This window comes from Amblyomma maculatum, chromosome 1, assembly GCF_055883805.1.
Source record: "Amblyomma maculatum isolate TAMU_Amacu chromosome 1, ASM5588380v1, whole genome shotgun sequence".
In the NCBI taxonomy this organism is placed as follows: Eukaryota; Metazoa; Arthropoda; class Arachnida; order Ixodida; family Ixodidae; genus Amblyomma; species Amblyomma maculatum.
This window is the reverse complement of record NC_139344.1, coordinates 174,949,619-175,021,707: the sequence shown is the minus strand read 5'-3', so window position 1 is coordinate 175,021,707 and position 72,089 is coordinate 174,949,619. Positions and strand designations below refer to the sequence as shown.

The 72,089-nt window shown below is 44.2% G+C and overlaps 1 protein-coding gene across 9 annotated transcripts; it reads right to left on the bottom strand.

Annotated features, from left to right (window-relative positions):
- Positions 1–28,943: 28,943 nt before the first annotated feature.
- LOC146204940 (uncharacterized) lies at positions 28,944–60,744 on the bottom strand. Of its 9 annotated transcripts, none has more exons than XM_084589624.1 (7): positions 60,284–60,744; positions 59,339–59,588; positions 59,049–59,158; positions 50,939–51,011; positions 47,878–47,965; positions 31,502–31,648; positions 28,944–31,432 (listed from the first exon to the last, which is right to left on the bottom strand). In XM_084589624.1, the coding sequence occupies exons 3-7, from the start codon at positions 59,061–59,063 to the stop codon at positions 31,309–31,311; spliced, it is 447 nt and encodes a 148-aa protein (XP_084445750.1). In that variant the 5' UTR covers positions 59,064–59,158; positions 59,339–59,588; positions 60,284–60,744; the 3' UTR covers positions 28,944–31,308. The 9 variants fall into 7 exon arrangements, 2 of the variants coding, with proteins under 2 accessions (XP_084445750.1, XP_084445749.1); XR_014704084.1 differs by having other exon boundaries at positions 47,878–48,011; positions 50,879–51,011; positions 59,070–59,158; XR_014704083.1 differs by having other exon boundaries at positions 47,878–48,011; positions 50,879–51,011.
- Between the last annotated feature and the right edge of the window lie 11,345 nt (positions 60,745–72,089).

The following is a 72,089-nucleotide window of genomic DNA, read 5'->3' as shown; positions in this document are numbered from 1 at the left end:
TTGGCGGCGGCGTCGCGCGACGGATCGCTAGGGGTTGTCGCCTCATGCGGTTACCGCTTCATAATCACAACTATATTTTTTGCATTTCTTACAGTGGTCGGCAAGATAACCGCCTGCATTGTTGTCCACACACCGCATATATGCTCTCTTATTCTATAATTAACACATTAGCTCTGCATTGCAGACGTGAACACCCCTGCACCCCTTTGCTTCAAGAGACGTCTATCATTTTCAAACACAAAGATGAGACGGTAAGAGAATTAGAAGCGTATCACATTGATAAGGGGGGTTCCGCACGTGTCGCAAAACAGTCGTTGTCACTGATTAACCGTGAAATTGCATTCCTTGAGAAGTCGTTCTTGAGAAGATAGGATAAGTAGCTTTTCTTTTTTTTTATAAATGTCGTTTGTGATAACAAAAAAAAATTGGTGGTGGCTTAGCTTGGTTAAGCCTGGATATCAGAAGCGAAAACCTTCGGCGATGCCATCATGGCTTAGCTTGTGGTTCCTTGGCGTAGTTGATAATCCATGGCTTATCATCACGGTGAAACATTGATGACAGCCGTACACCACATAAGATAAACTTTATTGATTCCACATCATTATCACCGTTACACTCCCGTATAGACATAAACACGTGAAAGCGCGCGGCACCGGCTAAAGGTCAACCGGCTCAGTCGCGGCGGCGGTTGCGGCGGCTCCGACCGCTCCGACCACCTGCGCCTCTCCTGTGACGTCACGTGGTTTGCGCATGCGCAGCTGTGGCTTTTATTGCGAAAGCAATACTACGCCAGATCTAACCACTCGTCGTTGTGTGCCGTGTCCGTGTCCATGACCGTGGTCCCCTGCCAGGAGCTGCCAACTTGGGTCTCTCATTTCACATGGGAGGGTTATGTCAGACTCAGCCTGCCGGGACCCTTGCATTCACGTTATACCTATAGGCCACTAAGGCACGTTCATACGGCTTGGTTATAAAGCGGTTCTTTATATGTGTGTTTCTAACGACGGAGCACACGCGAGACTCGGAGCTGAGCCTAGTGAAGCTTTTCGCTTCAAAATCTTCAATTGAAAGTCAGCGCTCGTGTTGTTGCGCGTGTAAACGCCCTCGTTTTCGCGCTGTTAAATAATGCACATCAACCAATCTGTTCGATATAGGAACATGGCGCACATAGCAACGGGATCGTACACCACTCCAGTTGCACAAGTAGTGGCTTTCAATGCATGTTTTTTCGTGCATTCTTCCACCTTTCTCTTTCTATTAATAATACTCTCACAGACACTAGAAATTACATTGACCGGATAGCCTGCTCCCTCCAGTCGTTTAACCCGCGCATTGAAGCTATCTTTTTGACAATGCTCGCAGCTTTTCGTCAAAGCTGCACGAAGGCTGTTGGCAACTATGCCTCGCTTTACAAGCTTAATTAAGAATGGTCGCTGTTAAATGAAGTGGATCTTTCTGTGAGCGCGGGCTGTAAAATCAACATAGGTGACCCCGAGAAGCACATAAGCGCAAATCTAGGTGCTGAATGCTGTCATTTTCTGCCGCTTTCCAAGTGAAAGTGAGGCCACCTGACAATGTACTGAAAAGATGCAGAATTGACGAAATGTCTGGTGATCCTCCCCAACTACAAGTCGTCCACATACCGGAACACTCTTCGCACATTTGTCCGGTGAAGCTCTCCCGCTATGCGTTTGCCCATTGCCTTCACGTATATGTTGCATAGGACTACCCAATGCAGATCCTGGCCCTTTGCACGTAATGCTGGCCGTTGTGCTCAATGACCGTTGATTCCATGTAGAACTGTAGGAGGGCGAGGAAGTTGTCGCAACTCAGGCCTGTCGCATTTTGAAAGCGAACCGCTCCCGCTGAATCCAACTTGTCCCTGACGACCTTAAACAAATCTGAATGCGGCATTGAGTAGAAAAGATCCTCTACATCAATGGAGAACAAAGTGGGTCGTGATGTCAAAGTTTTCAATTCTTCAATAACTTCTGGAGCTCCTCACCTAGAAAGGGTCCTCGTTTTCTAGGCTATTCATATGACGCTGAAGGAAGCTGCCCACTTGCAATTGCCACGTGCTCTTCTCAGTGACGATTGTTCTTAACGGGCACTCGAGTTTGTGGGTTTTGTCCCGTGGAGAAGTATTCAAGGCCGTCAAGGCGCGCACTGTCGACTTTCCGCCCGAGCGCGTCCAACCAGAGATTAGTGAGCATCTTCACAGCAACGCTCTTCTGACGTTTCAGCGCAACTGTGACAGCCCTTAAGTTTTTCTCAATGACGCCCTTTGCCTTCTGGAGGAACAGTTCGTTTTTCATAACGACAAATCCTCCAGCTTAATGTACTCCAGCAGATGACGCTCTGCTGAAGACGGGTACCCATTGGCTTCCGTGTGAGCTCTTAGCCAGTCCTTTAACAAACGAACTTGAAATAGAGTCCTGTCATATCATCTCAACGGGAAGCTGGTGCCAGCGGAAATTAAGGCCATGTTCTGGCTTGTTGAATCGTCCTGGGGTCATGCCAGAAGGATCATGAAGATCCTTAAGTTGGAAGTCCGGCGACACGACCAAGCTCGCGGTGCTTTTGTTTTAGCCGCACCCTCTTTCGATATGCATTTGAAATTCAATGTTGCTAGTAGGTGGCGGCTCTAAATACGCTTGAGCGTGGATATAGCAAACGTGCGATCTGGTTTTATATCAGCCGGTGGCAGTGAAACTCTTCCAAATTTGAGTCTTTCAATGACGCGTTTGTTCATTCCGTCCGTTGTGGTATTGAGTGCATAGTTGCGCATTCGTCTGTTTTATTTAACTACTGTGGGGACACTTGGAGGTTTCTTTTGGTTCGGAACGGCTGCAGTTGGTTAGTGTGTGTGCGTGTGTGTGTGCGTGCGTGCGCGTGTTGCCGGTAAAGATTACCTCGATCGTTACCCGCTGTTGCAGCGATAAAAATATGCAGAATGAACTTTATTGATTTATGAATAAGAACCGTACCAACGCTTCACCTGAAGTGCAGCTTAACAGCAGAATTACTGTAGATATAGGTATTCGGGTCGGCCACCTGACATCTAACTTGCGTTTTGACTCCAATTGGAACGCTGCTGCCACTTTCTCTTTGGATGAAATGATTTTATCAACGCATGCAATGGCTCGTAAGAGGAAAGTCCCTCATATTATACAACTGTCGTGCGTAAAGTACAGAAGCGTATACAACCGCAGTAATATTAATTGCCGTAGCATGCACAACAAATTCAAGCGATGTAAAACAAAACATTTAATTAAAAATATCAAAGCAAAAACACATTGATTATTTAGGAAGTGGCTGGAGTGATTCGGAGTCTTCAGTGAAATGATACTAACTAGAAACAAGAGATTTGGTAAATATGACAATTTTATACAGGGCACGGGATAAAAATATAAATCATGACTTTTTTACAACTAAATATATACGCGTAACAAAAGTGCAATCCGCCAGATTTTAAAGCATAATCGGCTGCAGCGACGATGGCTTTGAAATCCCTGCGACTGTGTATTTAGCTGAGGTCTTCGATTGAATTCTCGAACAGCTGGAGTGAAGATTGCTGGAAAACGTATCAACAACCTTAGATATGCGGATGATACCACTTTAATGGCAGAAAGTGAGGTGGAACTCAAGAGACTTCTGATGCGCGTACAAGAAGAGGGTGAGAAGTTTGGGCTTAAACTGAACATTAAAAAGACGAAGATCATGGCGTCTTGCCCTATCAAGTCCTGGAGCATCAATGGACAAGAAGTGGAAGCTGTGACAGATTTTCTGTTCTTGGGCGCCAAGATTACCTCGGAAGGAGACTGCAGCCATGAAATTAGGAGACGCCTGCTTCTGGGAAAGAGAGCAATGGTTAGCCTTGACCGCCTAGTAAAGAGCAGAGACATTAGTCTGCCAACCAAGATCCGTATAACCCGTGCTATGGTCTTTCCAGTTCTGATGTATGGATGCGAGAGTTGGACTGTGAAAAAGGCTGACCGCCGAAGAATTGACGCGTTTGAATTGTGGTGCTGGCGAAGACTCTTAAGAGTTCCTTGGACTGCTAGAAGATCAAATCAGTCGATATTGTCGACCATAAACCCTGACTGCTCATTGGAGGGTCAAATTCTAAAGTTAAAGCTCAGCTACTTTGGTCATCTGATGAGAAGAGAGGAGTCGCTGGAGAAAGATTTGATGCTGGGAAAGGTTGAGGGTCGCCGGAGAAGGGGTAGGCAGCGAACGCGATGGTTAGATGGCATTCTCGAGGCATTGCAGATGAAGCTATGTGATGTTAAGAAGATAGTGAGAGACCGGAAAGTGTGGCGTGACATGGTCCATAGGGTCACGAAGAGTCGGACACGACTGAACGCCTGAACTGAACTGATGTGAACAGTTATGGCATATTCACGATAGCTGCCGTTAATCCGCACGGCCTATATACTTACTCGGCTAGAACAAATATGACGAAGATGAAATTTGACCTGTACCGCAAGGAGCATGCACGAATAGTGGGATCTCTGCATATATAGCAGCAGGAACCGCCACAAATGTACGAGTTCATAAGCAAAACAATCGCCCTGAAATAAAACGAATATGTCCTGCATATTCGCTACACCATGTATGCGCAACGAGCGCCTTGAACGGCGTACATAGCTCAAGAAACTTCAAGTACAGCTTTCTTCTCGCGAACAAACCGAATCATAGTAAAACGAATACATACCGCCATGGTTACAACGTAAGCTGAACGTGCAGGTGAGTGGCATGAACAGCGGAGCGTAAACAACGCAAACAAAGCGCGACTTTCGAGTCGAGCCCACCGCCTAACAATTAAATGATTACGCGCCCAGCAATGCGCACATTTAATCTGGATGGGCACAGCAAGTGGTGTGAATGATGGAGCGGTAACTATACATAAACACAACCGCAGCTTTCGAGTCGAGTCTGCGATCGAACAACCATGATACACGCCAGGCAAGGCGTACAATAAGAAACTGGGCTACCACGGCGAGCCGCGTGAACGGCGCAGCTTAAAGATATATAAAAACATTCGAGCCGAAGCCGTGATTAACGCATAGCCCGCAAATGAACGATTCCTGATTCAGTCGTTCACGCTTTGTACAGAATCTTCTGGGAAGAAAAAAAAAGAAACACGTTTGAGAACTGAACAAAGGCCACTTACCTTACAGAGGCGCGGATCCCGCAGTTTGCTAGTCTGCCCGGCCAATCCTGCGGCCCCAAACCTTTCAGTGAGCAGCCTTTCTCTCTCTTTTTTTAAGGCAGGAACTACGAAAAATTATTTCTCGGGGACAGGCAGGTCACCGCCGCTTGCGGCGGGGACTAGCCTGGCACAGAATTTTTATATGTTGTAGGCCGTCATTGCACCTGCCACCGTTTCGGTGGTGGACGACGGCTATTGTTGCGGCGCGCGTCTTTCTCTCCCTCTTTCTTTTCTTTCTTCCCTATTTTCTCTTCTGTCTGCGCGAGGCAGCGGAGGTGGCTCAGCTACAGAGCCAGTAGCAGGCACGTGCATTTTCTTTTCCCTCTTCCTACAGCCACAACAAAATTATTTCTTCCTGCCTCCCTGACTATTCCAGCCAAAACACAACAGAATTCTTGGCATCAACGCGCCACGGACACGGTTCCCGCCAAGTCCGCGCGTCAGCTAATCGGGCGCCCCGACAACGACGCCGGCGTTGTCGGGGCGAGCCAAAAAAGCGCGCGCTAACACATGACCAGGGCGCCGCAGCCAATGGAAGGCTCACTTTTTCAGCGGCGCGCGAGAAGCCGGCGAGTTCGAAGGTTTTCGCTACAAACGGCTTTAGTTTTCATATAGTTCACCATAGTTTTCAGAGGTGGGGCCATTGGTGGAGTTAGGGACCATAGCGATGCCAGCGGCGCAAACGTATTTCAAACATCCGGCCTCGAGGGAAGAGAACGCGCTGTTCTTTGAGAGCGACCGCGTGGTTTTCAGCAAAGTTTACGGAGTACGAAAATAGGTGGCTGAGAAGAAAGTAATAACTGGGGTGCCCTGATGCGTGCCGAAGGAGGGTTTGCGCATCGAGGCACCTTGGTATAGTGAAGCAGAATATTCTAGTTCATTATCACAAAGGGCGTAACCGGCTGCGCTGCACTGTAAAAAAATAAATAAATAACGAGCATGATAGCAACCACTCCGTTTCAAAGGGGACGCTCCTATATTCCATCCACCCTTCCATCCACTTCACCATGGAGAGGCACAAGAATGGGGTTACTCGGCTTTGCTATTCTTGGCGGTACGACACGCGCCTTCATTACAACTCCTCTAGAGACAAACCTTGAAAAAAAAAAAAAAAAAAAAACTGCCGGGGTGGCGCAGTGGTTAGGGCGCTCGACTACTGTGCCCAAGGACGCGGAATCAAATCCCGGACTCGGCGGCGGCTTTTCGATGGAGGCGAAAAGCAAGGAGCCCGTGTGCTGTGCGATGTCAGTGCACATAAAAGAACACCAGGTCGTCGAAATTTCCGGAGCCCTTCACTACGGCGTCTCTCATAGCCTGAGTCGCTTTGGGACGTTAGAGAACCATAAACTAAACTAAACCTAGCAAAAAAATGCTCGGAAAGTTTCTACACGAGCCTATAATCACACTTTCACTTGCAATAACTGTATTAAATCAGAGCAAGCCCTAGTTATCGCACAGAGATGACAGCGTCGCTGCGCACAACCGGATCTGAGGAAGAACAGAGTTTTCGACCCAACACAAGCCAAGCCAAATATGAAATCTTGCTTTTCTTCGGGCATTCCCATGTTGGATGAAGTGCTTCGTCTTGAGCAACTTACCTAGTAGAGTATGGCTCCACTTTTCCTGCTAGGAAATAGTGAGAAATTCTATGGTCAAGATGAACAAAGTGATCAATAATTAAGGTCAGAAAAAAAATTAAAAATAAATTTAACACCGGGATCAGACATGCATGCATGTGCTAAAGGGCAGAAGGAGAGCCTAGTGGGTAGAAATAAAGCAGCAGTTAAATGAACAGGAAATATGTATGTATAACAGTTCATCATCACATAACACATACACTACTGCATAATATTACACAAACAGTACACAATACATAAAACAAAGTAAGCATTAGAAGTGACATTAATGAGCGATATAAATGCATAAATGTGTAACTCTGTACATAACAACATATTGCATAATACTTGTAGTGGGTACCCACTGCTGCTGCTGCAAAAAAGGTACGAGAGCATCAACTTATTGCAGCTATTGTAAACATAGACCATCAGCATACTTACAAGGGTTGTGTGATATAAAGCCAACCATAATTTGTTTGCTCATTTACCTTTAGATGCAGTGCCTAACTTCCCCTCAAGGAAAACTGAATGCTAAACAGGGTGAGTTGGAGTGCATGCGTCGACAGCTGGATTGCAGCGTGAAGGAACAAGATGATGGAGGAAGGTATCATGTGCGGTATTCCTTTTCTCGTATGTTCATGCTTCAGTTCACCCAAGAAGCTTAGATTTATACTACATTTGCTCATGCACATTTTTATTTCGCACCATTATCACGTACACTATCACAAGCCATCATTATTATCAGAACTAACGTGCTGCAAGATTTACTTGCTGCTGCTGCATGAAATAACCAGAAGATTATTTGCGGTACATATATATGCAAGCATACCACGGCTTGACGACTTTGACTTTCTTACTCAGTCTACATGAAATTTGCACATTATTGTTGATTGTCGGCAGACGCCCTCAACTGAATGCCAATGTTTGCACTGAAGTATACTGAATTGATATAAGCTGTTTTTTTGGCGAACAAGGTGCACCAGCATGTGCTGCATCCTCATGAAAGAAGAAGATGAATTCTTGTACTGCCAGGAGGTAGAAGAAATCCAGATAAAAGCAAACAGGGACAAACTGTACAGCTAGCCAAAATAGTTTGAGACTGTGTGTCTCGTAAGGCAGTACTGGAAGTAGCTCTAGCCCAACATGGAAGTGAGCTACCTGGCAAAAAGTTTACAAACAGGTAAGAAAAGAGGATGACCACAACAATAATATTGATGTCAAATATATTGTACGCAGGCAGCTTAGGTATGTGGCATACCGCCAGTTTGTCTGGTTAATGTGGAAGAGGCTAGGCGAGAACAACCGACGGATTCTGCCAAGCCGTGTGCTGAGTGCAGTTTGAAGGAAGTACCCTGCCAAAACTGTCTTTATACAGGCTTCAAGAATTTCTGGGATTCCATTTACGTATGTGCATAAATAAAATACTGTGCTGCATACATCAAAGAGTGACTCATCTTCAGTTTTTAATAATAGAGTTTTTCCACGAGCAAGTAATGAAGTTTGCATTTTCAATTGGCATCCATTACATCACAGCTTTTTTCATGTCTGTATGTATAACTTTATTGAAATGCCGGCAAACGCCAGTTTAATGCGTCGTGACGCTGGCCGAGCGTTGACCCGGGGTTATGCCTTACTCAGCATTACCTCATTTTGGCCCATTTGCTGTGGGCTGCGAGGCTTATGCTTTTCAAGCGCACCCCGGGCCTGCTGGAAATAAATATCATATAATGATGTCATTCGAAAAAACCTTCAACAGGGAATATTCAAAATGACCCACCATCTAGAAGGAAAAATGTGAACTATCATGCGCCATCTTGTCAGCAACCCCGATAGAGATTTTTGCAGCAGCTCCGCGTTGCTTCAGTGAAGCGGTCGCAGCCCCCCCTCTCGCAAACAATGCCGTGTACCTTTGTTTACGTAGCTAGGATAAGAGGATGAGTCGGGAAACGATGAATAGAAATACATTTTTAGTGGTAATTTCAAGCAACATACTAAAAAATAAATGTGACTGACAGAAAGAAGACCACAGTTGTTTGTCCATATAATGCTGCTTGCCTGTTGTTCAACATAATGTCAACCTCTATTTCTGCTGCTGCCGTCATGCATCAGTGTTGTATATGCTGTTACTTCGTCTACTCATTTTATTTTTGACTCACACTGCCTTCACGAGCGACACTGTATGCACACTTGCATGGCACGGCCTGTTGCGCATAGAAGCAGCCTGTTTCAGCTCACTTCACACACTCACAGTCTTAGAAAATGTACATAACAATACTACTGCAGACTAAGTAATCAAAAACGAGATAGCGGCTGCATCATGCTCTGCCTCGTTTTCGTGCTGCTCATTTCTGTCATTCATATGAGTATTCATATGAGTTAAACTCACGACTGGAACAGCCAAATCAGCAAAATTCTATATTTAAGTGAATTGAATTCGTGAGTTATGATGCTGTGCTCCTGCACGAAAAAAGTTCCGAGCAGAGTTGTGCAGTCTGAGTGACTACATGTGTAATCTATATATCACGAAACGGGTTACCGTTCACCTGTATTACAGCTTGCTTTGCCTGTACTAAGCTTGCACTTACATGTTCAGGGCATTCTTTTCACCATCAGAGCTGCTAAACTCTCTTACACTTAGTGTTCAGGTCTCCTATCGTAGGTGTCCGCGAGACTCTGTCCTCCATAGAAGGTGGATATTTGCCATCAAACTGCAGCCTTAGATAATCATAAACAGATTGATATTATTTTTTTAGACTTTGAAAAAGCTTTCGATCGCGTATCTCATTGTAAACTACTATTGAAGCTAAAATCTTTACTGAAAAATGATACCTTGCTTGCATGGATAGAAGCTTATCTGTCCTATTGTCAACAGAATGTTAAGGTTGGAAATGTGTCCTCTAGACCTGTTTTAGTTGAGTCAGGAATCCCTCAGGGATTGGTACTTGGACCACTCTTCTTTTTGATTTTGATTAATGGCATTGCTTGTGAAATCCCTGTAAAAATCAAACTTCTCGCAGATGACTGAGTGATTTACCATGAAATCTGTAGTTTTGAAGATCAGGTAAATTTAAACACATCTCAGGCCAAAATACAAGAATGGCGCACTATATGGCAAATGGCTATAAATCACAAAAAAACAGTCGCAATGACAGTCATTCACAAAAAACGACCTTTGCACTTTACATATTGTCACCAACACACGTAGCAAGCAGCACAACAACCGAGCGTCTGGCGTAATAAACCGTCTGGCGTAATAAAAGCGGTCTTCTCACGGTCTCGCTCGTCAACCTCTATTTGCCAATATCCACTGCGGAGGTCAAGGGACGAAAAGTAAGTGGCATGGCGAAGGCGATCGAGGGAATTGTCTATGCGTGGCAGGGGGTACACATCCTTTCTCGTGACGTTGTTGAGGCGTCTGTAATCCACGCAAAACCTCAAGGTTCCATCCTTCTTTGCGACGAGGACAACAGGCGAAGACCAGGGGCTCGTTGACGGTTGGATAACGTCGTCCTGGAGCATTTCTGTTACTTGGCGGCGGATGGCATCACGTTCTTTTGAGGACACCCGGTAAGGACGCTGACATAGTGGACGTTGGTCATCGGCAACTATAATTCGGTGCTTCGTTAGTGGCGTCTGTCGGACCTTGGAGGTTGATGCAAAACAATCTCGGAACGAATTGACAAGATTCTCTATGCAGCGTTTCTCACTGGGCGAGAGGTGCGGGTTCACATCAGTCTGAATGGCTGTAGGCGTCGCATTGTCGGGGTCTGACGTGTTGGTTAAAGCGTACTGGCCTGTACATTCTCCAAGTTCTTCAAAATAAGCGACCGCCGTGTTCGCCGTCAAATGTTGGGGTTCACATGTGAAGTTCGTCACTAGCACGTTGGCTTGGCCACGGACAAGTTCGACAAGGCCCCGAGCTACACAAACTTGTCGAGTTAGAAGCAGTGTCATGTTAGCTTCAGCAATGCCACTCGTGCCGGTGCTATGATCACATTCGACTGTGACGAACTTGCTCGCACGCGGAGGGATCGTTATGTGGTCGTCACAGACGCGCAACATCGTTTTCCGGAAGTCTGTGTTGCTATCCACGGCTCGCTTGGTTGAAAACGATACCATGAGCTGCTCCCGAAGGTCTATAACCGCACCATACTCTTGAAGAAAATCCATGCCGAGAATCAGATCTTTGCAGCACTCTTGTAATACGGCAAATGTGCCAGTGAACGTAAAACCGCAGATCTCTATGCGGCAAGTGCACATGCCAATCGGCGTCATTACATGACCACCGGCGGTACGCATCATTGGCCCAGACCAAGGAGTCAGAACCTTACGGAGTGCCGTGGCTAGCTGGCTGCTCATGACGGAGAAATCGGCGCCGGTATCCACAAGTGCGGTCACATCATAACTGTCGGCGGTTACAAAAATTTCCCCGGAAACTATGCGTTCGCAGCGCGTCGGTAAGTTCATCGGATCGGGTCGTCGCCGCTCGGGCCGTCGCGTCAAATCGTCGGGTGGAGGCTGTTTAATCTGAAACGTAGCGGCGGCCCCACCCCCGGAGGTCGCCGTGTTTAGTTTTCCCGGTGAGGGGACGTGCCTCTGAATTGCCCAGAGGAAGAGTACCGACTGGGCGAAGCAAAACGCTTCGGAGATGTCGATCGCGACCGCCGTTGTGGTGACGTTGGCTGCATCTCGTTAGCAGCGAGGTACTCCTCAATCTCCTGTGGTCTTTCGCCATAGCGGGGTCGAGGCGCGTTTGGTGGAAATCCTCGCAAGCCTATTCTCCGGTATGGGCAATTGCGAAGAATGTGACCAGGTTCGCCGCAGTGATAACAGAGTGGCCGTCTGTTGGGCGTGCGCCACAAGTGCGCCTTGCTGATAGCGGGACGCTGGTATTGCTGTGGCTCGACGGGGCGCAGATCTTGTTGCTGCTCGACGGGGCGCATGTAGCGAGGCGGTGGTCCGACAACGGGACGGAATGGATTTGGCTCGGGAGCAGGTCGACGTAAGACATCACTATAAGTCATGATGCAGGGCTCCGGTTGTGGTGGCTGCACCGCTCGCCGAATTTCATCACGGATGACGTCCACTGTAGAATAATTATTTGCAGAGGGAGCATTCAAGTGGAGGTTTTGCAGCTCTTCGCGGACAATGCTCCTCACAAGCTCCCGCAATGCCTCGTCGCTGGCTGCTGGCACGGACGCGCAGCAGGGTGTGGCCGCTACGCTTGCCTGGCGGCCGTATTGGGTACTCCGTTCCTGCAGGGAACGTTCCATGCTGGTAGCTTCTCTCGCGAAATCTGCGACAGTTCTTGGGGGGTCGCGAATGAGGCCAGCGAACAACTGCTCCTTCACCCCGCGCATGAAGTGCCGTACCTTCGTTGCCTCAGGCATTGTAGGGTCGGCCCGATTGAAAAGCCGCGTCATGTCCTCGACAAACATGGCCACACTCTCATTTGACTGTTGAGACCTTGACCGAATTGCAATCTCTGCATTTTCTTTGCGTGCACTCGAGCTGAATGTTGTAAGTAACTCACGGCGAAAGGCTGCCCAGTTGACAAAGGACGCCTCGTGGTTCTCGAACCACGTCTTGGCCGAGTCTTGCAGCGCGAAGTACACATTCATTAGCTTCCGCTCGTCGTCCCATTGGTTAAATGCAGCCACACGGTCAAAACTGGCCAACCAGTCTTCCACATCCTCTAACCGGTCACCATGAAATGATGGCGGTGATCGCGGGGCGAGAAGGACGAACGGTGGGGCGTTGCTGGAAGGCTGGCTTGTCTGGCTGCTCGTCGTGATGTCATGGTTCGTAGCGGGGTGGACAGCGGTTCAAACTCAGGTTGTAGGCCTCGCAGGCGACGGCTGGCTTTATGGACAGGAGTCGCGTCCACGCGTTGATGAGCAGCGTCACTGACGTCTTCGGGGGCAACGTACATGGGATCTTACCCAGCACCTCCACCAAATGTCACCAACACACGTAGCAAGCAGCACAACAACCGAGCTGGCCCTTTTTTTAATCAAGCGAAAACTCGAGAGAGACGAGGATGACGCTAGCCACGTGCCAAGACATTCGGCCACTTGGTGGCGCCAGAAGATGGTCAGCGGTGTGGCAATATTGTCTTGGAAACAATGCCTCAGCTACAGAGTCAAGTTATAAATATCTTGGATTACTAATCACAAGCGACCTCAGATGGAATGAACACGTAGGATACATTGAAAAAAAGGCAATGAAAAGGCTTGGTTATCTGAGAAGAACACTGGCAAAATCAACACGCCACATAAAAACTTTTGGCTTACAAAACGTACATCACACCGATAACTAACATCATTAAACTGGAAAAAGTACAACGTAAATCATTAAGATTCATTTACAACGCATATAACTGGCGCACATCTCCAACCCAACTCTTACTAGATGCCAACTTGGAAAGCCTGGCCTCAAGACGCTACCGGGAAAGAATGAAGATTTTTTACTTGCTTTATCATGACCGATTGGGAATTGATAAAGAGCTTTACGTTGAAACCGCTAACCCACGCACAACACGTTCCTATCACACTAAAAAGGTTAAAGAATACTCATGTAAAACCAACATTTTTAAGGAATCATTCTTTCCTAGAACCACTCGCCAGTGGAATACCCTACTTGCTGATGTTGCCCAACGCACAGTGTATCTTCATTTTGTCACGCGCTGTCATGAATATTTGAACGCATTTGCTGCATTGTACTCAAATCGTGGCATCGGGTTGGTAGCATTTGAGCTTTTTTGTTGCAACACGTTTCGCTTTACATTCTTTTTTCTAGTTTTCAATTTGCCAGTCTAGCGTTGACTTGTATTTATGATGATTAGTTACGGTTCCATGTATTAAATATTTTTTATTCTCTTCTTCGATACTATGCATGCATTGTATGCCTGCTCCTGCCTAAAGCCTGACACTTAGGCTGGCAGTATGTTAAAAAAAAATAATAATAATAATTAAAAATAAAAAGAAATAGAATGAAGACCGTTTATCTCCAGTCACCAAGCATATGCAGGTATGCGCACACAATTTAAATGCAAATGACTTTGTAGCATGAGCAGCAAGCAGTAAAAGGATGCTTCGATGTGAAGTGATTGCTACAATGTTTGCATTCGCATGCAAAAAAAAGTAAATAAAAGAAAGCAAGGCTCCAAAGTACACATGCGTTTGCTTCCAAGAAAGAAGCCGTGAGAGGTATAAAATCTAGCCCTACCGCATGTAAAGCCGGGCTCGGCAGACTAGACTTATTCTAACCTGAAGCCAGAGTCGCGTGCCGAAGCAAATGGGCCTAAGTGATGGCAATGGGTATCTATAAGAGAGAAGGATGAAGACGAAGCTGCATGTGCGCAGCAAAGAAAGATGCATCATACAGCACTTACAATATCTATAACTGAAGCAAATGACAAGGATGAAAGAAAAATGCCAAATGAAGCCTATGTCGAAGACGAGCAGTTCTCATCTTAAACAAAGCAGAGTTCCCTTTAAGAAGTGTCAGCACTGGTAGGGAAACAGACCCAAGAAATCGAGCGGCTCGAGTTGCACTGCAGTACTTCAAGGGATGAACTGTAGGAAGCAAAATCTGCAGTTTGCGTGCTAAAAGGTGATAACCACATTTTGGAGCATCAACTCGAAGCAGATAGCTCAAAGACTGCCGCCCTCTAATTGAATTGTTTTAAGTGGTCAAATGAAGATTTCATGTTTACACACGGTTTCCCGATTACGAGCACTTTGTTGCATTGTTGAAATGTATGCATCCAGATTACTTTCTCTGGCGTGCACATTGACAGAGAAGCTCCAACGGGAACAGTAGGCCTTCTGCTGTTGCCTGTCGGATGGACAATTGCGCGCAAAACACCGTCAGTGTTGCATCAATCAGCTTGAGAAGCTGACTGAGCTCTGCTGTATATTTCAGAGTTAACACTGAAGGCAGCTGTTATATGAAGGAAACCTAATATTGTTCCCTGGTGGCACCTGCTCGTCCTTACACATAGCAACCAACAGCAAAAATCTGTCAGTGCCCCGGACAACATGGCGGTCACTACCAGTGTTGCCAGAATACTTAGCGTATTGAATATCCTCTACTGTTGTTAGTTGTCCTTTGCAACATGTGCAGCAGCTACTAGTTCTTTTTAGTGCATAGTTTCCTTTCATTTCACATTGATTCTGCGACTGGCAAATAGAATCACACCCTTGTCTTACACTAACTTACAAATCTTCCTTTGAATGAAAATGAAATTAGGTCACTATGGAGCACTGGTCAAACTCAGTCTTTAAGTGGGCAGGCAGACATCATGGCTTCAGCCATGTCTGACAAACAACCCGTACTACTGTTCTAGGTTCTGCTTTCCATCCTGGCACACTGGTTCTCAGCTCAATTGCTTCATCAGTCCTGACCTTGCAGCTTGCCCCGTTTCAACTACAGGCCGACACCCCTGCACCGTGAAATGATGCAGATAGCCGGTGTCTCTTGCTTCGCTTGCCAAACTGCAGCATAATTGACATGCTCCGCAGTGCCCGATATAAAGCTACAGCAAAACTCCATGCACTCCAGTGGGCACACAGACAGCACTGCTTCAGCCATGTCTGACAGACAATCCATTCTACTTCTCCAGGTGCATAATTTCCTTTGTATAAAATGCAGGAAAGACTGATAATTGTTGCCTGTTGCTGCTTCCGTGCCCACAGGTTTTTTTTGACATATTATCTAAGTGCCTAATAACTATCTTTTCTTACTGATGTCAGGAGGTGTCGAAGAAAATTCCGGTTCCTTAACACGCAATGCTCAAAGTAAAAGATCCACTAGTGCAACCGCTAGCTGCACAAAGTAGAACCATGCGTGGCTAAAACTAAAACAATTTCGCAAAAGGAAATCCTCCGAGTTCTATGGGAGCAGCCAGTTGCAATGACCGCCAGTAATCAGGAACTGAAAAACAGTATTGAAAAAATTCTTCAAGGCAAAAAAAAAACTGAGTTTTCACAAACATGGGCAGTAGGCTGGTGGATGGTGAAAGCTAAGTGGATGCCATAGACAGTCTTAAAGAAAATATGAAACATACAATCAGCGATCTTCGCAAGCAAAATGCGTTTTTGCAATTGCGTATTAACTGGAGAAGAGAAATAACTTATTTCACAGAATTTCGGATGGAAACAAAACACGGGAGCAGAATCGAAGAGAAAGTGTGGAACCTGCTTGATAGTCAGATTACTTCAACTGACATTCCGCGCATAAATAGAATCAGACAACAGAACACTTCCAAAAACTGCCTCGTTATACAGCAGAATTCACCAGTTACACGACAAACAAAATTTTGCAAACAAAAAAAAATTAGAAAATAACAAAATTAGCATAACTGAGAGTTTTACACCAGCCACGTATCGAGCCAGAAAGAGGTTAATCGAATAGTATGCAAAATCCCTACCCAATTCACCATTCTTCAAGCTTAAGTAAAATAAGTAAGCTATTGACAAGTGGTTTACATACGATCCTATTACAGACAGCATATCTGAGTTAACCCACACTAACCCAAAGCAATTTGTCACGTGTAGCTCACTTACTAATTCAGCGCAGTTGCCGTCTTCCGAGAAACAAAATGCATCACCATCCAATTAATGTTTAGAGAAGGGTAATGGCTACAGCTCCACACCAACCCACGTGCCTGTCTTGTTCACTAACATAAGCACTACCAAAAAGTGCATTGAACTTTCATCTCGTTGATTCTTGTTCCACTGATATTTCAGTACTAACTGAAACATGGCTTCATGGGCACTATTGCAACAGTGAAACCACTGACTCACCTAAAAAGTTTTGCGATAGGAGTGCAAGGCAAGTCATTAACAAACACATTGATTCTTTCGCTCTTAACATCACTACGTGTCTGGAAATTATATGGGTACATCCGAAACTAACCCACTGCCAAGTTATATTAGGGGCTTATTATCGCACTCTGAACTCATCACCGACAGTTGTCTCAGAGCTTCACAACACCATTAACATCATGATGATGCGATTCCCGACACCTGTATTTCTACTGGACAATTTTAATTTTCTTGGAATTAACTGGATTGGTTAGACAGCGCTAATCCTATTAATTCCAGTTCCTCTACTTCCAAAGAATTTATGGACTTATGTCTGTGCTTTAACCTCACGCATAATTGTCACACAGCCTACATGAATAACAGGCACTACAGCTAACATATTCGATTTAGTTCTTTGTTTCAGCCCTGCATTATGTTCAGAAATACTTAGCAGGTTTGAGAGACCATCTTGTATTAAATTTTTTTCATTACCATCCCCAAACAGAAAGGAACACATGACTAAAACACTGCGCAATTACCACCGTGCTGATTTTAACCAAATCAACCATGAGCTAAGCCTTTTTCTAACAAACCCCTTAGAAGGCTTTGAGCTATGCCCTGTTGAATCTAACCGGACATTATTCAAGAACAAGGTTACTGAGCTTACTGTAATATTCCTATCTTAAATATCATATAATCCAAGGCCTCATGGTATAATTCACACATTGCACACTTATCTAACTGGAAGAAACGCTTACACCAGCTTGCTAAAACATTCCGGAGTCAGTTTCGCTGGTCATCATATCGCACCGCAAGTGATGCTTACATTTAAGTCGTTATAAATGCTAAAAAAATGTTTTCTAAAAAGACTTTAACATGTTGTTTGAAAATGTTGGAAAATTATTAATCCTGCAGACAGGTCTCAAAATCATTTTGGGTGCATCAGCTGGCCGCCGGTCAGTATGTCAACCCGTTGCTTTTTTACATGCAGTTCTTCCCGTTCGGCACAACGGTCAGCACATTGCAAGATTCAGCGTGCTTAGGCGCCCTAAAAACAGCCACCTACGGAGTCTGTGCGTACGGGCTACCGCACCACGACGGTCACTGGACGTTAATGCATCCAAGCTCACAGACATCATCGACAGCACATATCAGAAGCCAGTCACCATCAGCAGTTTCCAGTGGGCACGTCAGCTGGCCACCTGTCAGCATGTCCAACCCATTGCTTTCTTACACGCAGGTCAGTAACAAGGCTTGACTGTTAAATCTAGCAATAGATGTTTCATCAAGCTGACGTGCCCACAAATCTTGTGCAAAACTGTGAAGTGTTTGACTGTTCATGAGTTTGTGCTCTCCTTGCTAATGCTTTCTAGTGTTGTAGAGTAGAGGTGTGCACGTGCCGAAATTTTCAGCACTAGCCCGGCCCGGGCCCTATGATAGCGACTCGAACCTGGCCCGGCCTGTCACCGAGAGGCCGTGAGCCCGGACCGGCCCGGCCTGCTGTAATAACAGTTGATGCAACGACGGAAAAATAAATAATCATGATAATAAGTTTATTCAGGACATTAGAATGTTGAGGTCTCGCGTTTCAGTTAAAAATTATTGGTTATAAAAAGACATAAAGTCGACAAAATTATCTTTCCAAGTTACTGTGCAATACAACAGATTGTCCACTGATCATGGCTTGAGGCAGGTGCGGCACTCCTGTATGATGAATCCAGTTGCGCTGAAATAGCGTTCACTGCTTGAACTAGTGGCTGGAATGGCCAACATTTTCTCGGCAAGAAGAGAAAGTTTTGGATATGCAGCTTCTTTGCTTCTTCAGAAGTTAGCTAGCTCGAAGTCTGAGCAAGGCATTGACTCAGTGGCCAGATACTCTGTGAGCTCGTCTCGCTCTGTAGTTTCTTTGCTGGTTGCGTCACTCCACTCGTTGAACAGGTCCATGCGCGGTTTTTTCGCCGGAGGTTGTTCCTGTGTAGTGGCCGATAACGCCCGTGGTAACGATGCAACGAGCTCTCTCAGGTGCTCGTATACTTCGTCACACTCATCGACGAAAACCATCCGCAGATGTCGAAATTGTGGACAGAAAATCGTAGCCATCTTGTGCTCCATTGCCAAGAAGACTTTCGTCTCTAGGAAATGGTGGCCGAATCTTCACCATATCTGCGGCCTTTGATGGTTTGATTGGGTCATTGAGAATTCTTTCGAATTTGGCAAAATGTAGCAACGCTAGAGGCAGTACTGGCTTTTTTTCTGCCTCCAGGGCATTCGCCGCTTCAGTAAATGGTTCCAGAAACGCAATCAGTTCTTCAAGAACCTTCTTGTCCACGTTGTTCATGACTGAAGAGCTCTTTGCTTCAATAAGTGCTTCAATTTCGGCAATTTGACTGAATACAGATTTTAGCATAGAAAATTTTGAATTCCATCTTGTTAGAACTTCTTGGTACACGGTATGGTTCAGTTGGCTAGCTAGGCCACTTTGTTTCAAGAATTTTACCAGCAATTTGACATTTTCCAATGTGTCATGGATAGTCCCGGCTTCCACTGCAATAAAATCCTTGCAGAATGTGTTTCAAAGCATTAAGCTAGGAGATGAGCGCAGCAGTTTAACCTCTTGTAGGGCTGAAGAGCACACATGATGTTTGCACCCTGGTCTGTCACAAACGTGGCTTTCTGCATAGCATCCCTGTCGATTCCCAGTTTACAAAAACACTGTTGTAGCTCTCTTCGAATGTTTCCCCGTTTTTCGTTTATGAGTAAAATTGCAAGCGAAAAGAATGTGGGAGTGCAGCCGCCACTCTTCCCCTGTTTTTCGTTTATGGGAAAAATTGCGCGTGAAAAGAATGTGGGAGTGCAGCCGCCACTCGCTGTCAAAGTAATGTGCCATAGCCGTCGTGCATGCCACTTTTCGGAAATCATCAGTCTACATTTCCGTAGTGATCACACAGCTTCCCTCATTCATAGCTGTCAGAACATCCGGTATTAAGTTGCCACGAACTTCTGCTGCTAGATCTGCGACCTTTCTCGAGACAGTGGTGCGATGGGGAAGGACCTCGTCAACCTGAACATTGCCATGGCGAGCTCCAATGCTGATTAACTCTTGGGCCACTTTTGCAAAGCCACAACCCTTCCCTATGTCAAATGGGCGCATATCTTTAGCACAAAAATATGCTAAAGCTGCAGTTAATTTTTCTTCCTTAGCTAGTGGAAGCTGGTGAACTCAGCTGCAGAAAAGTAGTTATTGTACTTGCGTTGGGTGAGTTGGTCTCCTTACAGCGGTGCCTCTGTAGATGTGCTGTTCCCGTTTTTGATGACTCGTAAGCAGAGAATGTCCTGCAGAGCTTGCACTGCACATGTCCAAGCGGTGAATTTGTTGCACAGTCAACTACGATTGCAAATTTCTCCCACACAGCACTTTTCGCATCAACTTTGAAAATCAGCTTAAAGTGCCCAGCCGAGATGCCACTTCTGAGATTTTCAACACTATACTTTGACACAGTTTAAGTCTCACAGTTTAAAGATCTCAGCATAAACTAAAGGTACAAAGAGAACAACCATGGTGTGGTCATGGGCAGCGAAACAGAACCGAGCCTACTCGAGAAGAGAATTATCAGCAGCGGAAGCAAAGGAGCGCAAGGCCCTGGTCTTCAGCATTTTTTTATTTTTAGTAACATGTGCATTTCATGGCGCCAGCAGGCACCGGTGCTGCATTGTCTCCGCCAAGAAACAAGAGCCAACTGAAAGGTACGGGCTTTCGGGCTGGTCCAAGCCCGTGCAAGCCTCTAATGTAGAGCCCAATCCTGGGCCTAAAATGTAGCTGCTAATGATAAGGAGCACAGACGATTAATTCACAACAAAAGGGTATTTTTAACCGTATCCTGCAAATTACAATAGCGAAAGGGCTCTCATTAGTGTTAATGGCCGTTAAGAACCTCAAAAGTTTGCTGAAAATTAAAAGCGCACTGATGCCAGCCTCAGAGCATGCGAGGCGCCCACCCCGCAAACAGCCGATACAATCTAGTCCGATATCGCTGCGCGCGTGCTTGGCAACATGGAGCTTGGCAATGGCTGGCCGCTGCCGGTGTGGTTATTCCAGGCGCGTAGCCAGGGGGGGTGGCTTATGGGGCTTCAGCCCCCCTCCCCCCCCCCCCCCCCGAAATGTTTTCGTGCTGTCATGCACCGCCGACCAAAACAACCACCGGCGCTCGAAAGCATTCTGGGTTTTGTCTACAATATCTTTTTCCGGTTCGTTCGAAAATACATTTCGGCACGAACATTACAAACTTGGGGGCTACATTTCGTAGCAACGCCCATGCAGACGGAGTCACGTAAAGCCAGGAACCATTTCCGAGCACCAAGTTTCAAGGGCGTTTAGATAGCGAGCGGGCTCGTCGCGTCAACTCGCGCCGGCCGCGGAGGTGGGGGTGGACGACGAAACAAGACAGGTTTCCATTCCCGCTCAATGTTTCAAAGGCGGTATTTCTCTTGCCTTCGACTCCCCGCTTCCTCAAAATCCCTGTGTCTCTCTTTTGGGGCTTTCTTTTTACTCGTGCCTTCTGCGAATCCTCACCGTGCTGTAGCAGCTCTTAGTGGTACTCCCTCGCCCTTCTCCCCGTAAACTATGCTCTCTCCGTGGTTGCGCTTTTTGTTTGTGGTTGTTTTTTTTTTTCGTTTTCACGCTTCTTCCTACGCGCCGAAGAGAAAGAGCTGAACATTGGCCCAGGAGCGTTTTGGTTTTTTTATTGCACCTCGTTTTTTTTCCTATACCGCTCTACGCCGCCCTACGCATCTTGCGGTCGCCGGTGAGCAACCACGACCAAAAGGCATCAAAGCGGTGCCGATGGCGGCGGAGTGACCGTTTGTCTCCTGATGAGGCGCCCAAGCCCCCTCCCCGCCACCCCCTTTTTCGGGATGGAGACGGAGACGAGCTGCCCTTTCAGACCTTAATCCCCCTTAAAACAGAAACTGACCTTGCGGGCGCCAGTGAGCGACCGTGACCAAAGGCACCGAAGCGGCGCCGACGGTGGCGGAGTGATCCTTTGTCTCCTACTGCGGCGCCTAAGCCCCCCCCCCCCCCCCTCTCCTTTCGCGATGGAGACGGAGAGGAGCTGCTCTTTCAGACCTTAATCCTATTGGCACCCGCGGTGACGTAGCTACGTTCTTAGTTATTTTTTCTACTTTGACTTCTATGCAAGACGACACATTGAGACTTGTTCTGGCTACCCAGGGGCTGACAAGGTCAGCCAGAGCGCATGCGTTTTTCTTGTGTTGCCCCCACCATCACGCGGCGCAATTCGGTGCGCGTTCGTTTTCTCTGACCGAGTGAATTCTGCCTGGCAGCCTTTTGAATGCTTTCTGGCTATGGCCGTTTGAGTTGCAGCACGAAGGTAGCTGCTGCTGCGTCCAATCTTGCTCACGCGTGCATTTTCACAGCGAGTTTCCGTTGTCATGGGGTGAGGTATGTTTATGTTCGTGCGCGCATTCAGCCATGCTTCTTCGAGTTAGCTCTCCAATGTGTTGCTATTGCGTTCATTGCTTCGCCTTTCCGGTGAAATTAAGAGTTTTTCTAAACATGCCCCAGAACTCTTGAAACCACACCATTTGTCCATTAATTCATTTATATGTAAGATAGGCAAATAATTTCAATTTACAAAGCTGATAGTGGAGATAAAAATCTGAAGAACCATTTGGAAGGTTGTCCCAGTAATGCATCGTATTTAAGTCCAGATGTGCAAAGCCAAATTATAGAAATTTGCGGGGAAATTATCAAAGAAAGCCTAGTTGTAAAAATAAACGCTCCAGGCAGCTTCTCCGTACTTGCTGACGAAACGGCAGATATTGCTGGAATCGAACAGCTCACTGTTTGTGCAAGGTACCTAAACAAGGATGCCAACAATATCGAAGAAGTGTTTTTAGGTTTTGTGCCAATTCAGGACCAAAGTGGTAGGGCCGCTGCAGACACCATTATAAAATTTCTGCTAGACCTTGGAATTAATATGCATAATCTTCGTGGCCAAGGTTATGACGGTGCCAGCTCAATGGCTGGTTAAGCGAATGGTGTGCAAGCTGTCGTTCGTGAGAAATATCCAGCCGCATTATACACCCATTGCGCCAGCCACTCCCTCAACCTAGTTCTCTGTGCGGCGTGCTCCATCACAGATATCCGAAACTGTTTTGGAACGCTAAAGGCAGCGTCAAACTTTTTCCGCAAATCTCCTAACCGCTCGCACGTTTTACGAGAAATGATAAGTTTGATTTGTCCCGAGTCCAGAAGGCAGCGACTTTTGGGATTATGTGAAACGCGCTGGGTGGAAAAGCATGATGCAGTTCTTTCATTTGTGAATCTGTTTGAACCGGTGATCGCGGCACTAGAGGAGATAAAATTAAACGGCAACGGCAAAAGTCCAGTTCAGGCAAATAGTTTGGCGTTGGCACTTTTGTCACCGGCATTCCTTGTGAGCCTGCATGTGGCGAAGCATGTGCTAGCGATGACCCTGCCTCTGTCAAAGAAGCTGCAGACCAGGAACATCGACATGAGCGCCGCCATTGACGACATAGATGTGATGCAGCAGGCGATCAAAAGTGACCGCAAGACTTCGAATGTTTCTTTTTCAAAAATCTTTGCGCAAGTGCAGGAACTGGCAAAAAAAATGAATGTTGAAATCACCACCTGACGAGCCGGTGTCCGACAGCAGGATCGTGGGAGCGTTACATCAGAAAATGCTGAGGAATATTTCTGGAGAACTGTATACATTCCATTCATGGACCACGTATTAGCACAGCTACAGCAACGGTTCGAAAAGCACAGGACAATTTTATAGGGCTTTTCTGTAATTGTACCATCGGCAGTACCACCAATGCAAGATGACCGACAGAAAGGAGCAGAAAATCTCCTGGCCGCTTTTGCGCAGGACGTGGATGTGAAGGCTGCTTTGGGGGAACTGCGGCTATGGTGGACAAAGTGGGCGAACAAAACAGCAAGCCAGCGTCCCAGCACAGGAATAGACGCCCTCTCTCACTGCAATGGCAGCTTCTACCCAAATGTGTACAAGCTGCTGCAAATTCTAGTCACCCTTCCAGTGACCACTGCCAGTGCAGAGAGATCATTTTCAAGCATGAGATTGCTAAAAAACTACTTGCGTTCTACAATGTCTGAAGAACGCATGGTTGGGCTGGCGCTTCTATACGCCCACAGAAACGTCGACATCAACGTGTCCGAAGTGATTGACCGCTTTGCTAAACTGCCCCGCCGAGTAAAGTTTGTCCTTTAGATAACGAAGCAGGAAAAATAATGCAAGTAAAAGCACGGTTCCTTCGGGTTCATAAACGCGTAATTATAAAAACATGATTGTTCATTAGCTTTTAAAACCACAGACATTTTTGTCTTTTATTGTAACAGTCAGCATCTAGATCAAAATTATCACATGAATGCGAAAATTGCGAGGACATCAATAACCAATTTTGACCGACCTGCTCATTGAAAACCCAGCCCACGCGGCGTTTTTCAACAAGCACACTCGGATAATGGGTAGTTCGAATTGTCGCATCGTGTCAGGGTTTCGTTTGTCCCTTTCTTTCTTTTTTAGCTACCTGTCCGTCCTGCTTGGTACCTGTAATATAATGCAAATATATATGCCAACTCACAGCTGTATACACCACAACAATGTGCCATATATACTGTGCATGCGATTCCTGTATATGTATATATCTATTTTATTTGGCAAATTATTCTACTGTCTATACCTTCATGTACAGTGCCGTTCAAAATTGTATATATCATCATCACAAACAACCAAATTTTATTCCCCACGTAAATACTGATTTGTGATGTATTTATTCGTTAGGCTGTATTTTATGCGCACTTTCCTTTGTTCTTAATCATATGCATTTTCTGTTTCGGTCATTTGTCGGTGCCCATGTGATTGTCTAATCTTAATGTCTAATGTGTAATAAAACTTTTTCTAAACACACCTGTCCTGCTTTTTGCAACTTTTTTTTAACCAAAGCAATACCCTTCTTTAATTTTGGGTACAGAATAACTGTTGTCGCTGTGCAGGCAGTTAAAATCTACATTTAATGTATTGATTTTTCCATTCTTCCTCTATTATTCTACCCATATGGTGCTGTCGCGACCGAAGTGTGGCGATCATAGCTTTGTTCTTGCCTATATCGTCTGTCTTTCTGTGCTTAAACTTTACTACCTGTGATTGCGCAACATGTTTATGTGCCTTGTTTGACGCATCATATGCAGTGAGTTTGCTTAGTTGCATAGATATATTGGAGACTTGTACGTATATTTAAATGTCATGTTGCGAGGTTTTGTGCATACATATAGTGAAGTTTGTTTCCAGTGTTAATTTTTTGCCCTTATCAAGTTGTATCATCTCATTTATAATATTCCATTATATCTTCGCATTTGTATGTACATATGTTTCGGAACTCTCCTGCTTTTTCTGTGCGCTCTCTGTTGCGACTATAATTTCACTTAAATTACCCACAGTATACGACCAGTGACAGGTGTTCCTGTGCAATAAATGGAAAAAAGGACAGCGTCATTGGCCGTTGGACGTGTACAAAAATGTAAACAAGCGTCTTGGATGACAGATTCAATAAAGCATTTCCCGTCAAAGTGTTCATTTCTTGGCCTTTACGTTTTCATATCAGCGGTATGCACTGCTTTGCTGGTTTTGAACTGATATAGTTCTAGATTTCGTTTAATAGTTTCTGTACTTATTCAACAGACAGAATCAGGGCAGCATTGATGTCAGTTATTTCTGCCACAATGTTTGTCACATACATATATGTTCTTTTATAATAAAGTTAATATTTTACATTTGTCTTGGCAGTGCGTACTGCGTGGCATTCGAGAATTCGTTTGCAGCACCTAATACACAATGGCTCTTGGCTATTGGCTGGAATTAATCATATTTAATCCATCGACAAATTCCATATGGAGGAGGATGCGCTGCAACGTGAGCCCTCCCCGAACAAAATTTCTGGCTATGCCACTAGGTTATTCCTGCTTTTTGTCGCATACTACTCTTGCGTAGCGCTTCTGTATATTTTATTGAGTACCCACCTCATGCCCTATGCCGTCAGTCAACTGGAGTAATGATTTTCCTGAACCCCTTTTTAGTAGGGCTGAACCTTTTGTGGACCTCATATTATTTCATGACTTAGCTGTTAGTGAAATGGCCCACCCGAGTTCAAAATGATACAGCTTTAGTCTTAGATCTATTTCTTGTAAGCAATGCAGTGCTCAAGCGTGAGCCCGAAGTACATATTTTTGATAGAATATCCGATCACAAAATGATATTTTTGACCATTCAACTAAGCCATCTTACTGAAAATAAAGAAAAACAAATGCTTTCTTTTGAACTTTTCACGCGCTGAAGACGTCGATATATTGGACACCATGGATAGGTCACTGTCCGATTTCATTTCTCTTTCTAAATCAGACACATGCAATGTGAACAAGCTACAGACTTTCTTTAAGAACCTAGTTTTGAAATGTGTCAAGGTCTTTGTTCCGATGAATTTGTGTACGCGGCAGCGCTCACGTCCATGACGAAGGAAATAGTGCAGCTAGGACAGAAAGCTAAACGAATAAGAAATCAACACCGTCGGTGCTCCACAGATATCAATGCCGGTAAACTTTCTAACATAAGTGTGCAACTAAAATGACTATTAAAAAAGCAAAACAATATTATCAAAGTGTATCTTTGAAGAATTTTCTGCTGTTCTCTCCAGCTAAGTTTTGGCGACACTTTTCTTCGCTGTGACAGCCCTTATCTAGCTTCTGTACAGACAAAGAAACAGTGACTGACAAAGCTTAGATTGCAAATGCCTTCAATAAGTTCTTTTGTTCAGTTTTATAAATGACGACAATCGAAAACCCAGCTTTATTCTTTCAGTTAAGTGCCTGCCAATCGACAATATCATAGTGACTGAAGAAGGCATTTTAGCTCTTTTGTCAAAACTAAACATCAAAAAATTGCCTAAAATGGACAGCATATCAACAGCTTTTCTTGTGAGATATACCAAGTGGTGCTCGAAATATTTGTGCATTCTATTTAGTAAGTCTTTGTCGTGTGCAGTAGTTCCTAATGACAGGAAGTACGCAAAGATTCCCCCAATATCCAAAACAGAAAAACGGTTGCTTTCGAAAACTCTTGAGCATACTATTATATTCAAACATAATTTGGTCTTTCTGCACGACAACTTAACAGATCACAGGCAGCATGGGTTTCGGAAGGGATTATCTAAAACAATACAGCTTCTCAAAACTATTCACGAATTAGTGGAAATACTAGACAGACAGGGTCAAAATGACATGGTATTAGGTAATCGATTCTGAAAAAGCCTTCGACTGTGTGTCTCACCCTAAACTACTTTTGAATCTACAAAAAGTGCTTAAAAATGATGCACTGCTTGAATGGATTTCTGCATAATTGTCATTGTGGCAACAGAGCATGTTGAATGATGGTGTGTGTTCTGACTCAGCACCTGCTCAGTCGGGCATTCCACAGGGGTCTGTCCTTGGACCACTTTTCTTTCTAATATTCATCAATGATTTAATAAAAGAAGCAAAAGTGAAAAATAATATTATTTGCAGATGACTACATATTACATCAAGAAATCAAAAGCTTAAATGACCAGGTTTGCTTGAATTCCTCATTGGTCAAGGTAGAAGCGCGGCGCCACATTGCAAATGATATTTATGAGAAAACGGTTGCTATGTCAATCACACGAAAACGACATGGTCAGCAGCTACAAATACTTGGGTCTTGTAATTACATCCGACCTCTGATGGAACAAACATATATCCTATATTTCAAAAAAGGCAATGCGCAAGCTTGGTTACTTGAGGAGGTCGCTACGACAGTCAACACAAAAAATCTGTCTTTTAGCATACAAAACATAAATTAGACCGATTCTTGAGTACGCCTTAACAGTATGGGACCCGTAACCCCCCAAAAATATCAACCAAATAGAAAGCATGCAAAGAAAATTGGTTAGGTTTGTATTTCATTGCTATAGCTCACGATTATCTCCGACAGTTCTTAAAACAAAGCAAACTTGGAGGCGTTTAAATTGCGATGGTGTAAAGATAGACTGAAATATGTGTATTTACTTTATCACAATATGCTGGGGATAGATAAGGATGTGTACATTAATTCAGTTTCTAGGCACCCGACACAATCTAATCATCCAAAAAAATTTAAAGAGTTTTCTTGCGGAACCGAAGCATTTAAATACTCCTTTTTTCCAAGGACAATGAGCGAGTGAAATGCGCTCACCCCCAGTAGAGTGGAACACCCGACCGTCCAGTCATTGTGCGGCATGCTTGACGGCATCTAGACTGTTGGTTTGGTTTGTAGGGTTTAACGTCCCAAAGCGACTCAGGCTATGGAGAGACGCCGTAGTGGAGGACTCCGGAAATTTAGACCACCTGGGGTTCTTTAATGTGCACTGACATCGCACAGCACAGGGGCGCCTTGCTTTTCGCATCCATCAAAAAGCGGCCGCCGAGGCCGGGATTCAAACGACATCTAGACTGTGTACTCTTGTCATTGCGATATTATACACAAGCCTTCGGGTGCTGCATTTTCATACCAGTTACATTCACAGATTTCATTTCTTGCTCAAACTTTCGAACATGTGTGGTATATTTTTTCATATCACTACAATTTCGATGCCATTTATGCACCATCTTCTCTATGTCACATTATATTTTCGTCTGCATTTTTAGTGCTTGATTCCTTCCTTCCATTAGTTCTTTTTTTTTTTTTTATAGCATACTGCTGGAATTGTCAGCTGAACTTGCACAGATCAAGAGGTGCTTGATTGTGTTAGGCTGGCAACTTGTTCTGCACCCGTCCCGAGCAAACTGATTCCTAGTGATCGTTGTAGCACTGCATTTTCTTTTTGTTGAATTCATATGCTTTTTCTGCTGTTCATTTTGTTCTTGTGTTTTGTTCTGCCCACTCCTGCCAAAGGCCAAAGACTGAGGCTGGCAGTATCTTGTAAATGAATAAAATAAATAAATAAGATCTTATGATGAATCTATTCCTGACAACGAATGCTCATCAGCATTATGTTTTCTCCAGTTACTTCACCAAATCCTTGTCAAACAACTTACCTGATTGTTGCAACTACATATTATTATCTATCAATGTACCCAGTTACTATCAGCCCAGATGGAATCTCCAACACAACTGATGGTCTGAAACACTTTTCAGCTGCCAGCATCGACTGCATTAGCTCAGTTAATAAAAAGCACACAATTGTTTGTTTGTTTGTTTTATTTTGTGGGGTTTAACGCTCCAAAGCAACTCAGGCTATGAGAGACGCCGTAGTGGAGGACTCCGAAAATTTTGACCACCTGGGGTTCTTTTTAACGTGCACTGACATCGCCCAGCACACGGGCGCCTTGCTTTTCGCCTCAATCGAAAAGCTGCCGCCAAGGCCGTGATTCGATCCCGCGTCCCTGGGAACAGTAGTCGAGCGCCGTAACCACTGCGCCACCCCGGCGGGGTAACAACACTATTCCTCGATTATTCTGTGTAAAGTGTTTCAGCAATCTCTTGAATATAGTATGATGCCGGCAGACTGGAAGATAGGAAAGGTGATTTCAGTACATAAATGTGGAAATGAGTACTCACCTCATAACTGTCGCCCTATTTCAATTCTCGGTCTCCCCTGTAAATTCTCGAACATGTCCTTTTTACACAAACAGTAAACTTCTTAGAAGCACTCGTTCCTTCATGCACAACATGGTTTTCATAAGTCATACTCATGCAAAACACAACTTGCCCACTTTACTCACAGGTTGCATACAATTCTTGGTCATTCCACTGCAGAGTGCATCTTTTTAGATTTCACCAATGCTTTTGATAAGGTTTGCTACTGGCTTTTGCTGCTAAAACTGCACATGATAGGATTTGATACTAATGCTAACATGGCTTGAGCACTTTCTAGCAGAACATCAGCAGTCCATAGCAGGTAACTAATAACCTGTTGGTAAGTTCACGCAATGATTCATGCCTCAACCTTGTTCCGCAAGGTACCGTGCTTGGGCCCTTACTCTTCTTAATATTTAATAATGACCTCCTGATTCCGTAACCTCACCAATTCATCTATTTGCAGACGATTGTGTCATTTTCCTTTAAATAACTGGTGATGCAAGCACATTACAAACCACTATTGTTGATATCTTCCTGGTGCAAAGCATGGGATATGACACTGTTAACAAATGTAAATTCTTATGAGTATCAAGATTTGTCTTGCAATTTACCTACATATATCACTTTAACAATGTTGCTATCGAATCAGTTGCATCATACAAGTACCTAGGCATTCACATCACTTCTAACCTTAGCTGGTAAACTTGCGTCGAATTTATTGTCAACAAAGCTAACTGCCTGCTAGGCTATTTAAAATGGAACTTTCACTCAGCTCCTGCTTCTACAAGACAAGAGTTCATTTGCAACTTGAATACGCATCGTCAGTTTGGGACCCAGGCACTATTGATCTTGTTAAGCAGCTAGAAATGATTCAGAACAACGCAGCTTGTTTGATTTTCTCTAATCATCATCGCACTGCCAGTGTATCCACAATGAAGTCTAACCTCAATTTGTCAACTCTCGCAACTCATTCAAAGCTTACTCGGACATGCCTGTTTCATAAGATATTATATCATGCAGATCTACATAAAAATTGTTCATTCTGCCTTCATATATCACTTTGCATAGATCACATTCACAAAGTTGGCATAACTTCATGCAATACTAAAACTTCCTCCGACTCATTCATACCATGCACAATAAAAGACTAGAATCACCTTCCCTCTCCTATTGTAGCTATCACTAATTTTTCATTATTCCAGTTGTGCACAATGTAGATCATACAAATTTGCATTACTATTGTATAAGCATTGCTTGAATTTCTGTTTGCTCATTTATTTGTTTCACAGTACCAGGTATTTAAAAACTTGTCACGTTCATTAGAGCTTGCATGTTGTGTAGTGATACATTATCTTTATTTTACACCTGAATTAATAATTGTACAATAACAAGTATTGCTGTTTACTACGTTGATCTCAACTATTACTTACATACTGCTTGCATGCTTTCCTTTCCACTGTGCCTATTTTGTGCTTTTATACTCCAGCCACTCACTCTGCAGTACTATTTCTAACCTGAGGGTAACAATCAATATATAAATAAACGTAAATTGTGCAATAAAAGCTGAACTTCAGACCTGGCACCAGCAAGTGTAGGTAAGTTAGGTTTGCAAAGTGACAACAAAACCACTGTGTTCCTTGATATCTTGTCTTTATTACTTGGCAGCATGCGACATCTAAAGCAGGTCTCGAAATTGGTAGCATTTTCCAAAAGTAAAAATGAGGACAAAAAGATAACGAAACAAATACAGCAGTTCAGCGTAATTGTTGAGATCACAGCAGTGAACTAAGCAGAAGATTATACAGAATAGAAGAGCCCTTTTTATTTTTCAGTGTTTATGCAGAATTCGGACACAACAGCCTGGAAGCATATGACAATAAGCACTAATGGGTAGACTTACTTTCAGCTCTCACTAAAGATGGTGCCCACATCACTTATTAAACCATGCTTTTCTCTGCCTAACAGCATCTTTCTTTGATACTCTAAAAAACTGGCTGCTGAACGGTGTGTGTGAGGTCTGCATGAACAGTATTCCTGGTATTCCTGGACTGTGTTGCCGAACTGCTTGCCTGCACCATGGCCATGTTGAAAGCGTGTTTGCATATCCTGGAAAAATATTTGGGAATGTCATGATAAAGTGCTGCTAGGATAATAAGCAAAAACATTGGCACCTACCATTGTGTCAGCTCCTCCTTCGTCGGGCAAGCAGTTGCTTCGCCTCCTGTCACCTTTGGATATTTCAAGTTCCACCGGACTTCACCATCTACTGTGCGTGCTTGGCTCTGGCTATGTGCAATTTTCATTGCAGTGCAGGGTGGCCAACTGGGTTATGAAACGATGCTCAGCGGTCAGAAGTAGAATAAAGCAGTTATATGCGACAATGCAATTTCTCGCACAGGTCCTTCACTTCTTTATTTCTTTCAAGAATGAAAGAAGGAACTGTGACAAAAGGCAGTTAGGCCTGATGAGGTCACAGTTCCCTAAACAGTGTAAAGCAGTGCGCAACGCAGCAAACAAATGCTGGCAGAGCGTTACAGCAAATGTCATAATTATAATATACTGCAATATAACAGCAGAGAAATTACACGCAGAAACATAAAGTACATTATATGCTCAAAATGAAACTACAGAACAAGAAAAAAAAAATAAAGAACATTGGAAAAAGTCGTACAGTAACATGACATATAATAAAAATTTGCATTTGCTAAAAAAAAAAAAAAAAACCCTATTGATTTTAGGTCAGTGAGTGGCAACTGCTTTTTTTTGTCTCTTTAAATTTGCTTTTAGAGAGATGAAACATGGAACTAGGGGATGGGTTATTGAGAACAGCTGGAATCTGGTAATCAAGTTTTTGTTTTCCGTGATTTGTCCTTGTTTTAGGGACTAGGTATCTGTGTTGCCTGAGAGGGTATTTACTAGGAAGGTGGTTAGGAGACACGGAGAACAGTCTATTGCTAAGGATATGTTATAACAAGCGGTATATGTAGACCCGGTTAGCTTTGAGTAGATTATGCTTTTGGTATAGAGGTGATGCTGATAAGTTTTCCAGTCTGTCGTGATAACCTTCAATAGCTCGAAGTGCCTTTCTTTTGCAAAATTAATACCTTCTGATAATTACTGGAAGCTGTGGTGCCCCACACCAGTGCACAATAAGATAACTTGGAGAAAATAGAGCATAATACATAGATACATTTAGTGAAACTGGTAAAAGGTCGCTGACCCTGTAAAGACAGCCAACAGTTCTGCTAAGATCCATGGCAAGTTTATAAATATGAGTATTCCAGGATAAGTATTCACTGAACCAGGCACTAAGAAACTTCTAAGTGGTTACCTGCTTTATTTGTTTATTAGCATAACTTATATCAAGTGTGTAATAGAATGGGGCATTAATAGGTCTGAAAATAATATAACTCTTTTTGGACAAGTTTAAGCTAAATTTATTCACTTTGCATTCAAACATGCAATTTTGCCTGATAATAATTTACATTAGTTTTTAAATCTGGAAGAGTTTGGGCAGTGAAAAAAAAAAAATTGTATCATCAGCATACATGACCAAATCTGGTTAATTAGGTATGTAACCAATATCATTTATGTAAACTAAAACAGAAGCAGGCCTAAAATAGAACCCTGCGGCACACCTTGGGTAACACACAAGAAATTTAAAGAAAGAATTATTGCATTTTACATACTGAGATCTGTTACTCAAGTAACTTCTCAGCAGATTCAGGGGAATCCCAGATATTCCATACCCATTTGGTTTGCTCAAGGGAATTTCGTGCTGCATGCAACTAAAAGATTTTCGGAGATCCAAGACCAGACCAAGCGTATATGCTTGGGACTCAATATCATCCATATATTTTTTTTAACAGCAAGTAAAGCTTGTGTCAATCTGTTCTTTAAGAAGTCATACTGGGACGGGTTAATAACATTATAAATGCTAAAATACTTTTCTAATCTGCTATGAATGGCTCCTTCAAATACCTTAGAGAACACAGATAATACGGAGATAGGTCGATAATTCATAACTTCATTTCTATTTTCTCCTTTACATACCAGGCACACACGAGCTATCTTCAGTTCATCCGGAAACACACCGCTAGTGAAATTCACATTTGTAATACAAGCTAGAATGTTGCAAGCTGATAAGTACATACTTCAACGGCATAGCTTTAATGCCATCATGGTCAGTAGAAACATCGTTTTTTATTTTACCAATATAAAGAGCAACTTCTTGTAGAACCGCAGGTTTAATGAGGTTATGCATGGAGGGGATTGATATAGATTGGTCCAAAGTGGGTTTACCAACTTTAATGAAAAAAATGGTCTGGGAATGAGATAATGTGTTGTGTTGGTTTTTATGGCGCATAAGCAACTAAGGCTATCATGCGCCAAGAGCAAGGTTAATGCATGTTTTGGTTGCAAATGAGGAAATGGATATGTTAAATATCTATAGTTTGTTTAAAAAGTTTCCTTCTTCTAGGAAACTGAAAACAGATGCTAGGTCTACAAGTGCTCTTTCTCCTAAAAGTGAGGTGGGGTGGAATGGGATGGTACGATTGTAAAATACAGTAAAATGTTCTCCGTAGTGCCTCAAATTTTGAGCATGTAATTAGAATGTGGTTTACAGTGAGTATCTCGTCGCATTCCTCACAGATCGGTTTGTTATGTTTTATTAGTAGAAAGTTATATGTAAGATGCGTATGTCCAATACAAAGACGGCATACTATCACTTCCATAAAACTTTGTTGATGCGTGCTCAATTTCCATTCACCTAGTACCGGCTTTATGAGGTGCAAATTATTTTCTTGGTTGTTCCATCTGAACTGCCATTTATCCATCTGTTTATGTTTTATTAATTTCAAGCAACCTCTATGTGGCATGTTTCTGAATCAATTTGTTGCAGGCAAGTGCAGCACATTTGTCTGCTCTTTCATTCCCATCAATGCCTACGTGACTTGGGACCCTACAGAACACTATGTTATGCCCTTGTGTCAAGATCATTTTTACATTATGTATTATGTCACCAAGTAGAGGCATAGCAGCATTTCTATGATTTAAAGCCATCAGTACACTCAATGAATCGGTGTAGATGACACTGTTCCCAATGCCTTCATTCACTATTCTTTCTACAGCTGTCAGGATAGCATAGGATTCAGCTGTAAAGATTGATGCGCACTGAGGAAGCCTAATTATTTGTTCCCAGTTCTCTTCCACTACGACACAGCCAACATAAGTAGAAGTTTTTGATCCATCTGTATAAAACTCTGTATAATTACTGTACTTTTCTCTAATTGTGCAAAATTCTTGTATTATATGCTCTTTAGGAGTTTGGTTTTTGTTGAAGTGTGTTAGAGTGAGATCACAGACTGCTGGAAGTTTGTACCATGGGGGCAGGGGGCTGTTTTTTGGTGCAGTATCGGGCAAGGTGTCCAGAATTTTTAGCTCACTGCAAATGTCTTCGAAACGCATTATTAGTGGCCTTGTTGCTTGTGGTTTATTTGTGAAAATTATTTGTGAGCGACATGTTGGGGGAGACTATCGGATAACATAAGCACATGTGAGTGGAGCCCTTCTATCTTTCAGCGGAGGCTCATTTGTCTCCATATATAGACTATCAACAGGGAATGTTCTGTAAGCGCCACAAGAAAGGCGCAAACCTAAGTTATGTACTGGGTCCAATTTCTTTAGATATGATGGTCTAGCTGACCCGTAGACTATGGACCTGTAGTCTAAGCTAGACCGCATGACAGATCGATATGTATGTAAAAGACACGCCCTTATCAGAACCCCAGTTTCCGAGACAGAAACTTCAGTATGTTTAGAGATTTCATGGCTTTCCTTTTTAGAATGTTTATGTGAGGCAGAAATGTCAGTTTTCTGTCGAACGTTACACCCAAAAATTTATGTTCGCTCTTTACTGGTAACTCAATCTCATTTAGGTGTAGCTTGGGATTGATAGGTATACCTCGTTTTCAGCGAGAACATTACTGCCACTGTCTTCTGTGGGGAAAATTTGAACCCATTTTTATCAGCCCATGAGGCTAGTTTACTTAGTGTTAATTGTACTTGTCTTTCACAAATTGATATGTTTGAGGATGTGCAGGCTATTTGAAGGTCGTCGACGTACAGCGAGAACATAATGAATTTTGGGATTACCTTGCTAATATGAAATTCATTTTTACAATAAACAAAGTCGTGCTTAAAATACACCCCTGAGGTGCCCCATTCTCTTGAATAAAGTTCCTTGAGAAGGTGGTACCGAGACATACTTGAAATGAACGACCTGATAGAAAGTCCTTCAGAACATTGAGCATCCGGCCCCGGATGCCCAAATCCGCTGTGTCGCGTAGGATCCCAAACCTCCAAGTCGTGTCGTATACCGTGCATGGCATAGCGTCACACTGCATATGCACAAAACCCCAGGTGTTCAGCCAGCGAACGTTTACCATGCGCTGCGCAGCTCTGCATCGCCGCTGCGCTTGAAGTCATCACTTGGCACTGCGCCTGTCATCGGTTGCGATGCTAGAGTGATATAACAACAGCACATGCAATTGTTGCCCAGATATGTAATGGATGGAAATGCGACGAGAGAGCGTACATACTTGGTACGCCGTCAGTTCAGGCTACGAGAAACTACACCCACGGATCCCGAGGTCGTGACATGGTACAAAGTGGGCCGAGCACGTGAATATGCCAACCAGCAGGCCAAGGGAACGGCCAAAACCCCAGAACAATGGGAGGAACGTCTAACCAAACGATGCTGACAAGTTGAAAGATGACAGCAACGAAAAGCTTTATTATTTAACCATGTGCAATGAAGCTTTCGCATACAGACTGGTTTAACCAAAGCTTAGCCACCAGCAATTTTTTCTCAGTTCAAGTAAATAATCTGTATAAATGATGCTGTATTTTATGTTCTCATTCATTACTTTCTCCAAAGCAACCCACACAGTGTATTCAGCAGTAAAAAATTGGTGCACACTGAGGCAGTCTTACTATTTTCTGTACTATTGCACTTCCAACATAGCCTTTAGTTTTTGAGCCATCTATATAAAATGCAGCATAATTCCTATATTTTCTTTCAGTTCCAGGTATTCTTGTAATATAATGTGCACCTGTGGCGTGTACGTTTCCTGAAATTTTGTTAGTGTGAGGTTGAAAACTGCTGGAAGGATGTACCATAATGGGAGTAGTTCATATCTTGCGGCTATACTTAGCATTTCACTCATTACATATAAATCCTGGCCTTTTTATTCAAAATGCAAGAGGAGTGGCTTTATTGCCTGAGGCTTGTTGATGAATAGCATTCTGAAATTTTGTGTCTACAGAGTAACAAAGCTGTTTTGGCTGAGAACAGATTATCAAAAAGGAATTGCGTCTGTCCCGGCCATGCAATAAAGCTAAGTGGCAGGCCACATGAAGAACCATCTTCTGGTCCCTCTGTGCTTGCATCGCTTTGCTTCGATACATGCCTGCGTCGGATGCAATGTTGCTTTGAAAGCTACGATCGTGTTATAGCTAGAAGTAGATGACCTTGTACATGTTATCGTAGTTCTATTTTTTAAGGCAGGTTCATTCGTTTCCACATAAAGGTTGACTATTTGGAATGTCCTGTATGCACCAGAAGATAGCGGTGAACCAAGATTATGAACCGGATCAAGTCTTTTTAAGTAGGAAGGCCTTGCTGCGCTACATACTATGCACCAGTCTAAGAGGCAAGCCCTAGCTGACCCCCAGTGTTTTCGGGAAAGTAATTTCAGTACAATTAAGGCATGGGAAGCTTTCTTCTTGAAGTTTGTATGTGTATTTAGGCGTCACTTTTGAACTTTCGTCAAAAGTGACGCCTAAAATTTTATGTCCTTGTTTGATTGGTCAGGCAGTTTTGGTTAAGATATAGAGGGATCGACCTGCAAGCCTTGTCTCAAAGAGAACAGAACCACTACTGTTTTCAGAGGAGAAAGCCTAAATCCGTTTTTATCAGCTTATGTAGCTAGCTTATTTATTGTCATTTGTATCTGCCACTTGCAAGTAGATATGCCGGAAGAGAGATGCATGCTATACGCAGGTCGTCTACATAAACTGAGTAGATTATGGAGTTTGAGATGACTTTTTCCACAGAATTCATTTTCACTATGAAGAGAGTCGTGCTGAGGATGCACCCCTGGGGTATACCATTCTCGTGACTAAAATATTCTAAAATGTTGAGCCGAGGTGGACTCTCAACATGCGGTTATCCAGAAAGTCGCTTAAACAGCTCAGCATCCTGCCGCAGATACCTAGTTCGGCTAGGTCACGGAGGATACCAAACCTCCACGTGGTATAGTAAGATTAGAACATATTAATACTATATTTAGCACTGGTAATCTAATAAGCTGACTGTAATCTTCACGCATGCCTGCTCTGAAAGGAAGTTTGTTTTTCTGCTGTAGCTTTGTACTTTAGGAATGTGTGTGTGTAATAGGGCGAGCTTGACATTTTGGAAAAATGCTCGTCCAAAATTTTGGCCAGCTCTTCTAATGTAGTTTGGGTATTTTATGTTGTCAGCATTGGAAATGTAACCATAGTATGGTTGCCAGTGAATTTATGAACCTGTTCCCACATTTTCTTTGATGTTACTGAATTGATGTTACTATTACTGAGTGGGCTTGGCGGCCCCGGTTTGACAACGAAAATGACCAACCCTCTTCTGTTGTTCGCACAGGTGCTGCTGCTACTTTGTTCTTCGCCAGAGCAGGCCAGCAGTGAATTCTTCACAGTAAAGCCAGACCAGGATTCCTCTATCAAGATCGACAAATTTGACCATCACAGGCATTTTCCCGCCGAGTTGCCGGCGGTCGACGATTTCACTTGGACAACGCCAGGGAAATGGACATCAACAGAGGGGGCGTTTTCTTCGGGCCGGGATTTCCGTCGTACCGTCAGTGGGCTTGGCGGCACCGGTTTGACAACGACAATGACCAACCCTCTTCTGTTGTTCACACAGGTTGGTGAAAAGCGTTTTATATCTACTATCAGAGACGACTGTCGTGGTCTACTTGTGCTGCCAGGCCCACAGGCACTTTGTGTAATTATTGCTGACTTTTGGGACACAATGGCACTGTTGCTGAAGTGTTGCGGGGATATTGAAGCAAATCCAGGTCCTGACACTGACATAATAGGTATGATGCAGATGCTTTTGGATGGGCAGCATGAAATTAAAAAGGGTATAGCTGAATTGAAGCATAAGCTCGTTGACCTAGAAATGGGGCTTTCGAAGACCTCAGAAGAATGTAAAAGGATTGAGCAGGCTGAACATGAAATTGTAGATTTGAGCTCCAGTGTTGGGGGCGTATTAAAAAAGCTTGATGACATTGAAAATCGCAACCGCAGTAAGAACGTGGTGATCCGGGGCATTCTTGAGGTACAAAATGAAACCGAGGAACAAGTGAAGCAGAAAGTGATTGCGGCAGTCTTCGCGCAAGAACTTAACGTAGCAGTGACAAGTGCAGAACGGGTACTTAGAATTGGAAAGCCTTCTACGGGAAACTCGAGACCAGTCATTGTGCGGCTAGGAAATTATAACGAAAAGAAAGAAATACTGCGCTACCGGACCAGACTGCAAGGAACAAAGATCTTTATTGACGAAGACTTTTCATACGAAGTAAGAAGAAGACGACAACGTCTTTGGAGCAGCGCAGTAAACGATAGGAAAAGTGGAAAAAAAGTTACACTTGTTTTCGACAAGATTAAGATAAATGGTGTAACTTAGGCGTGGGACGAAGCGACAAACCGGCGCTGTCGTGTGAAAGAACAGCTATCTGAAAAAGCGCCAGTGGCTCACGACCACGCAGGGGATTGACTTGCGCATGACGGAGTGTTCAGGCTGCTGAATCTTAACGCTCGTAGCCTTGTAAACAAGTGCGTTGATTTCGAACATGTGCTGATTGAGCATGACCCTGATGTTGTTGTCATGACCGAGACCTGGTTGCACGATGATGTACGTGACTCTGAAATATGCCCGCCTGGTTACAACGTGCTTAGGAACGACCGTGGCAGCAGAGGGGGCGGGGTAGCTATTTTCATTAAAAGGTCTATTAATTACACATTCATTTGCAAAATGACCGACATTGAAACATTATGGTGTAAAATCTTTTTAGGGACAAAAGAGCTGTTTGTAGCAGCTGTGTATCGTGCACCTGGGTCCGGTTCAAACGGGATTAATAAGCTAAACGATTTTCTTTATGACCTGCGTGCACAGCACAAACATGTTGTTGCTGGAGATTTTAACCTTCCGGGTGTAAAATGGGATGAAATGGAACCGGGTTCACGGGAGAATGAAGCTGGGATAGCTGCTGTTGACATGTGTTTTTCCCACGGGCTGACACAGGTAGCCAGAGAGCTTACTCGTGTTCACGGTGATGGTGGATCGGTTCTGGATCTAGTCTTCATAACAGACAGTGTCTCATCATGGCTGCACAAAGTTGCCATTCTACCTGGAATCTCGGATCATTCCTTAGTTAGTGTAACTTTGCAGTTGGGTCCATTCTCTTGTACGCAAAAACACCTGACATACTACAGAGATTTCAATAGAGCTGATGACACTACCATACTTGACGAATTAAGCTACCGTTATGACTACTTTGACAAATTAAGCCACGATGAGTCCGCACACATAAATGAACTATGGCTAGCTTTCAAAAAAACTGTTCACAAATGTATAACACAATATGTACCCTTGAAATGCAAGAAAAAACGTATCCACAATCCACGGATTACGAGAGAAATTCTTCAACTAAAAAGAAAAGTGTCCAGACGTAAAGCAAGGTTGCGGCGATCAGTGAACACGGCGTTACGTGAGGACTTAACGACATTAAGTGAAAGGTTGAAATTAATGATTAAAGAATCGAAACATAAGTTTTACAACATTACGATGAGTAAATCTCCCCAAAAGGTTTGGAGACACTTGTCGGCAACCAAGACACCAATAACAAAAATGAACACGCATCAGGGTCTCACTGAGGATAAGGCTAAAATTGCGGAGGCTTTCAAGGGTTCTTTGCAAGTGTTTTTACTTCGGATGACGGAGAACAGACACAATTTACGTCGCATAACAATTTACCCGAATTAGACGAATTGCAAGTGTCATACGAGGGAATTCTGGCTTCACTGCTGAAGCTAGACACTTCAAAGGCTGCAGGCCCGGATGAAATACCGAATTTATTTTTAAGGAGGTACGCTGAATGGACGGCCAGGTATCTCTTCGTAATTTTTAAGAAATCTTTAACCACAGGTATGCTTCCTGATGATTGGAAGATTGGTAAGGTTACCCCAGTTTTTAAGGATGGTGACGCTGCTAACGTTTCAAATTTCAGGCCAATAGCACTAACATCAGTGTAATGTAAGCTTTTAGAGCATATCGTATCAAAACATATTCGCCAGCACTTGACGTGCAATGATTTTTTTAGTGAATACCAACATGGCTTTCGGGAGGGCTTGTCAACAGTGACACAACTATTGGAATGTTGTCATGATTTTTGTAAAGTGGTTGATTGCAGGGGCCAGATGGATGTTATATTGTTAGACTTCAAAAAAGCCTTCGACAAGGTTAACCACAGAAAGCTTCTAATCAAGGTAAAAACCGTTTCGGGACATAACTGTGTAGTTCGATGGGTAGAGGACTTCCTAAGAGGTCGCAGACAGTATGTTGTCATTGGGGATAAGAGGTCCGATTGTTGCGAAGTTAGATCAGGTGTACCCCAGGGGTCAGTTCTTGGCCCCCTCTTATTTCTGATATACATTAATGACATGATCCGGGATTCACCAGTAAAAGCGAGGCTATTCGCAGACGATTGTATTATCTACCATGAAATCAGATCCGTTAATGACCAAATTCAGCTTAATGATTATCTACTCCAAATCGATAATTGGTGCTCGGAATGGCAGATGTCACTGAACCCACACAAGACAGTTTGCATGACAATTACTCACAAGCTTGAGCCCCTGAACTATGTGTATAGCTTGCAAGGTAGCCCGCTTTCCAGAGTAAATGAATACAAGTACCTCGGCGTGACCATCACTTCAAATCTTAGCTGGGCAAAACATATTGACAACATTGTCGCGAAGGGAAACAAGCGATTAGGCTACATTAGACGCATCCTAAAACAGGCTTCTACGGACACAAAACTGACAGCGTACAAGATGCTTGCACGGCCTTTACTTGATTACGCATGCGAAATATGGGACCCATATCACAAAAAGTCTGTCTCTAAGCTTGAGCAGATACAGAGACGGGCGCTACGGTTCATTTTCTCCCGGTATCGACGATTGGATTCAGTGACCCCTCTTTATGCTCAAGCCGATGTGTCTCTTCTTTCCCACAGACGAAAAGAAAAAAGACTAACTTTGTTTTATTGTGTAATAAATGGTTTAGTCCTGGTTAAGAAAGAACAATACATAAACAAAGCAAAGACGCGCGTCACTCGTAATAAGCATAATAAACACGTCCAGGTAGAAAAATTTTTTAAGGACTGTTTTAAATACTCTTTTTTTCCTGCCACATCATCCGACTGGAACAGCCTTCCTAACCACGTTGTGAATGCTCAATCCCGAGAGCAATTTGCTACCCTTATATGCAAATATTTAACGCAGGAGTGCACATAATTTGTACATTACATTGACTGTATTTTATGAACTGTGTTTTATTGACTGTACTTGCTGTTTTATCGTACTGGCCTGCGTTTATAAATTTTGATGTCAAACCCACTCCTATCTTAGTCCAGATGGACTGATAGTATGTGCAAATAAATAAATAAATAAATTGTTTATAGAGGATACACGTTTCTGCCATGAAGTTTTCTCTGCATGTTATCTAATGTACCATGCTCTGGCGCTAGCCCTTTTAGATATATAAGTAGGCTCTCTGCAATGGTGTACCTGCAAAAGATGCCCCACACTTTGTTTTGCTATTTTTTGGCCAATCAACAATCTTTTGTCAAACAAATTTTATGTTTTTGTGTGTTCCGAGGTTTGAGGGATGGTTACTGTTGCTGTTCTTATTATATATATGTTGTGAACTTTTCATGTCAATCTTCTATGGCGAGGTCTTCACAATATTTTAATTCTAATGTGGCATTCAAGCTCAAAACTGAACAAATGGCGAGGTGAATTTTTCAGCGCCATGGCCTTGTAGAGATGATGGGTGAACAGGATAAAATTAAAACTGCAAGTAAATGATCACTTCTCCTGATGTCATCTAAAATGTCGCAATTAAAAATCATTAAAAAGAGATAATGATGAAAAAGCCAAGTAAAGGGAGGTCATTTTTCCAGAACTAGGATAGCCTTTATCACACTGATTATGCATCAGTCATTTGAGAGTATAAAATCTATAATTTGACCTCTTGAGTCTGTATGTTCACTTCCCCAAAAGGAAGAGTGAGCGTTAAGATCCCCAACCATCACATATGGCTCCGGTAAGTGTTCAATAAGATCTAAATCATGGTTGGTAACTGTAGGGTGTGGTGGTATGCACACAAAGCATATTGTCATTGTTTTATGGCTAATGATATTTACAGCTAGGTCTGCTTCAAAGTTCGTTTTCAGTAGTATTTCTCTGGCAGGGATGTCACTTTGTGCTATCATTACGATGCTTCCTGATAGTCTGCTAGCCCACACTCGGTCTTTTCAGAAAGTGTTCTACTTTCTGAAAATATTTGAATGTTGTTTTCAGGGTGTGCTTCTTGAAGGCATAGAGCTGTGGGTGTCATTGTTGTACACAAATCTGTAATGTGTGTAATTTATATGTAAACCTCTCAGTTCAGTTTAGTCGTTCAGTCATGTCCGACTCTTCGTGACCCTATGGACCATGTCACGCCACGCTTTCCGGTCTCTTACTATCTTCCTAACATCACATAACTTCATCTGCAGTGCCTCGAGGATGCCATCTAACCATCGCGTTCGTTGCCTACCCCTTCTCCGGCGACCCTCAACCTTTCCTAACATCAAATCTTTCTCCAGCGACTCCTCTCTTCTCATCAGATGACCAAAGTAGCTGAGCTTTAACTTTAGAATTTGACCCTCCAATGAGCAGTCAGGGTTTATGGTCAATAATATCGACTGATTTGATCTTCTGGCAGTCCAAGGAACTCTCAAGAGTCTTCGCCAGCACCACAATTCAAACGCGTCAATTCTTCGGCTGTCAGCCTTTTTCACAGTCCAACTCTCGCATCCATACACCACAACTGGAAAGACCATAGCACGAGTTATACGGATCTTGGTTGGCAGACTAATGTCTCTGCTCTTTACTAGGCGGTCAAGGCTAACCATTGCTCTCTTTCCCAGAAGCAGGCGTCTCCTACTTTCATGGCTGCAGTCTTCTTCCGAGGTAATCTTGGAGCCCAAGAACAGAAAATCTGTCACAGCTTCCACTTCTTGTCCATTGATGCTCCAGGACTTGACAGGGCAAGACGCCATGATCTTTGTCTTTTTAATGTTCAGTTTAAGCCCAAACTTCTCACTCTCTTCTTGTACGCGCATCAGAAGTCTCTTGAGTTCCACTTCACTTTCTGCCATTAAAGTGGTATCATCCGTATATCTAAGGTTGTTGATACGTTTTCCAGCAATCTTCGCTCCAGCTGAAGACTCGTCCAGACCGGCCTTCCTCATGATGCACTCTGCATATAGGTTAAATAGGCAGGGCGACAGTATGCAGCCTTGCCTCACTCCTTTCTCAATCGGAAACCAATCAGTAAGACTATGCCCAGTTCTGACTGTGGCCTCTTGCCCTTCATACAGGTTCCTGAGGAGATAGATGAGGTGAATTGGAACTCCCAACTCTTGGAGAGCTTGCCACAATCTGCTGTGATCTACGCAGTAAAACGCTTTCGCATAATCAATAAAGCAGAAGTAGATGGGTTTCTGGAACTCTCTTGCTTTTTCCATGATCCAGCGAAGGTTGGCAATTTGGTCTCTAGTTCCTCTGCCCTTGCGAAACCCAGCTTGCACGTCCGGAAGCTCCCGATCCACATACTGCTGCAGCCTACCTTGGAGGATTTTCAACATCACCTTGCTAGCATGCGAAATAAGCGCGATCGTGCGGTAGTTGGAACAATCTTTGGCACTGCCTTTCTTTGGAATGGGGATGTAAACTGACCTCCTCCAATCCTGTGGCCACTGCAGGGTTGTCCAAATCTTCTGACATAATGTATGCAGAATGTTAACAGCGTCATGGTTTAGGTTTTGAAGCAACTCAGCTGGAATGCCGTCAATTCCGCTAGCTTTGTTCTTAGCAAGGCTGGCTAAGGCCCATTCAACTTCACTCTTCAGGATGCCCGGCTCGAGATCAGTAATCACAACCGTCTTATGTTGGGCTTGCACATTCAGGTCCTTCTTGTCCAGTTCTTCTGTGTATTCCTGCCACCTCTTCTTTATCTCTGAGGCTTCAGTGAGGTCCTTGCCTCGTTTGTCCTTTATTACGCCCAGCTTAGCACAGAAGCTTCCTTTGATATCTTTGATTGTCTTATACAGAGCTCTTGTGTTCCTTAATTGGCTGTTGTCCTCAACTGCTTGGCACTGTATGTTCAGGAAGGCATTCTTATCTCTCCTTGCTATTTTCTGAAAATCCGCATTGAGAACCTTGTATCTTTCTCTTTCCCCCATAACTTTTGCCATCCTCCTTTCCTCAGCTATTTGCAAAGCCTCTTCAGATAACCAGTTTGCTTTCTTGCATTTCTTTTGCTTTGGAACTACCTTAGTAGCAACTTCTTGTATTATATCACGAACATCAGTCCACATCTCTTCGGGCTCTCTGTCTTCTAGATCTAATTCTTGAAATCGATTACTCACTTCCACAGCATATTCTAATGGAATTTGATCCAGATCATACCTGAAAGGCCTTCTAGTTTTGTGCGTTTTGCTCAATCGAAGCTTAATTTTGGCAACAAGAAGCTGATGATCGGTGCCACAATCGGACCCAGGTTTTGTTCTTACTGCTTGTATAGCGCTTCTTCATCTCTGCCGGCAAAGAATATAATCGATCTGATTCCTGTACAGACCGTCCGGTGAAGTCCATGTGTACAGGCGCCTCTTGTGCTGTTGAAAATGAGTATTCGCTATGGTCAGGTTGTTTTCTTGACAAAACTCTACTAGCCTCTGCCCAGCTTCATTTGGCTCACCAAGACCGAACTTGCCTGTAATTCCGGATATTTCTTCACTCCCGACCTTAGCATTCCAGTCTCCTATGAGAAAAACGACGTCTGATGATGGGGTGCGGTCTAAAAGGCATTGTAGGTCCGCATAAAATCTCTCAACGTCAGCTTCTTCAGCAGCAGTGGTCGGTGCATAGACTTGGATAACTGTTATGTTGAAAGGGTGACCTTGGATCCGAAGTGAAATCATTCGGTCGTTTTTGGGGTTGTACCCTAGCACTGCTTTGCCCATTCTTCTGTTCACTATGAGAGCGACCCCATTCCTTCTCTTGGATTCGTGCCCACAATAAAAGACATAATGGTCGCAGGAGTTAAATTCTCCCATTCCGGTCCACTTGAGCTCGCTGATACCCAAGATATCAATGTTCAATCTGTCCATTTCTCGCTTGACGATATCCAGTTTACCTTGCGCCATAGATCTTACATTCCATGTTGCTATGTGATATATCTCCTTGCAACATCGGACTTTCCGGTCGCTTCCCGACACATCCACAACTGAGCGTCCTTTTGGCTTTAGCCCAGCCGCTTCATTCGTCCTGGAGCTACTAGGAATCGCCCTTTGTTCATCCCCAGTAACATGTGGGACGCCTTCCAACCTGGGGGGCTCATCTTCCGGCGCCATATCATTAATGGTATTGTGACTGGCCATAGGGTTTTCTTGGCAGGAAATACTGGAGTGGGTTGCCATTACCTTCTCCAGTGAATCACATTTTGTCAGAACTCTCTGCCGTGACCTGTCTATCTTGGGTGGCCCTACACAGCAGAGCTCACGACTTCATCGAGTTTCGCAAGCCCCTCCGCCACGACAAGGCAGTGATCCATGAAGGGAACAATTACATTTTATTAAATATGCCATTGATTGTGATAAGCTGGAGACTGGGGAAAGTTACTTACTCTCAGATGCAGTAACTCGTAGTTTCCCTTTTTTTCCAGGGAGTTTCCAGGAAACTGGGAGCTATATCCATTGCCACTCTAGTGGTACTCAACAAGGTTGACGACTGGGCACGTTGGTATGGGTTCATACTTAACCAGCCAAAAGACGAGAAGGTGTTTGTGTGTTTTGGATGTCGGCAGGTTCTTGCTGACATCCATACCTTCCATGCTGGACATGTAGAATCTCTGTCGTGATGGCCAGTAGTCTTCGTGTGCACCTTTTTCGCTGGCACTGCAGTACCAGGTTCCATTCCAGCGGCCAAGTCTCTTGGAACAGCGGTTGCCTTCTTAGTGGGGTGGGGCAACAGGTCCAGTTCAGCAGTGCTCTTCTGGTTGTCTGTCACCAAGAAGACCGCCACTGAAGGTGGTGACAGAGGGCCTCTCCGGTGCTGATCACATGATCTCGTGAAATTTTCAGACCTGTGGGTTATCCCACAGGCTTCTGTGAACGAGGTTGGGGGCCTGAATGTTGACACCAGGTCCACTGGATCAATCTGTGCACAAAATGAAACTGAAGGCAGTAGCAGTCCCTGCGCCGCCACTTCAGAACATGTGCCTTCTTCTTGGAAGTAGAGTCATTCTTTTTGCCCCAAGGTATGACAACTTTTCTGTACTCTTCCAAATTTTTAATTTTTTTTGCCGTGTTACAGATTGGGCACGACCTGGAGTATGCACCACGTGTGCCGCTGCAGTTGATACATTTCAGTGTACGCTCACATCTCTCATCAGTATGTTTGTCTCCACACATGACACAAGTGGGTGTGCTCTGGAAAGCCAACAAGCTACCCTGAAGCACTGAAATTTGAAACATTGTCTTGGATTCGGTATGTAGGGATGGACTTTGCAATGAAGGCATGCGGCACAGCAGTGTTGTGCTGCTGAAAGTTAGGACAATGTTCTTTGTCTTGATCTCTGTATTGTTTCTTCGATAGTGATTTGGCGGGCTACAATTACTCCTTGTTCGGCAAGCAAATCTTCAATTTCTCTGTCAGTACTTTGTAATATCTCTTGTTCAGAAATGAGACGCCCTTTGTGTGATTGATGGTGCGGGGAGGACCTGCACACTCACCTCGCCAAGATGTTTCAAAGACAGCAGTTTGTCACTTTGATCTTTGGTGTCTATTTCAACACAGAGGTACAAGTTTCTTTGTTTATTGGCTTTGTAGTTCTTGCCAATGCAGTTCTTGATAGCTTTTGCCATGGCAAAAGTGGACAAATCGGCTACTGGTTCACCGGTTGTGGAGTGGACAATAAAAAAATGAGGAAATGCTTCTATTTTTTGCGGCATCAGTTTTTTCATATCAGTGCGACCCCTTTTCAGAGGCCGATCAAGCTTTTCTGCACATTTTCCCATAGCACATGTATAGAATAAGAGTTCCTAAAACTCTGTCACCTCTGATTCTTATATGCACAGGAAGGTCCCAGAGCCCCTCACCTGGTAGAGAGACAAGGAGCCCATCGGCTGAGTCTTGACCACGGCCTTGACCGCCACTCTTCATGGTTTCTTCCCTCCACCTGACAACCTATTGTCACGGTGCAGATGACAGCTTTAGTATGGGGGCTAGGGATCTGCGGGGGTGCCAAGCACCAACACCTCATTACATAAGGCTTTGAGGACAAAGAAAAAATAAATAAACATGCATACACAAAACACAACAGCATTACGCGATTAATTATGGGCTATCTGCAGCAAGAATACTGGCCAACTCAGTGTGGTCACGGAGTGAATAAATCAGTTCAATTGCCATTTCTGCTCAGCCAAAAATACTAAATTAAAGATGGAGTTGTAAATTGAGCCAAGAGTGTTTACACTATCTGAGTAAACAACAGCTCACAACAAAAGTGCGGCTCTGCAACGCTTTCCTGATATATTACGTTTTTGGAATGGCTAAAATGTCCCAAAGTGGTGATACCCAGAGGCGACTTACCAGTGAGTAGTCTCCACTATGGCATTTTGCATAGCCTGAGTTACTTCAAAATCTAAATCCCTAAAACAAACAATTTAGATTTTTTTATTTTGCGATTAAGAAATGCAATACATGGAGGCAGTGTATGTCCACAAAGTGCTCCTCCCTGTCTGTGTGTTTTTTTTTTTTTTCCTTGTAGTTTTTAGCAGGTAAATAATGGACCTACACAGATTTCCCCTGTTTTCAATCCTTAAAACGTGTTCAAGTGTCCAGTATCTTTGCAACACGTTTATTTTTGATTGGATTTGGACTGGATTGGTTTATTTTTACTACAAACATGTACAGTTACATACAATTTTGTAAAATTGTAAATGCAGAACACACATTGATAAGGAAGGCAGGGAAAAAGCCATAATCTGTGAGGCTTGATAAACCCTACCTCCCATAAACAATGACAGCAGTGAGTAGATGTCAGTAGAGTAGCATGTAGTAGAAAAAAAAAAAAAAAAAAAAAAAAAAAAAAAAAAAGAAACCTAGTGAAATGGTATCACAAAATCATACTCGAAAAACGTCAGATGCCACCGCATAAAGCAACGATACTAAACGAATGTTTTCTTTGTAGTACACGTACACCTTCTGCAGTGAGCCATAGTTTATTTAGAGTTTATGGGAGGCTGAAGCTAATCATCAGCATTCCATAATTTGTGCAAGGCCTCAGTACAAACAAAAAGTCTGGATATCGAGTTGAGCGAGCCGAGGTGTTTACTCTCAAGCTCGAAGTGTTCAGGAGTGCTGTGCGCTGTTTATGTATTTCAGATTTGAATGTTGAGAGTTTATATTCATAGAGTCTAATAACTTGAATTATCTGATAGTTTATGCAAAGCGAATGAGTGCAGGCATAATCTAGTTGATTTGCAACCGCGCGTAAGGCATTTTCTGCATAATGACCAACTTTTGAATTCGTGCTGTTTCTCCAAACTTAACTGCAAAACGAAAAGTGCATTTAGAGCAAGTGCTTTACATGTATTGGTAGCAAATAACGGCATGTTCTAAGCATGCCTAAAAACCGAGAAAGTTTAGTGCGCAGGTAATCATGTATAGTGGTCCCATAAACAAACTCCTGAAAGAAAACGCTACGTGACTTACCAGCGAGAGAAAATTCAATTTTGGAATCACTTACATGCAGAACAGTGACCATATTAAAAGGTTTTGATTCTAGACAGAAAAGGAAAGCTTTGATTTTTGTGTAATTTACTAGCAATGAATTTTCAAGTGATCATGAATATAATGTACCAAGTGTTTGGTCTGCTAGTTTCACGAGGTTGTCTCCATTAGTTTTAGTAAAAAAGAAGCTAGTGCCATCTGTGTAAATTATGTAAATGGCTGAAGCATCAACATTTACAATGTTGTTTATGTAGACAATAAAAAATAGAGGTCCAAAATACTGCCTTGAGGTACGCCACATTTACTTTGCTCTGATGTCCATAGTTCTTTATCAATACAGACAGACTGGTATCGATCCCTCAAATAACTGTTTATTAATTCAGCTGCAACGCCACAAACGCCGTAGGACAGCTTTTAGCAGAGCATAGTATAGTTTAGCCAGTCGAAGGCCTTCGAAAAATCAATGAAAACCCCAATTATTAATTTTCTGGTCCTTAGGTTTTGCAAAATTAATTCTTTTTGGTCGAGTACAGCGGTGAAAGTGTAATTAGTGAGTGGCTACCAAAAAATGTGGACATCCTCAATAGAATAATCTTTTCTGGTAGTTTAGAAACTAAAGATAAAATTGAAATTGGTCTATTTGCTAGGTTATTTTTGTCCCCACTTTTGTGCAAGATAATTACTTTTGTACGCTTCACCTTTTGTAGAAACACACCGGTACTTAAAACGAGGTTATATATGTAAGTTACATATGCAATGATAAGGTCAAAAACGAATCTAAGTGGTTGCATTTTTAAACCAAAAACGACCACACACCTTGTGTTCTTAAGCCTCATGAACACATTTAGTACTTTCTTCTCGTCAGTTGGGTTAAGAAATATAGATTATTGCAGAGCTGACCTCAGGTGACACATGGCTCTATCATTACAACTACTGTCAATAAGGGAGAAGTATGTGTTAAATTTATCAGCCCGTATTTTCCCATTCAACTGCTCATTATTGACAGTTGATTCTTTGGTATCGGAGATAGATCCTTGCAAAGACATAAAAACAAGAGAGCTTGCTCTAAATATGTTTCACATCAACTATATCAAACTTGTTATGAAAGTATTTGCGTTTCACTTCTCTTAAGGCATTATTAAGGTTGTTCTGTAGCTTACTGCCCTCAACTTCATTTGACTGTAATACACAGCATATATAATTTTCTGTTATCATGTTAGAAATACTGCTACAAAGCAGAAACAAAAGTGGCCGTAAGTTGTGCACCACCAAATTTAGTAGTACACAATTCTCCCCCTCCCCCCCCCCCCCCCCCCCCCCCTCACACACACAAAAAAAAAGCGACAAGAAAAAATTAAAACAAACCTGGACAAGTTCAAAATGGAGAATAGGAACCAAATTTGGCGCAGAAGCCAGGCGTATCACCTTGTCCATTCCCGGCAAGTACAACTTCTTTCCCCTTGGCATTCTCCAACGGCACTTGTTGTTCCCTCCAAATCTACAAAATGTTTTTTAAAGCAGTGAGAACTTGCAGTGAAATCTTAAGAATCACTTTTCAAAACAGTTGGTTACTTTGTCGATTGCAGGCCAAAGATGAATGCACCGAATGTTGAAGGTTCCATCAGTGACTACCTCAACACCAACTGATAGCAACATTCTGAGGAAGGCCATAGTGTTACTGACAGAAAATAAAAGGGAAGCACAGAGTTGCAGCTTTAAAACTGGCTGCTGTTGAATGAAGCCATGACTTTTCCAGATTAGCTAGTGCCCTGATAGACACCAAGCATGTATTTGAAGCAGTGTTCCTTTAAAGTAAATGCTACATGTGTGCAAGGTGCAACACATGTGCAACAGACTTCAAACAAGACTTTCAGATGCTTTTTTAAACTAAAAATATGCCCATTTCTGAGTCATCAATGGCAGACTGCTCTAGTAAATACAGGTGCTCAGCACAGTTGTCAGGACTGAAACAAACATTGCATTTTCTATTCACTGAGTAGTAGACAAACCTTGTCGATGCGGAGCATTGGTATTGAGTTTATACAATGCTGCAAGTCGAGTCAATGAAGGTGAGGCGGACAAGTGTATGTGCGTATGGCACTTGCTCGGGGCCTGAATCCTTGGCTGTGCTGTGACGTGCTGCGAATGTTCCTGCCACGTAACATCTTAGTGGAAGTGCGGACTTTCCCCTCCTCTGCGTTGTGATCCATTGTACCACAGAGCTTCGTAGCGGTCGCTACACCGAAATGGCCATCATGACCCAACCCAGTGACTCGCGAAGCCCCATTCTCCCTACATTCATGGTCATCGCTCGTACCCGTGACCCCAACATCTCTTCCGGTGCGTCAGGCGATAGTGTAAACAAATGGATCTCCATGTATGAATATGTCAGCACCCACAACAAATGGGACCTGATCGTAATACTGGCAACATCATTTTCTATTTGTCCAGCACAACGAGGCAATGGTATGACATCCACAAGGACAAATTAACGAGGTGGGACACCTTCAAAGAAAAGCTTCACGCTTTCTTCGAACCACCAGATGCTTTGAAGCTCACGGCCAAAAAACACCTTCACATTCAAGACGTGCTAGCCTTATGCCACCCCTAGGTGGACACCATCACGTCGGAATCGAAAAAGGCGGGCCACATCTTAAAAGGAATAGCGGATGACGCTTTCCACCTGCTCCTCTGCAAGGGCTGTGATACCGTGGAGGCCCTCATCAAGCAGTGCCGTCTCTATGAGCACGTAAAGAGCCGGCGTATATTTCAACAGTTTCAGTGACTTCCCCACACGGCCACATCTTCGTGTATTGCGCAGCAGCTACCAACACCACACCTCCCACTTCGCCCCCTTACGTCACAGACATCGTCACCCAGATCACTTGACGCAAACTGGAGGCCTGCGCACCTGCGCCACCCTCATCCACCATCCCAGTCCACCACTTGGCCGATGTTTCGCTTATTCTCTAATCGTGTAATCACCTATGCCAGCCACCTCCTGTCCCCTTCAAAGAAGATCTACTCCATTACCGAACAAGTGCTTAGCCCTTGTGTGGGCTATTGGAAACTTTTGACCCTACCTATATTGCAGGCCATTCACAGTTGTCACAGATCATCCCACACTGTGTCGGCTTTCTTCTCTGAAGGATCCTACTGGTCACCTCGGACACTGGGCACTATGACTACGCCATGATCTACAAGTCTGGCGGGTTGCACAAAGATACCAACTGCCTCTCTCATTACCCTGTTGCCCAGACTGATACTCCCACGAGCGCATGCGCCATTGACCTGTTCTCTCTCTCCCCGTTTACAACTATTGCCGAAGAACAGTGCCGGGATGCGGAGCTCCTCTCCATCACTGATCGCCGAACATCCACCCAAACCTACCACTGCTTTGCTCTCACTGACGACATTTATACCGTCGGAAACCTCAGCCTACTGGTCATGACCTCCTCTTAGTTGTCCCCAAGCACTTAAGAATAGTCGTTCTCCACTAACTCCATGATCTTCCGACTGCTGGGGCGTTACTTGCACGTATGACCGCGTCCGTTGGTTCTTCTGGTTTGGCCTCTAACACTCAGTGCGGCGTTACGTTGGTGCTTGCGATGAGTGTCAGCGTTGCAAGCGGCCTGCATCTCCTCCAGCTGGCTTTCTTCAGCCCATTGACATCCCTCCAGAACTGTTCTACCGTGTCAGATTGGACCTTCTCGGACCTTTTCTTGAGTTCACCTCTGGTAATAGATGGGTTGCAGTACCCACAGACTATGTCACCCAGTACGCGATAATGCGCGCGCTCCCCATCAGTACTTCCACTGATGCCGCCGACTTCCTTCTTCCCAACCTCATTCTTCCTCACGGAGCTCCCCGTCAACTGCTCACTGACCATGGCTGGACCTTCCTATCAGCAGTTGTGGATGACATTCTTCACGCGTGCTCAACTAAACACAAGTTGACCACCGCTTACCACCCACAAACGGCCCACTGAGCAGCTCAATTGCACTCTTACTGACATGCTAGCCATGTACGTCTCCTCTGATCACCGTGACTGGGACGTCGCCCTCCCATACATTACATATGCACATAACTCATCCTGTCACGACACTGCCAACTACTCCCCATTGTACCTCTTGTATGGCCGTGAGCCTCAATTGCTTCTTTACACTGTTTCGCACACGTGGTCCTCCACCTTCTGAATATGCCCGTGAAGCCATTGCCCACTCCCGATTGCAAGCCTCTCAATCTCTTCAGCAAGAGCACTACAACAGCCAACATCTCAACACATGGGTCCCTTGTGTTGCTATGGGTGCCTTCTTGTCCTGTTGGGCTCTCAAAAAAGCTTCTCTCTCGCTATGTGGGCCCATATTGCATGCTGCACCAAGTTACAGACGTCACCTACGAGATTGAACTTGCCTTCCCCGACTGCCCTTTTCGTACCGTACACTCCGATATTGTCCACGTCTCGTGACTTAAGCCCTGCAGCTTGCCATGTTCTGACACTTGCTAAGCAGCACCGCAACAGTGCTTCTGCACCCGGGGGCCATGCTACGAGTAGATTCAATGAAGATGAGGCAGATGAAGTGTGCGTATGGCGCGTGATCGGGCCCCAAATCCTTGGCAGCAGTCTGTGCTTTGACATCCGGTGCGCCCTAGGCTTGGGTTGTGCTGTGACGTGCTGTGAAAGTTCCTGCCATGTAACAATATTATTACTGCTGTGCCATAAGCTGTATAAAGGGCTACCTTGAGATTAAAGGCCATGCAAAGTAACAATAGCAAAACATACCCAAGCTAGCAGCCAGTGTTGAAACATGTTTTTCCCCGTTTTGCACGCTTGACCTGTGTAATCCCTCTTTGTGTAAAAGTGTTTCATTTGACACAAAGCAGATGTTTTTCGGTTATTTACAGCCGGTGACAACTCCTCCCTGGGCAACCATCTGCAGAAACCTGGAGAGAGGGGCCAAGGCCGAGGAGAGCAGACTGTGGGCCTTCTTGGAAGGGGAGGGAAAAGGAGTGCGGTCAGAACGAGCAGGGAGCCCCATCTATGAGCATGCATTTTCTGAGCTCTTGCTCCCTCTTAACGAAGCTGTACTGACTTCTTGTTTAGTTGTAAAATAAACGAAGTTACTTAAAACGACAAAAGTGTAAACGAAGTGAATTAGTTACAACACTCAATTTTTGGTGCCAAAACCCGAAAACGGAACTCAGGAATATCGAATGGACCCAACAACTACAATGACCAATGACAGCAGCGGCATAGATGTTTTGAGGAAGAAGAGAAGGCCATCAGAAACCAAATGAAATGGCTGACGAAAGAAACGGACATCTATGGCATCGAAGCACCACCCACCATCAAAATGGTGAGCGTGCTCATCGAACATTTACAATTGGTAAACAGCAGCTCAACGATGTGGACGCAGCAATTGAGCCCAATGTTAAAGAAGATGAAGCGGAGACTGCATTTGAACAGGTCATCGTATACAATGACAGAGTCACTACCTGCATCTGCCGTCTAAACCTGAAGAAAGATGAAGCCAAACACTCAAACAGGACTCAGAAGATCCGGAATCAAGCGTCCATTAATACCAGTCCCGCGGCTCACAAAATTAAACTCCTGAAGCTGGAACTGGCCAAATTCGACAGCAAATGAAAAAGCTGGCAGCCATTCTGGGAACAGTTCGAGGTGGCAATCCACAGGAACAAGGAGTCCAACAAAGACCACCTTAATTACCTAAAGATGCTGCTGACAGGAGAGGCCAAGACAGCTATTGCCGGACTGCATCAGGTGACTGCTACAGCAACACGGTCGACATCTTGCATCAACGCTTTGGGGATCAGAAAGCATTGATTCATGGATCGCATGCAAGGCCTAATTGATGGAAACCTGTGTTCTCTGCAAAGAATGTGGCAGCCTTACGGCGGCCATATGATGAACTACAAGTTCAAATGCCAGGCCTCACGGAGCTGGGCACTGAAGAAGATGGCTACAAGGCTATGCTGTATCGCATCCTTCCCTATGTTCTGCCAAAGGAGTTGATCCTGGGTTATTGCTGCACATATGCCGAGACCCACAAGGCAACAACATCAATGGTGAGCGATGATTCTGGGTCGATAACTCTTCATCAGACACTGCACAGGTGATGCTTCTCCAATCTCCGCTGAGGTTTTTTTTTGCTTCGAGCAGCTGAGCCGCGAGAGGACGATGTGGGATAAGCCCGATGACATGCATGGTAAGCCTCCTTCTCCCTTTGATGGGCGCAAGGCACAAAATCAGCAAGAGAGCTTTCACCCTTCTTTTGCCTCAGCCCTGCGTAGTACAGCATCATGCATGAAATGCGCATTTTGTAAATTGAAAGGGCATGACAGCCAAGAGTGGCAATCGAAGATGTGAGTAAAGGAAAGAAAAGTAATCCTTACAGCAAAAGTGGATGCTTTCGGTGCACGAAGCATGGTCATCGTTCAAAGCAATGCAGGGTCCGTATCAGCTGCAAAAAAAGCAAGCGTAGACATGTACCCCTACTATCAATGAAGCCGAGAATGCACGATCAGCCAAGGATGACGAAGGGGTGCAGCCAGTAAACCTGCATGCTTCAAGATCAGAAGAGCCTACTCACTGCACCATCCTACCATGCCTACCATGACAGCCTTGAACAAAAAAAGTAAAGCAAGAAAGATTTCTCGAGTTCTCTTTGATAGTGGTAGTCAGAGAACATTCAATACAGAAGACTGCTCTTGAAAACTTGGGTGCAAACTGCTTGGTACAGAGTACTGCAGATTGGAGTTCTTGGAGGACAACAAGAGCAGCGTGCATTACGGCTCGTAGAGGTATGCGTGAAGGACGATACTAAAATTGAATACAAATTTGAGGTCTTGGAAACACCTACTGTATACGAACAGGCCATTCCTTGTCCGGATGAACGAGTTATGCAGACTCGCCACGAGCTTTCTTTGCCACCGAGTGACGAATGCCATTATCCCAGTACGGCAGTGATCGATGAACTGGTGGGCTCAGATCACTTTTGGGAATTTTTAACTGGCAAAGTTACTAAGTTGGACAATAGGCTAATGGCACTTGAAAGTGTTTGGCTGGACAGTGTAGGGGCAAACTTTATTCCCCTGCCAAGATGTGACTTGCATCCATGCAATCATACTAAGAAATATGGTTGCAGATTACAAAGTTGGCCAGTTTTGAGACTTTTCTGGGAGTTAGAAGGCATTGGCATCTCTGACACACAGAAGAATACCACAGACACATACCTCTGGGAAAGCTTTACAGAGACCGTAAAAATGATTGATCGGCAGTAGGAGGTGAAGCTTCCTTGGGAGGAACAAGTAGATCTTCCTGATAATCGAGCAGTTGCAGAACGAAGATTCCGTAAAAAAAAAAGTAACTCTGCTGACCTCATGACCAGGAGATTGACAAGTGCAAAACTGAAATCCAGCGAGCTCTGGTGGAGGGGGCCACTGTGGATTACAGGCGCAGCTGAGAAACAGCCAGTCGAACCAAAACTGGGAGACTTCAGGGTTGAAGAGCTTGAGCAGAAAAGGGAGATTGGCATCTTCAATTCCATCTGTGAACAAGAAGACGACTTGCTGGATCTGAAAAATTTCGGCTGCGCGTTTAGATGTACGTTTAGAGTAAACAGACTACAGGTTGAATTTTCCGGTTTGTGGGAAAACTGCGGACTGTTGACAAAATCTAAGGCCTTTTGGGTGCTGGAAAAATTGAACGTGCAAAAACATTTTTGCTGAAAAGGGCTCATACATCAGCGTTCTCTGAAGAACTAACGAGCACAAAGAAAGGCAACTGCACCTCGACTGCCTCACCCCTGAATTCCTCCTCTGGACAGATCAAAATGACCTACTGAGAATTCAGGGGCAGATATGCTCAACAAACACAACGCTTGTTGAAGGGCACCCAACTGTGCTTCCCAAGCAACATAGATACACAATTCTGTTGGTGCACCAAGCCCATCGACAGCTGCTTCAAGCAGATGCCAGGGAAACATTTGTGCAACTTCGAGAGAAGTACTGGATTGTGAGTGGGCATCGGCTGGTGAAAAGTGTGATGAGGCCCATGTGTGGTGTGTAGGCATTTCGATCCATTGACTGGGCTTCTTCCATCTGGTCGAACGTCCCAAAAGGACTCGTTCCAGGTCGTGGGCCTCGACTTCACAGGAACTCTCATGGTGAAAGAGAACAGTCGGATGCTAAAATCATATACATTCTGCTGCTTATATGTGCTGCGACGCGGGCTGTGCACCTCGAACTTGTTGCAGACATGAGTACTGAACAGTCAAGGCAGAAAGCCTTGAAAATGAAAAAAGAAAATGAGTACTGAACAACTAATCCAGGCGTTCTGACATTTCGTGTTGCGAATGGGCTTGTGCCGAATCTGACTCTGACAACGCTCTCTCGTTTAAACAAGCCTCGAAAGATATGGGCATTTTGTGGAAGCTTCTGTGGCACCCTGACACACAGGGACATTTTGCCAATTCAGGCAATCAAAGAAATTTTATTGCTGAGCATGCACCGTGGTGAGGCGGAATCTATGAGGCTAGGCTATAGCGTTAAAACCTTGTTGAAAAAACAATCAGAGGTCACTACCTAGGCACTATTGAGCTTCCAACCATCCTGGCTCAGGTGGAGGCAGTGATAAATTCCAGACTCCTCACATACACTTACGAGGACGGTAAAGACGGCTCCCCACTAACACCGACCAGTTTGTAAAACAGAAGATGCTTAACGGCTCTGCCTTCGCCCGAAACACGAGCCATTGAGACGTCCATGGCTTCGCTGTGTGCGCTCTGGAAGAAGAGAGGCCAGATGTTGCACTTTTTCAGGGGGGCATGACAGTGAGAATATCTGAGGCAGCTGCGCTTGACGTACGCTTATAAGCAAACCAGTTCTGTAAATCCTCGAGTAGGAGATGTTTGGCCTGAGAGAATCAGCTGACTGTTCTGAAAGAGCAGGATCATCGCTGCTGCCATAAACCCTGGGCGCAAGAAAGGTTTGCTTTTGTGAGGTCACGATGATGCAGGGAAAGACGATACGATGCCCCATTCAGCTACTGTACCCTTTACAGGTCTTCCAAAATGTAGAATGAGCAAGTTCATTCGGTGGGGCAGTGTTGAAACTTTCTTTTTCCCCCTTTTGCATGCATAAGCTGTGTACATATTCCCTTTTTGTGTAAAAGTGTTTCACCTGACACAAAAAAGACGCCTTTCAGTTATTTATGGCTGGCAACAGCTCCTCCCAGGCCGACCATCTGCGGAAGCCCAGGGGAGGAGAGGGGCCAAGGCCGAGGCGAGCAGAACGCGGACGCCCTCGGACCGAAGGGAAAAAAATGCGGTCAGAACGAGCGGGGAGCCCCATTGATGAGCATGCATTTTCTGAGCTCTTGCACCCTTTTGTACAGGTTTTTTGTTTTGTTGTAAAATAAACGAAGTTTCTTAAAATAACAAAAGTGTAAACAAAGTGAATCAGTTACGACAGACACTGTCAGCGCTGTACTCGTGAAGATTGGAATTAGGCTCACCGTCATCGTTTTCATACACACCCGTCTTTAAGCTGTCTTCGTCCTCATGTGGCTCTGACATAATATTCACCCAAGTAGCAGCACCTAAAGGAAGCTGCCAACCTGGACACCTTAAAAGAAGGAAACATGTAAGAAACTATTCAGTTAGGGCACCATGTCATTATGATATAGAGAAATCTATTCACTTTAAATGAATTTGAGCCTGAACCATAATAGAAATAGATTTCCTTTCTCCGTGTGATCGATATGAAACATGCACAAAGAAACATGGTAATGGAAAATTATCGTACCGACTGAAACAGCTTGAGGCTTTGTCTGCGTTTTCCGTGATGTCTTCGCTTTTATGTTCACTTGAGATGCTGTGCAAAATGTTCTTAGATGCACCACAACTTGGAGGCTTTTATCAGCAGTTGAAGGATTACCCTTTACGACATTATCTGCCTCTGTTACACTGCCTGCAACAACTTTTCCCGAAGATGGTGGCAGTGATACAACAGCTTCTTCTTCAGGAGCTGCATTCTCAAGAAGCTCTGAAAGGACCTGGACCAGCATAAAACATACATAAATCAAACATCGGCTTAACAAAAGCATGAAAATGCGTAAAAAACACACACAAAAGCTATTCCTTCAGTACTGATAAATGCAGTCAGATTAGGAGAACCAAATTTATTACCCAAGACGTGCCCCTTCATTAGCTGTGCTCTTTTGCTTCATCTAAAATGTTGCGTGCGGTTGAGAATACGTCAGCTTTATGCTGGTTAACAGCACAGGGCTGAGTGGAAAGCAACTTGAGTGCAGTTTTTACACGTCGAGTGAACTTACGCGAGCAGAAAACTACTACCGTTGCACTGATGTCGTGCGATTTAAAAGTTGGAACGTAAACACTTCAACAGATACCTGGTCAAAAGGCGAAACAAAGGCAACAAAGAAAAACTTCGACCAAAGGGACTAAAGGGATCAAAGGGACCAAAGGTCTGGTTCGCTGCACAGCCAAACTTGCGCGTAGCTGCTGCTGCACGCATACCAAATAATACAAGTTTTACGCCGCAGTGAGTCATCTGGTAGCAACGATCGCAGCTGCCACATACCGGTATGGAGAAACGCAAGGGGTCCGTGTAATGGCTGATTTAAATGCGGACCGGCGAAATTTACCTATAGCCCATCGCTGCGCTTCCGGCGGTCCGCGGAACGCTCAATGTACAAATCAATGTACAAGCTGGCTGTAAAGCACTTACCTTAAGCCGCATTCTTTTGGTGAAGGCCGCCCTCAGAAGTGGCGAGTCGCTTCTGCTGTGAGAGAACACTGAGGGGGTTGCACCTGGCTTCAGCCGCGCCGACTTAATTGATATTCCAAGTGCCCGCATCGTTCTCAAGCTTTGATGGTATTCATCGTCGCGGAAATGGTCGGAGCAGAGCACAGTTGATTTCGCAGGCACGAAATTTTTTCTTTTCACTGCCGATACCCACTGTGCAGCAAGTTTCTTGTTCTTTGGAAACCTGTGGAACACCACGTCGTCTCGGCCGCCAGTGTTCGTGCAGCCGAAAGCTGCGCAGAACGAGGGCATGATGGCCAAACAAACAACACTAGCAAAAGATTGCGCGTATCTGCCGTTCAAGAAAACGTGGGAAAACAAGTGCGCGAAGCCGGACGGACGGTGCGGATAACCTCCATGCGGTGCGGCATGCGGTGCGTACAACAAAGTTTCACAGCTTCCATAGAGCTAACCGGATGGATGGATGGATGGAATATAGGAGCGTCCCCTTTGAAACGGGGTGGTAGCAGTAGCTATCATCCATGCTCATTTTTCTCCATATATCTTAATTATTGATTTAAAATGGTTAACTAAACCATCATTCTATTTATTAAATTTTGCTCCTACATTACTAACATTATGTCACTTCTCTGCTTTTAAGCCAACAATCTTCAAGCCGTTTTTTGCTGGTTTCCACCGCCGGTTTATTCACCCGGCCACTGTTATCTCTAAACCCCAGAGCTTCAGGAACAGTGATTGCGCCTGCATCAACTTCCGGATGGATACCATTCCATTGCATTCGAGTATAATATCATAATATGGTCAATTGTTTCACTGGAGTTTCCACATACAGCACATGCGTCATCTCCATTGTTAAACTTCTTTTTGTAGCTGCGTGTTCTAAGGCACCCTGATCTAGCTTCAAAAAGTAGGGCACTGCTTCTTGAGTTATCAAAGAAATCTTCCTTCCTGATCTGCATTTTCCACTTTCGGTATAATTCCACACTCTGTTTTTTTTTTTTTTTTTTTTTACATCGAATTTATCCAATTTTTACCTTCTGTGTTTTTCACCTGTTGCTTAATGCTCTTTATTTCTCCGTCCTTGTCACTAGCATACTTATAGTTAGTTTCCTAGTTCTTTTCCTCCATTGTGAGTCAACGCTTATTAGGTACAGGTATTTAAATACCTTAGCTGCCCATCTGTTACTGTCCAGTTTCCTCAGGCGTTCCTCATATAATATTTTACTCTGAGCTTCCCGTACTTCGAAAGATGCCCAGCCCATATCTCCCTGTACCGCCTCATTTGTAGTTTTGCCGTGGGCACCTAGTGCTAATCGTCCAACGGATCTCTGATTTATTTCTAATGTCGACTGTACCTCTGATTTTAGGCACAAAACCGCATTTCCGAAAGTAAGTCCGGGCACCATAATTCCTTTCCAAATACCCCTCAATACCTCATACCTATTGTATCCCCACAATGCCTTATGCTTCATTATCCCGGCATTCCTTCGCACTTTGGCCTTAAGTGATTGCTCATGCTTTCCAATGTATGCCAATCCTTCGTTTACCCATACCCCCAAATATTTATATTCTGCTACTCTAGGTATTTCAAGGCCTTGAATTTTAAGACCCTGATCAGTTGAGCCGTTGAAAATCATCAGGCCCGACTAACTGCGCTGAAACTGAAGCCTAGAGCGTCCCCTTCGTCTCCGCAATACTTAACTAGAGTTTGCAATTCTTCCAGACTCTCAGCTAGCAGCACAATATCGTCTGCATACATCAAACCGGGGAGGCGCTGATACCGCCTTTCCACCTAATCTGCATGACAGGTTAAAACCTAGGTTACTGTCTTGTATCCTCCGTTCCAGGTTTATCATATAAAGCATGAACAGCACCGGTGATAGAGGACAGCCTTGTCTTAATCCTTTGCATACTTTGACATCCTCCGTACTTCTTATCCCTTCCCACGTAATTTCTACTTTGTTATCCAGGTAAATTTCCTGTAGGAACTCTATTATCTCATAACCGATACCTTCTTCTTTTAATATGTTCCACAGGAGTTCCCTGCTTACGTTGTCGTACGCCCCGTTTATGTCCAGGAAGGCCAAATACAAAGGTCTATTTTCCACTCTAGATATTTCGATGCATTGGGTAAGCACGAACAGGCTATCATCTAAGCGCCTACCATTTCTAAAGCCGTTCTGAAGTTCTCCGAGTATCTTGTTACCTTCAACCCATGCTTGCACCTTTAATTTCGCCGCCTGCATGGCTAACCTGTAAATTACAGATGTTATGGTAATCGGCCTGTAGTATTTTATGTGCATCCTTTCTCCTTTCCCTTTATAAATAAAATTCATTTTACTCTGCCGCCAGCTGTCCGGAATTTGCTTATTCGCTATGACTGTTTCCAAAGTTTTTAACAACGTTTCCTTACTTTTTGGACCGAGTTCATTAATCAGCTTGATCGGAATTCCATCTATTCCTGTAGATGTGTTTTTAGGAATATTTTTTTCTACCTTTTTCCAGTTTAGATTGGTCAGTTCTAAGGTGCTTTGTATTCTGCTACCTTGTGTTGCTTCCTGATTTGCGGAGATTACCCTATCGTCGCTCTTAAATGACTCGGCTATAACTGATGTAATGTAGTTCACTGCGTTGTCTCCCTTTAAACAATTTCCCTCGTTATCTTGAATCCGATCTTGCTTTCTTTGATTCTTCTTCCCTAGCCAGCTTATATGGTTCCAGAATTTTCTTGCTCCGCCTCTAGAGGCATCGTGTATATCAGCCATCCAGCGATCGGTGGACTGTCTTATTTTACTTTGGACGAGGGCCTGCACTTGAAGTTTCTTTTGTCGATATGATTCCCATTTTTGGTCGATTTCCTCCTGAGAAGCCTGTACTTTCTTTGCCATTCGGTGTTCCCTTGAAGCAGCCCGTCGTTGTTCAATAGCTTCCCTGATTTCCTTATTCCACCAGCTGCGTGGCTTCCTCTTTCCATTCCAGCGGTTTGCTACTTTAACCTCCTGAATTTTACTCCTTATGAGTAGTTCTACTTGTTCATAATCCCAGTCTTCCATGGGGCTTTTCTCTATTGCTTCCTCTATGTCTGCTGCTATCTGCGCTATTTGATCGTCGTTTAATTTTGCGTTTACGTTTTGTCTAAGTTCCATTTCTCTTTTCATCAAGGGCCCCATCTGCAGACTAATACGTTTATGATCACTTCCCAGACTAAACTCCCCTTCTTCGTCTATTTCCATTTTTGTGACCTTGCTATAAATTTCCTTCGACATTAGACAATAGTCTATGGTCGTCTGCCTGTTGCGGAATTCCCACGTGATTTGGCCTTCACATTTTGTTTCTCTATTTACTATAACTAGATCGTGTCGCTCGCAGAAATCTAGCATTAGCTTCCCGTTACAATCCGTGTATCCATCCAGATCGTCGATGTGGCCGTTCATGTCCCCCAGCAGAATAATATTGGCTCCGTTTCCAAACTGGCTTATATCGTCACTGAGACATTCAACAAGATCCCTGTTTTCTTGCCTGCATTGATGTCCTGTTCCGAAATAAACTACCCCTAGCCATGTCCTTATGCCGCCAATGGTTCCTGAAACCCAGATATGTTCTTTAAAAGATGATTTAATTCTTTGCCAATTTGTTCCCTGGTGTATCAACATACCTACCCCTTCACCCTTTCTTTCCGTTCTCGTTCTGTTGCACCCTTCCCAGACGTAGCCTTCTATAAACGGCGGATCTTCTAGATCCCTGAGATGAGTCTCGCAAAGAGCGTACACACCTATTTTGTCATCCTTCAACTGCTGTTCTATCTCTAGCCATTTCGCTCTTTTTCTACCTCCTTGCATGTTTATGTAGCTGATCCTAGTGTTAAATTTCTTTTTTGTACTTTTCTTTCTCGACCTACTCTTTGCCATTTTTGGGGGCTCAGCCCCCATTATTACACTTTCTTCTGCTTCACTTCTAACTACCTCTGTGCACGTAGTCCTCGCGGACCTCCTAAAAAAGCTACAGCCCTGCCTGCCAAGCGCCAGCCGATTTCTGCTCCGACCCTTCTGTTAAAATGAATGCCATCTCGCTGAAAAGCCCTACCAAAACCTGCTTTATGTACCTCCCTGTTTACCTCAACCACTTCGAAACGCTTCTCCAGGCTTAACTTTCTTATGTCCTGATTAACTGTCACCACGTCCTTTTCCATCTTTCCGTTCAATCCTAGCACCTCTGGTACTGTGCATACAACTATCTGCGTCTGCTGTGCTATCTCCCTGATCTCGTCAACTCCCTTAGCTAAACTTTCCACCACTGCTGCAGCGTCACCATTTAGGACATCGTTTAGACCCGCGGCTACTATTACCATACTACGCTCTGCGGAATCCTTCAACAGCCTATTTTTACTCTCTTTTAGTACAGCCCTCATTGTTCTCCCTGGGAAGGCTCCAACCAACACTCTCTTATCACCCCTTACACGTTCCAAGATATCTCGCTTGCACCTGTTCATGTTAGAATCTCCGGCGATAAGCACCTGGGCCTTCTCTCTCCCTCTCCCAACTGTTGGCTCCTGCTTTCGGTTATCTGTGTCCTTATCTCTGGGATTTTCATTCTTCCTTACTTCTTCCTTTTTTTCCGGCGTCTTAGCTGCTTCTAAATAACTCTGACGGTTCGGATTCGCCTGACCTACTTTGCTTATGCCTTCCATGCCAGTGCTGGCCCCAGCCACGTGGCCCGCATTGGAATGTTCGTCCTTGTTGGTTCCAAGGACAAAGTCGGCCCCTTTCTTTTCAATCTGAGTAAGCTGTCCAAGCAGTTTCTGATTTTCCGTCCTTAGCAAGCGTACTTCATTTTCTAAATCCTCCACACGAGACACTAAACTGCCCCTTTCTTGATCAAATCTATCTAGACGTGCATTCAGTACGCAACACCGACACAAAAAGTCGCTGCCTTCCGCTTCACCTACAGAATCAAAACGCGTTTCTTTGAGATTAACCTGCGCCTCACACTGAGTACACTTTACCTTCTTTTGATTGCACATCTTAACTGCTCATCGACTGAACTATAACTGTTACGAATTCTTAGAATATACAAATTGCCAAAAGAAGACACAAGAAACGACTAGCAAACACGCGTTAAAAACCAAATCTGCGAATGCCAATAGCCTAGAAAGAAAAATATTTATCTAAACAAGATAGCTAAACAATGAACGCCAAGAAAACCTAGCTGCCGGCACGAAAAACCAGGCCGCTAGGACCAAGAGCTAAAATTTATTCTTTAGGCTGCACCTAATCTAACTAGCTGAAAAAGAAATAAAGTTAATAAAAGAAAGAACTCATCTATTTGACGCTTCGGAAGCTCCCGCTGTCGCCAGTCCGTCCGTTTCCGGTAGCCACGTGCAATCGGATGAGCGATGGAACACGCGTCCGCACTACACGGCTGTTAACTGCCCAAACCGCACATCCAACACACCCAACTCACAGAGGAGAGATGTCGCATTCCCGAAAAATGGAGACGCGCCCTCCATGTGCGGCCTCTCCCCGCCAACATGTCCAAAGAGGACCATAATGGTCGGCGCCTGGCGCGGGCGGAAGCCTTGGACCGCCATTATGGAAGCAAACCAGGAGTTTTCTATGTGGATGTCTCCGGCCCCAACCCTAGGGGCTGGTACACAGCCGCGGTCATCCACAAGGGCAAAACAGTAGATGGCCTTACGTTCAAGGCCCAGTCACCAACACACGCAGAAGAGGTTGCCATCGCCCTCGCAGCCTCTGACTCCTCCTCTAAATACATCATAACAGACTCGCGAGGGGCTTGTCGGAACGTCCAGCAAGGGTGGACTGCTCCTCTAGCTTACCGCATATACAAAAATTGCAGTCGAGATTCGGATCCCGCGTACCGATCTCTCGTTTGGGCTCCAGGTCACCAAGGTCTCCAAGGGAATGAGGCAGCCGACGCCGCCGCCCGCGCGCTTTCTCTCCGGGCATTTCCCACGGGACCCGACGCGGACCGGGATTTTGATTTCAGCCCAGTGTACAAATTTAAAGAAATATGTGAATATTACAGATCTACGCACCAAACTCTTCCCACCCCGTGCAAAGGGCTGGGGAAGGCTAACGAGCGGGTGCTCCTGCGCCTGCTCACCAATACAATGTTGTGCCCGGCTATTCTAAAACATTTTGATCCGCAATTCGACGGGCTGTGCTCGCACTGTGGGGAGGTGTCTGACATCTACCACATGGTGTGGGCCTGCCAGAAAACCCCATCTTTGCCCCCTATCCCCAACCCCACCCGAGAGAACTGGGAGGCGACCCTGTCCGGCTGCTGCACCCTAGAGGCCCAAAAGGTCTTAACGCAGCGCGCCCGGGCTGCGGCAAACGCCAATGGAGTGCCTGTCTAGGCATCCCACCTAGTGTACATACCTATATGTATTATAATAATAAATGTTTTCACCACCACTACCACCAGCGGAGGAGTGTGTCCCAAGTGGCGGTCGCGAGAACTAGCGGCGCTGCAGCATGGCCTCCGAGATCCTCTCTGCACGCACACGCACGCAGGGTAATCTCGGAGGCCAAGGCTGTTCCTTGCCCGGCGCGTCTTCTGCTACGCGCGGCGCGGAAGCGTTGAGCGGCCAGCACGCACGTTGCTTTAAGGGCTGCCATTGCACTGTACATGGCTACAGTATAATTATAACTGCATTACGACAGCTTTGACTTCGAAGCCACGCGTTACCTTCGAGGACGCGTTTATGCTATGCGAAATTCACTTGTTAATGCTGTGTAACAAGTGTGACAGCTCCGTCGGCTTACTCACAAGTACTGTTTCTTGCTTTACTCCCTGGCCTGTGTTTTGTAGTGCGTTCTTTCAGTGCGCAGATCCGGTCATGCAAATAAATTATCCAAATTTTCAGTACATAGGAGCACTCTAAATGGTAACGCGGTGGGTGTCACGTTTACTACTACGCTGCGTAGATTGCCTCCATTACATGCAGAAATCTCCAAGCCTGGGCAGCCTATTCATGCAGTGCATGAAGTCTGGCTACTCGCATCAAACGATATAGTGAACACAGACTACGAATAAACGACCCCCGTCGGCGCCTAATCAGATGCGCTTTTCTTAGTGTCTTACTTTTGAGGTATGGCATGAAACATAGTTCCGGATCAGCACTCTCGCACTCCCGTAATAGCAATGCAATATATATATATATATATATATATATATATATATATATATATATATATATATATATATATATATATATATATATACAGGGTCTTGAATATTTGGTGGCTGGGAGTCAAAAAAATTCCTATGCAAAATCTACTACCACTTTCGAGCTGAAATAACGTTCACAAGGTAGCAAAATATCGTCTACGTTATCTGATAAGTGATTCAACATCGGTACTTGCCTAGATTTTCCGAAATCGAGAAAAAACTGCGCTCGGAGGCGTGCACAATTTTCGCAGGAGAGAGTCGAAAAGCTATTTTGACATGTTGCGTCATCTGTCGGGCAGCAAGGCAAGCGCGCCAACGGCCGGGATGGAGCTTGTCTCACTGCTCGACAGATGACGTATCATGTCAAAATATCTTTTTGACTCTCTTCTGCGAAAATTGTGCACGCCACCAAGAGCAGTTTTTTCTTGATTTCGCGAAATCTAGGCAAGCGCCGATGTTGAATCACTTATCAGATAACGTAGACTATATTTTGCTACTTTGTGAACGTTATTTCAGCTCGAATGGGGCAGTAGATTTTGCATAGGAATTTTTTAAATCCCAGCCCCCAAATATTCAAGACCCTGTATATATATATATATATATATATATATATATATATATATTGTCACTAAGGCCAGGGGTGCGCAATGGTGTATAAAGCAGTACTTCGTCACCAGGACGAAAAGAGACCACTCGATGTGTAGAACCATAGCGAGTCTTGCGGTCTTCCTGGCACGCTGCCGTGTTGAGGCGGGCAAGATGACGGCATCTGGCCACACGAGATAAAAATGGGTAGGTACTGATGTGGAGTAGTCTGGCGTAGAGAAGAAGGAAGCGTCGAGAATTGTAGTGGGAGGACGGCCATAAACAAGGAAAAATGGAGAGTAACCGGTAGTTCGCTCTGTACTACCGGTTACTGTATTATAGGCGAATGTGACGAATGGTAGAACAGTATCTCAATTTCGGTGATCTGGTGTGATGTACATGGATATCATGTCCGACAAGGTGCGATGAAATCGCTCAGTCAGACCGTTAGTCTGGGGATGGTAGCTTGAGGTTGTCTTATGAAGGGTGGATGACGCGTGAAGAACTTCGGCAGCGACTTTCGATAAGAAGGCTGTACCGCGGTCACTTAGGAGCACCCGAGGAGCGCCATGACGCAATACAATTGATCGCAAAAAGAAATTTGCTACTTCTTCAGCGGAACCAGTCGGTACAGGTGCTGTCTCAGCGTAGCGTGTGAGGTGGTCGACAGCCGTTATAATCCAATGGTTACCCCCATCGGAGAGAGGTAGGGGGCCATATAAGTCGATGCCGACTACGTCGAATGGCGTGGCGGGACAAGGAAGAGGTTGTAGTAGGCCAGCGGGCGAAGAAGTCAGCCGTTTGCGACGTTGGCACAGAGGGCAGGATGCGATGTATTTGGCAACGGTGGAAGATAAGCCAGACCAAAAGAATCGTTTTCTCACGCGGTCGTAGGTTTTGTCAAAACCAAGGTGACCTGCAGTAGCGTCATCGTGGAGAGCCGCCAGTATACGTGGGCGAAGCACACGCGGCACGACTGGGATCCAGCGAGTTCCATCAGGGCAATACACGTAGCGGAGTAGGATTCCATCTTCGAGCCTAAAATTGCGAAGCTGTCGGCAAAGCCTAGCATTGGGCGGGTCCGAAGCGCCGATAAGGCGGTCGATGATAGGACGGCAGTAGGCATCAGCTAATTGCTGTGAGCGGAGAGCGTGCTTGTTCTCAGAGTCGTCAAAACAAACGGTTGTGATATACGTCGGGCAAAGAGATGGTCGGCTCTGGTCAGAGGTGGAAATGCACTGGGAAGAAAAACAGCAAGTTGATACCGAAAGGGGACAGCGAGAGAGAGCGTCGGCGTCTTGGTGTTGGCGACCAGATTTATACGTGACGTCGAAATGGTATTCTTGCAGGCGTAGAATCCAGCGGCCAAGTCGGCCTGTCAAATTTTTGAGTGAAGACAACCAGCAAAGAGCATGGTGGTCGGTCACAACCGTGAAGTGCCGACCGTATAGGTAAGGGCGAAATTTTTGGACAGCCCAGACGACGGCAAGACACTCCTGCTCGGTAATGGTGTAGTTTTTCTCAGCTGGAGTCAGAGTCCGACTGGCAAAGGCAATCACTTTCTCACGCGATGTTGCATCACGCTGCAGAAGTACAGCGCCAAGACCGTGACCACTGGCATCGGTGTGCAGTATAGTTGGAGTGCTGTCACTGAAGTGGCCAAGAACAGGATCTGATTCCTGTTCCACCACCGCTACGTAGATCACTATGAGGTCATAAACCAAACTTCCCCAGTGAACTACAAAGTGACGCCTGTTGATCCCCCAACTTATCGACGCCACCGTGGACGTGAAATTGTTCATGTGTCTCGCTTGAAACCGTTTGTGCGCTCCAACCCCCCGGGCAGATTGTGTGAGCCTTCCGTGGACATTTGTACATGCCATGATCTTCCTCTTTCATTTGTACATACCATCATCATCGTCCCGCGGCGCCGGCTCCGGCACGCGCCTGGGTTTTGTCATCGGATTAAAACGCTAGACAAGGCATCGCTGGCCTTGCCGTCACGACCTTACCGTCTCAACCTAGCCTTCTTTCACAAGATATATATATATATATATATATATATATATATATATATATATATATATATATATATATATATATATATATATATATATATAAACTTAAAGTTGGTGACACACGGTGGAAAAAACAATTTATTCCGACGTATATATATATATATATATATATATATATATATATATATATATATATATATATATATATATATATATATATATATATATATATATATATATATATATATATATATATATATATATATATTTATACATATATATATATATATATATATATATATATATATATATATATATATATATATATATATATATATATATATATATATATATATATATATATATATATATATATATATATATATATATATATATATATATATATATAAACTTAAAGTTGGTGACACACGGTGGAAAAAACAACACTTTATTTCGACGTTTCGGCTGGGGTCCGGCCGAAACGTCATTTCCTTGACAAAGGCCGGACCCCGGCCGAAATGTCGGAATAAATTGTTGTTTTTTCCACCGTGTGTCACCAACTTTAAGTTTATGCCCTACCGGACCCATTCGAGCTTCAACCCCCTCCCTATATATATATATATATATATATATATATATATATATATATATTCATATGTCGTCTCAAACAACGTCAGATGTGAAGAGCTATTTAATGAGTTTATTGAAAGAGGAACCAGTGCGAAGGGCGTGCGCACTGTGAAAGGAAATGACTGAACAAGCGCATGAGTCTATTAAAAAAACTGCGAGTAATCAAGTCGCGCCCTTGAGAGATTCGCCCTTCTCTTTAACACACACACAAATAAAACAGAAACATGACATAATTTTACTGCATTTAGAGGAAGTTAATGTAATTTCAAACTAGCACTGGACTGCAGTTTTAGAACACCATATTCAAGGTATCTACTGCGCCGGAAAGGGCGTTAGAAGCTAACTGCACGAACCTAAGGTATTTCTCAGAAAAGCAGCGCAAAAAAAAACAAAACAAGAAAACACGGAAATGGACAAGACGCACGTCCTTATCTTCTCGTCCTTGTCCACTTCTTTTTTGCGCTGCTTTTCTGAGAACTATGTACCAACCCGTCCAACTTGCCACATTAGCTAAGGTGTATTTATTAGCGCAACAAGAAAAAAATGAGCAGAAATGCAATATTGTCAACAACGCTAATGTCGTATGCAAATGAAATGCAAGAAACAACCAGAACTTGATTTCATCAACATAGACAAACATTGCAAGGTTACAAGCAGTGCACAGGAGAACATTATACTTCTTTTGGGAAATGTTTGAGTGGGCAGCATAATTGTTTTTCGTTTGCATAGTGGGAGATGAGCGTTAGCGTTCCTAACTTCCCTGACTATCTTTTTTATTTTTTTCCATGCGATTTTGTATTGTTTTAACAGCAAAAGCCATATTTGCAGTGAATGCACTTCAATGCGTCAATTAAGGAGCTCATATGCTTGGTTAGTAGCATATCTTGAGCTCATTCAGAAGCTTAAACGCCTGTGTGCTTGCCCGCCTAGCTTGTAGATGCCGATCTAGACCCTCTTCTGAGCTTTTAACAACGCGAAACAGCTTTAAGAACAATGAAGAAACGAGAAGCGAGAAGCTACAATTCTCATCCCTCCTAACTCCTTCATTACCCAAACAGCGGCCTAGAGTCATTCCTTCAATCAAATAAAAGCTTTGGACTTTTTTTGTTTCGTTTTCTTCTCAGCTGCCGCAGCTCGCAGCATGCGTTTTCTACACCGCATGCTCAGTTATTTAGAAGATATTTTAATTTTTGTGATAATATTGCTTGCCGAATTTCTGTACGCTTCTTATGATGTCTCCTCGCTTCGCATTAGCTTTGAGTTGGAAGCACCGTGCACAATTTCGCTTCATTGACATGTTTCAGAAGAGCTTCTACGTAATCAACGCTCAGTTCACATGA

What these genes read in the sequence shown, in the direction of transcription:
- LOC146204940 (XM_084589623.1), bottom strand. Translation starts at nt 50,980, where the DNA reads ATGCCAAGGGGAAAGAAGTTGTACTTGCCGGGAATGGACAAGGTGATA. An exon ending in GCTCCTTGTCTCTCTACCAG is followed by an intron (nt 31,649 to 47,877) that starts GTGAGGGGCTCT and finishes TTCATAACCCAG; the next exon opens with TTGGCCACCCTGCACTGCAA. An exon ending in AAGGAGGAGCTGACACAATG is followed by an intron (nt 31,433 to 31,501) that starts GTAGGTGCCAAT and finishes ATATTTTTCCAG; the next exon opens with GATATGCAAACACGCTTTCA.